The 54,916-nt window shown below is 30.4% G+C and overlaps 2 protein-coding genes across 8 annotated transcripts; one reads left to right on the forward strand and one right to left on the reverse strand.

Moving 5' to 3' along the window:
• The first annotated feature begins 4,202 nt into the window (after nucleotides 1-4,202).
• Nucleotides 4,203-26,084, forward strand: LOC143065019 (uncharacterized). Of its 4 annotated transcripts, none has more exons than XM_076238290.1 (10): nucleotides 4,203-4,316; nucleotides 7,687-7,841; nucleotides 10,544-10,640; nucleotides 11,059-11,114; nucleotides 11,367-11,423; nucleotides 19,833-19,920; nucleotides 20,700-20,736; nucleotides 21,638-21,736; nucleotides 24,190-24,270; nucleotides 24,915-26,084. In XM_076238290.1, exons 2-10 carry the CDS (start codon nucleotides 7,733-7,735, stop codon nucleotides 25,740-25,742), a joined length of 1,452 nt encoding a protein of 483 aa, XP_076094405.1. In that variant the 5' UTR covers nucleotides 4,203-4,316; nucleotides 7,687-7,732; the 3' UTR covers nucleotides 25,743-26,084. The 4 variants fall into 4 exon arrangements, with proteins under 4 accessions (XP_076094405.1, XP_076094408.1, XP_076094407.1 ...); XM_076238293.1 differs by having other exon boundaries at nucleotides 20,700-20,730; XM_076238292.1 differs by lacking the exon at nucleotides 4,203-4,316 and adding an exon at nucleotides 6,870-6,887.
• Nucleotides 26,085-36,508: 10,424 nt separating this feature from the next.
• LOC143065020 (polycomb complex protein BMI-1-like) lies at nucleotides 36,509-48,134 on the reverse strand. Of its 4 annotated transcripts, none has more exons than XM_076238295.1 (10): nucleotides 48,029-48,134; nucleotides 44,139-44,250; nucleotides 43,491-43,587; nucleotides 43,189-43,244; nucleotides 42,289-42,333; nucleotides 41,031-41,139; nucleotides 40,438-40,495; nucleotides 39,968-40,066; nucleotides 39,545-39,625; nucleotides 36,509-38,770 (listed from the first exon to the last, which is right to left on the reverse strand). In XM_076238295.1, the coding sequence occupies exons 2-10, from the start codon at nucleotides 44,248-44,250 to the stop codon at nucleotides 38,210-38,212; spliced, it is 1,218 nt and encodes a 405-aa protein (XP_076094410.1). In that variant the 5' UTR covers nucleotides 48,029-48,134; the 3' UTR covers nucleotides 36,509-38,209. The 4 variants fall into 4 exon arrangements, with proteins under 4 accessions (XP_076094410.1, XP_076094411.1, XP_076094409.1 ...); XM_076238296.1 differs by lacking the exon at nucleotides 48,029-48,134 and adding an exon at nucleotides 46,696-47,140; XM_076238294.1 differs by lacking the exon at nucleotides 48,029-48,134 and adding an exon at nucleotides 44,668-45,131.
• Between the last annotated feature and the right edge of the window lie 6,782 nt (nucleotides 48,135-54,916).

Raw genomic sequence — 54,916 nt, forward strand, 5'->3', positions numbered from 1 at the left:
TCGCTACGATTTCCAAGTTCAAGTTATTAGACTTGGGACTGAACCAGTCCATCTTATATTTTAAACTAGACGTTTTTAATTGTTTTATGTAAAGCTATTTACATGTGCCTGATAAGGGTTATATTATCGTCATTTCAGTTTTGCTGAATATTACAAAAGTACGATATAAATAAAGGTTTTATTTCATCGGCGACCCGTCGTTCATCTGATATATATTCTGCTTTCTCTAGGATTACTATGTTATCATATTTATTAAATTGTATTCTTGGTAACTTTGTACCATGAAAAACATATTATCTGTAGCATTCAATATTTTAGTCAAATTTCGGTAAGAATCGGATTTTGTCGAAGTTTGTAATTATAAAAAAAGAAATTCGGCCTTTTAATTTACATCTATCTAGCTATATCTGTCGTGTCTTACTATTACACCAACATGTCTTTAATCGCAAACTGATCAATTTGAAATCAACAACAAAAGTTTTGTTCAGACACACATAAAGCGTTTTTGACAATATGACTTGTTTTGATTTTTAAATATATACAAAATTAAAACGACGAAAAATAACATGTTTATGATATTTTAAGATGGTAAAGTATAAAAGATAACAAATATTCATGAACAAACAATCAAATTCAAAACTGGATAACTCATATGAACACTCCAGGATCGAACTTTAACACCAATATGTATACATGCTCTTTACCAGCTCTTGTTTTCTCAAGTTTGTTATATTTTTTACTCAATATCTCCGTGTCCCTCTTCACTTTTATTCGCAGTTGTGAAGGATATCTGCTTACCCTTCCGGAGCACCTGAGATCACCTCTAGTTTTTTGGTGGGGTTCGTGTTGTTTATTCTTTAGTTTTCTATGTTGTGTCGTGTGTGCTGTTGTTTGTTTGTCTTTTTCATTTTTAGCCATGGCGTTGTCAGTTTGTTTTAGATTTATGAGTTTGACTGTCCCTTTGGTATCTTTCGACCCTCTTCTATAGAGTTTTATGCAATGTATTCAAGTTAACCTTTAATTGCATTATGCAACAAATTTGGCACCATCAGAATTATAGTGAAATTTCATCGTGCAAAGACTTGGTATCAATTTCAACAATCAGCATTAGATTTATTTTAGAATATTAAATCTATATTCATCGAACCAAGTGTACTCAGCCTAACCTTACTATTGTGAACTTTATAAAATAAAAACACAAACAGATTAAAGTAAAGATAAAAACATTAAAGTGCTTATAGTATGGTGTGAAATTTCTTCATTGTTGAAATGCGTTCAGTGACACGCAGCTTTTAATTCCTTATTCTTTGGTCTCTTGTTAATATGTGTGTCATTGGTAGTTATAACGCTTTTCCTTTTTTTAAAGTATCTGTAACAGTATTTGTTTTAGTTTTTCACAAGATATTGGCTGGTCTTCCTTTATTAATGAAACACTAAACAAATGTTACATTTATTATCGTCTGATCACAATAAATTGATAAATTTATAATATGTCAATTTGGAAATGAAATTAAATATTGTTTCCAAAACAGGAGGCAGGAGGGGCAAAAGATACCAGAGGAACAGCCAAACTCATAAATCGAAAATAAACTGACAACGCCATGGCTAAAAATGAAAAAGTCAAACAGACAAATAATAGTACACAAGAAGCAACATAGAAAACTAAAGACTAAGCAACACGAATTCCACCAAAATCTGGGGTGTTTCAGGTTCTCCGGAAGGGTAAGCAGATCCTCCCCCACATGTGGCACCCGTTATTTGTTACATTTTATGATTTTTTAAATCACAGATATATATGTAATTGACGTCTCGATCTAAGGTAGGCCAAAATGGATAGAATGTATTTTTCTTAGATATAACTGGGAAGTGACCATAAAATACCAAGATGATAAAGGACTCTTTCGTTTAAAATGAAGGTTTTCATGACATACCAGAGTTGTTGCGCTTTTCTCGTTTAATATATATTCACAAACAGAGGTAGATGACCTTCAGTTCAACTGTTATCATACCATGGCCATTAAAAATAATGACAGCATTTATACATTATTTACCTATGTTAATGTTTTACCTGAATGACTTGACAACCTATTGCATAATTTAAATAAGCATATATCAACTTTAAACATACCAATAAACTTGTGTACTTTTTGGAACAGTTCGTTATGTACCTTTTCAAATATTTAAATCAGATTTTTTTCTATTTTTTAAATGTCTATTTAGAGAATTAATCGATTGTTTTGAGGAATTAAAAACAATATAGAATGCAATTTCGTAGTTATAAAAAGCGTGTTAAACTAGTAGTAAATCGTTAGTATGGCCGTAACGGATAATAGTTTGGAAAGCCAAATACATGCACATTTGGGAATATTGTACTCTCTACGGTTTATAGTCAAAGAAACCGATTGAAGACCATTTCTATTGCATTTATTGCATGAACTTAGCTAAACATATGTCATAATTGAATCAAAATTATACGAACAAATATAATCATATCTCAGTGCTTGAATTGTTAAATTAAGATGCAAATAATGAATTTAAACAAGAAAACTCAATCAATAGTTCAAATTGAATAATATATCAAACTCAACATTTATCAAGTAATACAAAATTACACATGCAGGACATAAATAAAATACAAATGATTATGCGCCATTCAATTAATTATCATGTAAACAAAGTAAAATAAAAATATGGATATATTCAAATAGAACTAAAATAATTCTTCTCCAATCCCTGAATATAATAAAATATGACTATTTAATGAAATTCTATTAAAAGTATTAACCTATATTTATATATCTACTAATATTCGGCAATTGTGATCATTATACTTGTATAGTTTATTTGACCGTCTGGTAAATAAAATAAAAAGATACGTGTAAAGGGAGATCATGCAGTTTGAATTAAACATAGCAACGAAAATAAAACTGTCATCTCACAGAAATTATCCTAAAATAATATATATATAATACGGGGCAAATTATTGTACTATTTCCTGTTAAGTGTTAAAGTAACATACGCAATTTTGTTATCTATTTAATCGCTGTTACTATATTTGGTGGTTATATGGTATTTACGGTTTAATATGAACAAATTATTTTTTTTTAAAAATGCTGTCTTACACGACGGTACCATAGACATTTGTACACAATGTGTGTAGATGTGTTTAAAGTTTCTTTGTCATCCAATAACAACAGGTATACTTAAACAAATAAAACCAACAATGTAACGATTTGTCTATTCTAAAAGTCTCGGCATTGCCTTTGTGTTAACGAAGTTGGGAACAAATAAATGTAGGCCTTGTTTTGTGCATGATTCTTATTCAACTAACTTATCTCTGTGCTGCGCGTGAATTTAGTTGGAACAAATCTAGCATACTCAAAACAAAGAAAAAAATAGTATTTATTTATACAAAATACTTTCATAAGTATATGCATGCATGCAATTTATTCTGTTCAGTTTGCAGTTTTATCTTTAATCTTTTTAAATCTCAGTTTCAAATGCATACATGCAACACATAAAAATAAAATATGCGAAAGCAAATGAAAACAAATATTTATACATACGAAGGCCTGAGAATTTTTCCTTCGTATATATTATATCGAAATTCTGACTTTGGCAATTCATAAATTTTTGTTATAGTAAATTATTAATTGCCAAAGACAAAATTTTAATATAAGAAATATAATTATATAAATTAGTTTTCGAACTTGTGGTGGACGAACATATAGGATATAGAGCTGTAATATATATCTTTTATTACCATAACAGATGGAACAAAAGGTGGAAAGAGTACTTGCTGGGTAGATTTGTCCAGAAAAATTACGGTCTGGTTATAAAAACAAACTTTTCTAGTTAAAGTTTTAATTTTGTGAAAAGTGAAGTGTCGAACGAAATAAAAGGTTCACCTAATAAAAGGCACTTTCGCAATATATTTTTTTAATTACTTTTATTTTAACTTTTGAAAATGTTTTCTGCGTAATTGATAAAAGCGTATATTTATGTAGATTATAAATATAAAAAAGAAAATTAATTAATTTATGTTAATTTGAGTTTTAAATTTTGATGTTTATGGTATTTGTATTTTGTTTTGCTGCTGCCAGTCTAGGTTCTTTCAAAATTTGGAAATTATAGAAGATACGAAACCATTCAATTTCATGTTACTTGTTCATAAAATGTGTATTTGCATACAATACCAGGATAAACTGAATACACAACAGTTCTAGGTCATGTGACATGTGTATCGACCCAATTTATTGACGGCGGTTATGTGTGTGGTTTTATGTACCACAGTGACCACAAAAGTTTAAATGGAGGTAGGTAAATCTTCTGATTATTCGTCTGTATGATTTATTAACTTAGATTTATAGTCATATCACCATTTTTATCTAAACCGTATTGACTACATTGGCCGCATACGTAGCGAAAGATGGCGGCACAAGTTAGGCGGTAGTTCGATAAATTTACACAAAAGTGCATTTGTGCAGACGATGGTTTTAAACAGAGTAGGGAAATTGGCATGTTAATTAATCTGCACACTGTTCTTTACAAATAATAAAAAAATATTGAAATAGTATAAGTATTTACAGGTGAAGCATTGTTGTTTAGAAACCATATGTTGCAAGGTTTGCAGAAGCGTTAAAGTTACGCTTACGGCACAGCATGTTGCTCATTATCTTTAACGAAAAAGTGTTACACCTGCATTTTGTTATTCAGGTAATTGAATTGTTACCAGCGCTATTGAAAAAGCAACAAATCATGCACAATTTTTCAACTTTTATTAAATTATTGTAATGAGTAGTATTTGTTGCAGAGCGTCCTGAATTTTGCAGTTAGTATTACATTAACTGAATCATGCATTACAGAATTTAAATAATAGCATTATATATTATTAAAAGAGTTGTAGTTTTATATATCTAAAGTAAATCAGTGACTTTAGACATATATTTGTCTACGTAACTAAAATTGTTTATGTTTAATGTTCTCGGTAAATATTTGCTCAGTTTTTAAGCGATTTATCTTCGTGCTGGTACAGTTTTGGGTTCATGAAACAGTTTTTAAAATTAAGTAAAGGCACGAGCCGTTTAATAAACAAGGTGACCTTAAACATTTTCAATATACTTATTACCTGCCATTGAATGCATTTTTCTCTCTCTAATTTGCTTGTTTTAGTAATTACATTTTACGACATTTTTGATCACGTGTGACATATTTAGATGCAAATTCTAACACGATGTTAAATGTTATAAATTTTTATTCTTGATTTGATCATTTTATATAATTTTATACAGATATTAAGTTGTTATTATTTAATGTAAAATTAATGATTCGTGCACAAATACATCCGATAGTTATTACGTCAGAGGAAATGTGTACTGCATACTTTCACTCGGATAAGAGTGGCGTACTTATATAATCTATTTTAATTACTAATATCTTAAAATATTTATTACTTTACGAGTTAAGTACATCGACTCTTAAGTAAAATATTTGGTCATAGAACAACAAACACTTAACTGTATAATACGTTAGTTTTTTAAAGGGAATTCAAAATAACGATGTGTTCTATTAACCAATAAATTGTTTCGATTTATACAAGAATATTAACTTAAAAATTCCATGTTCTAATTCGATAAAGATTGATGATGAACATGTTATTTTGCCATGTTTAAACATTATGACGGATTGAGTTAAACATGTATGGTATACCGTGTGAAAAGTTCATAAACGAGCTCCAATTTCAATTTATACTCTTAATTTATTTTCAACGGCCATAGCGAAATGGTATTCTCTCAATAAAACTAGATTTAATAATATGTTAATTGAGGATTAGCAGCTTCATTAAACTTTTACGTAGTTATATGTGGGAATAAAAGTTATTCTATTTCGATAAAAGTTATTTTATTTCAATTGCAATCGTTTTAATGATTGATTTTTGTTGTCATTTTACACGTAAAACGTGTTATTAAATACTGAAATATGTAATATTATTACAGGTATTACGTCTATTTAAACAAAATTATCTTTTTCAATCGTACATTTTGTTTCAGTTTGATGTGTTTAGTTTAAGATTATTTGGTCGACGGATCCATTCGTTATGAAATTGTTATTGATCACTGACAAAAACAAACTTCTTCACCGAACATTGAAATAAAAGTTAAAATGCAATTTATTCGGTAATGACTTATGAATGGTAACCGAACATTGGACTATATAATATTAAGGTTAGATGAAGATCGAACAAGTTAAACCATTAAGTCTTGTAATTTTGCTTTTAATCTAGTAGGTTTTACCTTTCAGTTTTCTTTTTTTTGTGTTTAGTGTATGTTAAATTCTGTTTCTTTCTTTTGTTCATTTGTTTTGTTTGTTTTGTTTATTGATTTGTTTTATTTTTCTTTTTCATCTGTTTTAGTATTTAAGCAGGTTGTTTATAGGGTTTTTGGTTTATTTTTGTATACGTTTTGCCCTTCAAGTTTTTTCGTTTTTTTCGTTTTTTTCAAGGGTTTCAATTTAACATACATATTAACTGACCTCTGTAAAAGATTAAAAGTTTCGATGAAATGTATAACTTACACATTTATGATCGATTAATTTTGTTACATAGTGTGTAACTTATAGTTTGTTTTAATATAGTACATTGGGTGGCCACTTTATTAAGCATACTAATATACTATCAACCATTACTTTTAGAAATGTCATAGTCAAATAAGTTATCCGGTACATAACCTTGTACCAGTATCATTTTATACGTCACAAAAGACGACCCGATAATATCGCTACTATGAATAAGTTTACGGTATATTTTTTTAATGTAATTATGGTGTAAATCGGATACACATTATCATCAAACTGGTGTTAAAAGTTATTGAGTAGAAGTGATAAAAAAGGTTTGACGTGTTTAAAGCATTGTTTTGTTTATTTGTCTTCTCTATCCCAAGTTTAACGTACTTGTCTGACTTAGATTTTTGGCAAAATTTCAGCTTTGTGTAATATTTTTCAAAGGAAACTAAAGTAACCTTCCTTTGTCAAGGTAATTTAACATATTATAAGTTAACAGTATAAAGACATTTTTTAATTATAAAACTTTTATACTAAATTATACTTCAAAAAATTGTGTATTATACTTCAAAACTTTGATTTTTACTTAAAACATTATGAACGTCTAATTTAATGCATGGTGGTTCATTTCAAAGTATTATATATATATATATTATTAGTTATAGTTATTTATGTATTTTGATATGGTAAGTATTTTTTGACACTTCTGCACTTAATGTTTTTGCTTTAAGATTCTATGAATGGGAAGCTTAATTTTATATCTTATCACTCAGATTTCTTGAAATTTGTCATATTTTATTTATTAGTTTATAATTTATGTTCGATTAACAAGCCGAATACATCGTGATGGTTCTGTTGATTTCATGAAACGACCGCAGTTATCTTATCAGTATATCTCACTAATGGTCAGTTCTGCTGTGATTAGCTACGTTTTGGACATGACACGCCAACTGCTGAACTCATGGATATTATAGAATTATAGAATGTGCTTTCCCGCCAAGTTATATTCCTGTAGATTCCGCCATTTTCTTTAAGGAATCAATACAACTTAAGCATACTGGAAATCGTAATCACATGCAGTAGTATGATTGATATTTCATTATTTTGCAATTGCTTATTTTATTTTAGGCAATTAGCTCGTAAAATGGAAACATTTTGATACAGACGTGATAGGATGGAGGGAAGCAAGTTAAAATTAGCTGAATTAAACGCACATCTGATATGTGTATTATGTGGAGGATATCTGATAGACGCAACATCAATTGTAGAATGTTTACATTCCTGTGAGTAGAATGATTTTATATGCATATTTATATATCGATGTTGTATCAATTGTGCATGCTTTTATTGCAATCATTCAGAATGTTCATCCTCCCAGGTGTCAAACGTATTTTGTATTTGTAAACATATTGTCGGGTACACATACAGGCCGACTTATAATAATTATGACTTTAAAACTCCATGGAAATTATTTAATATATTGCATTAAACAAACAGCAGGCCGTCACTGGTTACTGCGGACATAAAGAGTATCAATAATCAATGAAGTTCACTTATATTTCTAGTCCTAATATAAGTAACAATTGTCTTCGGGGGTCCAAGCCTTAATTCATGGCTAAACATGACTTCATGGATTTATAAGGGAACTGCATATCCCCAGCTGATATCAAGCGATTAACCGCCTGTGGTACTATAAAACATTCGAAACAATGAAATAGCAAGCAGATCAGTATTTACAGTTCACTGAAATAATTTTTCGGAAATGATAAACAACGTGTTAAACTGTCAGACTCGTCGCCTTTGGTGTAATAAAATCTATTAAAGTATTTAGTTAACGCGATATATGTAAACAAATGTGCTGATAGATAATAAACTAGGCACAAATATTTCGACAAAAGTTTCAGTAGCTTGTTTCTATATCTGGAACTAACTTATCAAATATACATATAACATGGTAATATTGTACAAAGTTGATCTATCAATATTAAAATATTTAAAAGTACTTTTAACTATAAATTGGTTTTTCTTTTACGAATTGTGGCTTGGATGGAAGGTTGTTTCATTGACATTCATACTACATCTTCTTATATATCTTAGAATAATGTGTATTAAGGGCCCTTGGTGGGCAGGGGCCGTGTCAACGAAGCTGTCCTAGGACTAGGACATGTCTTAGGATGGTCTTAGGACACGTCTTAGTCTAAAGTCAGGTTAACGAAAGTTTCCTAAAATAAGATATGTCCTAAAGTTAGGACATACAAATAGGTGTCTTAGGATAGTCCTAACGGTTACAATGTCCTAAAACGTAATAAAAACAGCAAAAATGGCATAAACTCAATACTAAAAATACTAATACAATATTAATCTATCAAACTGTTATAAGAATTAAATTAATAATACAATTTTTTTTTTCTCAATTTTTGTGTTTCGTGCTGCCTTTTTTGAAGCCAAAAAATACTATCAGTAAAGCAACATTTTTGCAACTTACCAAAACGGTGCAATAAAAATTTAGATATGGGAAAAAAATACTTCTTTTTTAACTAATCTTCATTCGATATATGTAATGAAATCGAGTGTACCTAAGGACAAAACTAGTTTACGTACTAAAATTGCAGCATGAGTATCGCTTTTTACAAAGTTTTGTGACTATTTACTTTTGTTTTCGTATTAAAATCATTTATATCTTCCATCATATTTTTAAATAATACAATTTTATAGTATTACGTTAAATCTTTTATTTTGCGTTAATTGTTTTCCATATAAAAGTCATCCTCCCTCTCTTTTCATATATAAATATTAAAATAAAATTGATGTCATAGAAATCTCTATATATTTTTTTCAATTAAATATACATGTGTAAGGATTGTCCTAGGACCATCGTAGTTAGGACTGTCCTAAGACAGCTTTGTTTTACATCCTAAGACATGTCTCAGACACGTCCTAAGACCATCCTAAATAATGTCCTAAGACCTATCTTAGGACATATCCTAGGATACTTTCATTGACACGGCCCCAGGATGACATATATACACTCAAAACAATACAATATGATTTATAAAAGGACTAAAAGTATTATGCATTTGAAAATCTATACCATTATAGAGATCAAGTATGATCATGCTGATTGAAGGGCATTTGACATTCAAACACAATTCCTGACTCGAATATCCTTTGAGATTAATCATAATATTTCATATCCGTAGTCCAATAAGGAAAATGATCTAGAAAATGGTTTGCTTATTTCAAACGGATAGCAATGCCTAGCAACTACCGATACTCATTCTTTACAGGAAGAATGATAATAATTAATATTACAAATTCCTTTAAGGTGCTTATTGAAATTCCCGTAGCACGCACAATAAAGAATTAATGTCCAGTGGCAAATGTTTCATATCAATATAAGATGTGGTGTGATTTCCAATGAGCCTAACTGTTAGAGAACAAATAATGTAGATTTATGCATAGTCGGTCGGTCTTAATTAATAGTTGGAACTTTCAACAGTCACTTAAAATAAATGGTGTTTAATGGGACCATTTAAAATGTTTGCCTAGCAACAGGTATTTATACATCCACGTTTCCAAATTCGTGTACTTTATTCATCCCTTGGACTCAACATCCAAAATGAAATATTCCAAATCCTAAATATAAAGGGAACCTATATGAACATGTACTTATGTATGATGTCAGTGGCGGATCCAGAAATTTTCATAAGTGGGGGCCCACTGACTGACCTAAGAGGGGGCCCGCTCCAGTCACGCTTCAGTGATTCCCTATATAAGCAACCAATTTTTTTCCCAAAAAGGGGGGGCCCGGGCCCCCTGGGCCCCCCCCCTAAATCCGCCTCTGGATGTTCTATATCATTAAAGGCCCTTTAATAGATGCAATAAGCTACTCTTATAGAGTTTCACAGTTTTACGAAATGCATGAGATCTATAGTGAGTGTAGTATACCTCATAATTAATACATGTACTTATCTATATTTTTCAGTTTGTCGCACTTGCATAATACACTATCTACATACAAGTAATTACTGTCCTGTTTGTGAAGTGCTGGTGCACAAGAAACGGCCACTGGAACACATCAGGTATTTCTTCGATATTTTTTTAGAAAGACATTTAGAAAATGTACCTTTATTTACTATTTACTTAAAGGTTAAATTAGATATACATATTAATGCCGAGATAAATAAATTGATTGACACTCGTGGCTCTGACTAGCACACGCGCTGACTAGCACACGCGCAATGAAGTCGAAGAACGAATTGATTTTACTTTTAAAAAAGAAAAGGAAATCACATTTTTAACTTTAAAAATCGGAAATTTTTACTTGTATACGTTGCGTTTTGAAGTGAGTTTTCAATAATTTTCTATATAAGTTACATTTTACAAGGATTGTCTTGATAGAAAGCTTGACGTCACCTATAATATGATAGGTGAACCTTTTTAACTTCAGAAAGACTGTTATACATTGTAGTTGATTTCTTTTGCCTGTTCATTTTTCAGACCAGACAACACGCTGCAGGATATTGTATATAAAACAGTCCCTGGTTTATTTAAAGGTCGGTATTAAAAAAAAAAGGGTCCATGTTTTAAGATATTGCATTTTGCAGCAATAATTACTAGTTTTTAGTTTTACTTTCAATAGATTGTTAAGTTTTAAATTAACAAGAAACAATTTAAAGAAACATAGATATACACCAATGAAAAAAAATCGTACAATACATAATTGATTAACAAAAAAGAGACTAGACAAAGCTGAGTGAAACTTTTCAAGTACGCATAATTCATTTAGTATGATGTTTTTGTTACAGAGGAGATGAGACGTCGGAGAGAATTCTATGACAATATAAAAAATAGAACCGGAAATGGTAAGTCGAGAACCCCTCTTTGTCACGGTCACGATCAGCAAGTATAGGACACCTCTATGTCACTGTCTGATAAACTTTTTTTTTGCGGTAGCTAGTCTTTTTTGCGGTAGCTAGTTTACTTACTAGTACTTCTTTCGACTTTTGAAATCTTAACTGAACTTTCTGCAAATTAATTATCCCCAAAAGTATGTTTGCAATTTATTTTGGTGTAATCTTTCACTTCTATTTTCTGCGAGATGTCGGAAATATTTTGCTTCATGGGAACGGTAGATCCAAGGATTTGTATACTAGTAGTAATGTATTACTATACAAATTCATGCTAGGTCCAAAGCATATTTTTTTTATTTACAGTCTGTCTTCCGATATACACAAGTTCAAGCAATTACTCTTGATTTGTTTTTAGTCCGATTAATGAGGTTTTACCTCCTTTTAATGTAATCCTACATATTTACCGAATCTGTAAAACTGTTTGTGGATTGAGGTGCTTACTTTCAACACCGAAATATAATGACGTTAAATTATAATTTGTAAACTCAAACGAATATAAAATATTTATTAAATAACCACAACCTCTCACTTAAGAGACGCCACTTGCAGAGACAAGTGCATATTTTATTATTCGTATGTGTATAATGAAATCAATGTTTTTTGTGTAAATACACAGAACATTCTCAGCTGGTACTGGTTACCGCATACTTATGGTCAACAAATCTGAAAATAAATAATATAAATTTATTATATTATTAGGGCCCCGCCAAAGGCGGGTCGCCCTATAGTGATCAGTCTGTCCGTCCGTCCGTCCGTCCGTCCGTCTGTCCGTCCGTCCGTCCGTCCGTCTGTCCGTCCGTCCGTAACACTTTGTGTCCGCTCCATATCTAGAGAACCATTATGATTTCATACTTTATACTTTACATGTTTATTAACCACCACCAGAGGGCGTGTCATGATGTATGTACAACTTCCTAGGTCAAAGGTCAAGGTCAAAAAACTTTGGTTTCAGTTGACAACCCTGTGTCCTGTGGTGAAGATCGTGTCCGCTCTATATCTTGAGAACCGTTATGATTTCAAAGTTTATACTTGACATGTATATGAACCAACACCAGAGGGTGTGTCATAATTTATAAACGACTGCCTAGGGCAAAGTTCAAGGTCAAAAACTTTGGTTTCAGTTGACAACCCCATGTCCTGTGGTGAAGAGCGTGTCCGCTTTATATCTTGAGAACCGTTATGATTTCAAAGTTTATACTTGGCATGTATATGAACCAACACCAGAGGGTGTGTCATAATTTATGAACGACTGCCTAGGGCAAAGTTCAAGGTCAAAAACTTTGGTTTCAGTTGACAACCCTGTGTCCTGTGGTGAAGATCGTGTCCGCTCTATATCTTGAGAACCGTTATGATTTCAAAGTTTATACTTGACATGTTTATAAACCAACACCAAAGGGTGTGTCATAATTTATTTACAACTTCCTAGGTCAAAGGTCAAGGTCAAAAACTTTGATTTCAGTTGACAAACCCATGTCCTATGGTAAAGATACAATTTTTTAATGCACATTATTCACAGCGGGGCCCACAGAGATGGCTCCCATCTCAATGATATCTAGTTTATTTGAAAAAGTGCTACTGCTCACTTTAACTGCAATGGCTCGAATGACTTTAAACTATCTGAATTCACTCGTGCATGAAACTTAAAACCCCATTCAAACCGACCTTACTATAAATAACTAAACACGTGTTAACTATAAACAAGCACAACACTCTTACATGTTCGACTTTTGTACAACTTTTATAAATACATGTGTTTAAAGTAAATTGTGTTATCTTTTATCGATATTTTATCCTTTGTTCTAAATAGATAAAAAACAGAACAACATTTAAGAACTAAGTATAAATGTAACGATAAAAGTTCAATGGATTTTAAATTAAAGTGCATCAATGTATAAATTACTGTAATTTGCAATTTGCAGAAAACGTTTTTAAAAAAATCACCCTGTATACTAGTATATACCGTAGCTGAAAGAACTCGGAAGCATTTTCAACGAAATAAATAATTCTAGTTTCTAAATTCCTAACTGAGAATCGCATTATTTTGATATGAGCGTCACTGATGAGTCTTTTGTAGACGAAACGCGCGTCTGGCGTACTAAATTATAATCCTGGTACCTTTGATAACTATTTACAGGACACCTACTATGCTAAGTAATGACTGTTTTTTTTTCATAAAGAAAACCAAGAAGCCAACTGAACTTAAAAAAAAACCAGCAAGTACAAAATTATACACGTATGGGGGTTATTAGACCCAGTGCAAAGCCTTTAAAGATTTATCAGAGATAACACGTATAAGCTTTCAGTCGCCAATGTACTCCTAACACAAGTTTTATATTTGATTCATCAAGTCACGGATTTTGTCTTTCGTTTCACTCGAATAAAAGAAGAACACAGGACGGATGCTAAGAGCGAAATAATCAAATTCATTTGCAGTTCATTAAATGTAATATTTGTTTGTCAGTTGCTCCTAAGGGATATTGAAATTAAAGATCTGATTAGTGTCCTCTTCTGATCAAAAGAAAGGAATATCTTTGTGAACAGAGTATTACTAATTAGTAGACGTCTTTGGCAATTGAAATCGTTGATTATTATTTCAATGCGTTTTCATTATCTTAGTAATGAGCCGTGATAAACATTTTATTTTTAACAACGATCTTAAATTACCTTTTCTTTCTTTATCCTTTAGTTTGCTTTCATTTTCTTCTTTTTTATTTTTTGGTTACCTTTGGGAAAGAGTTAATTTATCTTTATTTTTCTGCTTTTTATACGACCGCAAAAATTGAAATTTTTTTGGTCGTATATTGGTATCACGTTGGCGTCGTCGTCGTCGTCGTCGTCGTCCGTCGTCGTTGTCGTCCTTCGTCGTCGTCCGAAGACATTTTGTTTTCACACTATAACTTTAGTATAAGTTAATAGAAATCTATGAAATTTAAACACAAGGTTTATGACCACAAAAGGAAGGTTGGGATTGATTTTGGTAGTTTTGGTCCCAACAGTTTAGGAATTAGGGGCAAACAAATGTCCAAATAAGCATTTTCTTGGTTTTCGCACTATTACTTTAGTTTAAGTAAATAGAAATCTATGACATTTTGACACAAGGTTTGTGACCACTAAAGGAAGGTTGGGATTGATTTTGAGAGTTTAGGTCCTAACAGTTTAGGAATTAGGGTCCAAAAAAGGGTCCAAATAAGCATTATTCGTGGTTTTCGCACAATAACTATAGTATAAGTAAATAGAAATCAATGAAATTTAAACACAAGGTTTATGACCACTAAAGGAAGGTTGGGATTGATTATGGGAAGTTGACAAATAAGCATTTTTCTTGGTTTTGGCACCATAACTTTAGTATATGTAAATAAAAATCTATGAAATTTAAACACAAGCTTTATGACCATAAAAGAAAGGTTGGGATTTATTTTGGGAGTTTTGGTTCCCACAATTTAGGAATAAGGGGCCCAAAGGGTCCAAAATTAAACTTTGTTTGATTTCATCAAAAATTGAATAATTGTGGTTCTTTGATATGCCGAATCTAACTGTGTATGTAGATTCTTAATTTTGGTCCCGTTTTCAAATTGATCTACATTAAGGTCCAAAGGGTCCAAAATTATACTAAGTTTGATTTTAACAAAAATTGAATCCTTGGGGTTCTTTGATATGCTGAATCTAAACATGTACTTAGATTTTTTTATTATTTGCCTAGTTTTCAAGTTGGTCCAAATCGGGGTCCAAAATTAAACTTTGTTTGATTTCAACAAAAATTGAATTCTTGGGGTTCTTTGATATGCTTAATCTAAATATGTACTTAGATTTTTTATTATGGGCCCAGTTTTCAAGTTGGTCCAAATCGTGGTCCAAAATTAAACTTTGTTTGATATCAACAAAAATTGAATCCTTGGGGTTCTTTGATATGCTGAATCTAAACATGTATTTAGATTTTTGATTATAGGCGCAGTTTTCAAGTTGGTCCAAATTGGGGTTCAAAATTAAACTTTGTTTGATTTCAACAAAAATTGTATATTTGGGGTTCTTTGATATATGCTTAATCTGACCATGTATTTAGATTTTTGATGTTTGGGCCCGGTTATCAAATTGGTCCACATTGAGGTCTAAAGGGTCCAAAATTGAAGTTTATTTGATTTCATCAAAAATTGAATTCTTGAGGTTCTTTGATATGCTGACCATATCTAAACATGCATTTTGATTTTGGATATTGGACCATAATAGGTAATGTCCAATTTAAAATTTAAAGTTTTTAAGGTTAAGTTCTGAGACCACATTCATTATGTGTCAAAAACCTTTGTTGTGTCAACTATTTAATCACAATCCAAATTCAGAGCTGTATCAAGCTTGAATGTTGTGTACATACTTGCCCCAATGTTCAGTGTTCGAACTCTGCGGTCGTATAAAGCTGCGCCCTGCGGAGCATCTGGTTTTTATGTTTATTTCATTTTTAACAACGATCTTAAATTACTTTTACTTTCTTTATCCTTTAGTTTGCTTTCTTTTTCTTCTTTCTTTTTGTTGTTGTTATTTTTGGGAAAGAGTTGATTTATCTTTATTTCTCTTCTCTTTTTTATGTTTATTGGAAGTAAGTTTTTAATTTTGTTTATTAATTAGGAGATAGAATTTGCGATGTTTTGTTTTTATATTAAGGGCAGGATTGGGTTACAGTGTTTGATTTGCTGTAGTGGGTGGTGTGCTTGTTTTTGTTGAGTGTTTTTGCAATGTTGTATTTTTTCTCATTGAAACATTTTATAATGATCCCGATGTGCAACCATAAGCTTTTATTGAATGGGCAGTGTTTTAATAATCACCACCTTTGGATGTCGGATAGCTTTAATTTAGTAAACCGTATATGTGGTTTTAGAGCATCTACTATCGCTTTCGTTCTCTTAAAAAGATTACATTGCGGACCTGTTTTTGTATTGCTATGAGTTACAATTTATGACAAAAATCAGCAAAGACCCATCGAAACAACATCTGATACACAAATTTAATAATACTTTTAGATATTTGGATGATATTTTAGCTCTCAATAATGACGACTTCAGTATGTATACTAAAGAAATTCATCCTGTTGAACTTACTTTAAATATTATAAAGCTAATACTAACAATGACCACTGCCCTTTCCTTGATATATATATATATCATTAACGGAAAGCTTAATAATAAAATTTATGATAAAAGAGATGATTTCTCATTTCCTATCGTTAATTATCCATTTTTAGATGGTGACGTTCCCTTGTCACCATCTTACGGTGTTTATATATCGCAACTTGTACGATTCGCTCGTGTATGTAACAATGTTTTAGATTTTAACGAGAGAAATTTATGTATTACTGAAAAATTATTACACCAGGGTTTTCGATATCACAAACTAGTCAAAACATTTACTAAATTTTATCATCGGTATAAGGACATCATTCGTAAATATAGCTCAACATGCAGACTTCTTATACGTTCAGGTATTTCACGTCCAATATTTTATGGAAATATTCTTTATAAAGCACAAAAATGTCAGTATTCACCTCAGAAGCTAACAAAACCTTTAAATAGACTTATTAAGAAGGGATATAGTTACGATACTGTTGTCAGGTCATTAAAGATTGCATATTTTGGCGTTAATATTGATTCACTTATAGGGTCTTTGCATCGGAACTAAACACATTTATTATTAGTAAACCAGTTGTTGGCATGACACGGGTTATGTTCTTCTCATATATGTTATGATGGTATGATACTATAAACCCCTCACGGGGAGGATTGTGTCTGATATTCATATGATGAAGACATAATTTTCAATCAGTTTAATTGAGGTCCGGAGCTGGCCTGTCAGTTAACTGCTCGTAGTCTGATGTTATTTATGTATTATTGTCATTTTGTTTATTTTCTTTGGTTACATCTTCTGACATCAGACTTGGACTTCTCTTGAACAGAATTTTAATGTGCGTATTGTTATGCGTTTACTTTTCTACATTGGCTAGAGGTATAGGGGGAGGGTTGAGATCTCACAAACATGTTTAACCCCGCCGCATTTTTGCGCCTGTCCCAAGTCAGAAGCCTCTGGCCTTTGTTAGTCTTGTATTATTTTAACTTTTAGTTTCTTGTGTACAATTTGGAGTTTAGTATGGTGTTCATTATCACTAAACCAGTATATATTTGTTTAGGGGCGAGCTGAAAGACGCCTCCGGGTGCGAGAATTTCTTGTTGTATTGAAGACCTGTTGGTAACCTTCTGCTGTTGTCTGTTCTATGGTCGGGTTGTTGTCTCTTTGGCACATTCCCCATTTCCATTCTCAATTTTACATTACAAATAGTTTGATTGTCATTGTTTTCTGTGGTTTGTTGTTGCTTTATTCTGGGGTTTTATTAAAACTTTTCTACCTTTATATTCTTTCTTAAGGCATTATTTTTAAGCATTTGCTTCTAAGTTTTGAAAAAAATAATAAGTTCGTTATTTAAATTATCTATAAGTTCAGCGTTACATAATTGTGTCATGCCAGAAATATGAAAAGCGTTGTATTGTTTACAACGACGGGGTTGGCTTATCAGGTGGAACACTATTATATTATATAGAGAGTACCATGCGCTTCTAACCGTGTGGTGAACCACACTTCATTGCAAATGGTACTTCTGTCTGTATATTGCCTTTTGTTGCCACTGCGTAAATTATGTAAGGATTTGACAGTCAAGGAGTATTTAACAATCCCCTTAGTATACACAGTATTTATAATAGGAAAATTATAAAAACGCCGTAGTACAATTTTACATATAATTCGAATAAGGAATTCGGAAACAACTTTTATGAATACGTCTCCCGAGTTACATTTGCCTTGTCCGTTCTGTTCGTCCATTTATCTGTCCAACAAATAATTGTGTCACACTTTACATAAGTACTACTGAACTGAATAACTTCTTATTTGTTCTGATAAGTTGCTTAATTTGTGTGCATTTTCAGAATCTATCAGACACGTTATTTCGTCACACATTTCTCAAGTACATATAAACAAAGTGACTTTATATCTAGGCTCGGCTTGACAGCGATGAGTTGTAACGTTTGACCGTTATGGGAAAACTCACTTCCTGAGCTACGAGTTGGGTGTGCTTAGAACGACAACTCGTATAACATCTTGCAACTTCCTCTGACAATATTGACATTAGAAGGGATAGGACGTTTAATTTAACCGTTTCCAGTTTTATTTTTTCAATTGTTTTTGTTTGGTTTGTTTTGGTTGTTGTTTTTACTTAACCACTGGAGTCTCTTGATCGGATTTTATGCATACTATCATATAGTTTTTGTATTATAGAATTAACTCAATAAAATTGGAGAACAGTTCTTTGATATCATATATAGAGAATAATAGATGGCAAAAAATATTTAAATATACAATTCCTTGATATGAATGAACTGAAATTGTTATATATGTCTTATATTGGTTTGTTCCAAAACATGTTTAATGGCAGTAGCAAATGAGGGGTTGTGGTGGTAAACTACTCAAATATATAAATGTTTAACGCGGTTAATGCCATATATTTATTAAACAGACGCATTAAACTGACGCATTAAACTAAGTATTTCAGATTTCGAAATGGAGACTACGGTCAGGAAAAGATTTTGGTAACATATCTGTCCGGGTGTTTTATCAAAAACCTCTACGGTTAAAATACATTTTGTTACGATCCAACTGTGGTTTGATCGATATTGATATTTTCTAAATTTCATTATAATGTCATGGAAAGATGAGTATCTTTGACGTCACATTTGAAATTTGAGCACTCTAAAAACCTTTTTTTCAAGCCCTTTCATTTATTCACGAGGTCATTTTGTTGACTTAACTATAAAGGTCTCAATAGTGCTGATATTGCATTTGAAGATAGACGTGTTGTGATATGTTTTGTATGTTTCCACTTTTAAATACCACTTTACTAGTTGCAGAGAGTAATACCGGTTCAGTATATTGCTAGGGGGAATATATGTTTATTATATTACTGAGCGGAATATCCGTTCGTTATATTGCTAGGAGGAATACCAATGACCATTATATCACACTTGCAGCATGTTCAAGTCCTTCGGCATGAACACGATATAAAAGCTGATTTACTGAATATGTTTATGAATTTCATTATTTATTTAATATACCAATATTCCTAATGTTCTTAATGTTCCATCTCGTTCAGAGTTGATGTTGCATGACATGGTCCTTTAATTGTGATGATTTTCCCCAATATTAGTATATATATGTGTAATGTGTATTTAAGTGATATAACCTCTCTTAAGCTCCTTACAGAAAAAAAACTGATATCGATCAGCAAACATAAATGTAAAAAGTAAATGACGTTGAAATTATATTGCATTTCAGATACATCAGAAAACATTCCAAGAGAAGGCAGTAGAATCGTTTTTAGCTCTGACGAGATGTTCAGTTTATGTATACAGTTCTCTAGTCGGTAAGAACCTCTTTAAGTCCTAACTGTTATGGATTATTATTCCCAAATTCAGTTTTATGCTGCATTTTGCTTGTTTAGTACTTAAGAAGAGTGTTGATTCGTTGCACTGCATGTGTTCATAGGCAACGAACTTAATAGAAGATACCTTTATAACAGGTGCAGATTTATGGATAGCTCAATATTTATTTTTGATGAAATCGATATTGTGGATTCCCAATAACGAAATATTGATTTTTCAAATTATTCATAGATGTATAAGGCAGTGTTCAACGCAACAACAAAACAATACTCTAAAAAATAACATAATTCAAATTAACTGTTTCATGCAATGGGTAGTTTGAACAATCATACGCATTCAATCATCATACCAATGGCGAAATTGTCAACGCAGAATATCTTACAATTTTCATATATAAAACTGACCACTGTACTTTATACTGCAAGTATTTTATGCACCTCGTATTTTAATTCACTTCACATTTTGATCACTTTGTAAATGAGCGCACTTGCAAGATTTGTTATCGCATGTGAAGTTTGTGAAAATCACTTTTTAAACTGGCGGAAATGATTGAAAGACATTATTTCATTGATTTTCAGACTGTATTCAGACGTCCTTTTCATTTTCACAGCGATTATCTGATAAATGGATTCATTTATTCATTTGATGATTTCACTCCAACCCTTTTAACATGTATCTTTTTTTATTTCAACTGTCGTGAATGATTTTTTTAGTAAAACACTTCGATCAGAAGGTACAATAAATTCTTGTATTATTTCAGGGAAGCAGGCAAAGACACTTTTAGAGAAAAGGTAATTGTGAGTGGAAAAGTAAATAATTGTTTAATGAATCATCGGTAGTACCAAGTAAGTTTTATGAAATCCGACCTCCTTGGTAGTACCAACCAATAAAATGACGTATATAGACTACTGAAACAAGGTTTTATGTTAATGATGTGCATAAAATATCATATATTAAAGATGAAAGGAGAGGACCATCATCAGGAAAAAACAGATTCAAAACCTTTGGAATTTGCGATTCGTGCATAATCCTGTATCATTACAAATTTTTTCTCATCTTCTTTATAATGAAAAATAAAGTTTTATTAGAAATTTATTTCTGAATCGGAACATTTCTTTATCATTATTTATATAAAAAAAATGGGTTGAAAGCGTTTTTGACATTTTTGCAATGAAGATAGAAAAACTAAGCAATCTCAACATTTTATTTTTTTTTAAAACTCATTAAAAATAGGATGCTTGTCCCCAGGCGCTCGGTTCGTTTACAAAAGTCAATTATATCTAAATGTTTTTCTCTAGTTATCGAATTTCAAGCTCTCTATTTTTTTTTTTTGTTTTTTTTTTTTTTTTTTTATATAAAAGTCCATTCCCAATTTACATAGAATAAATCCAAATTACTTATTTTGTGTTTTGAATTTAAAAAAAAATCTGTAGTCTGAAACATAATGATCGCCTAAAATGTCGGTTTTTGGTAATTTTACGTTTTATGAATGAATATCTCAGATTCCACATTTTCTAATCGTTTGTTCAATGTTTATTTTATTTTCTCCTTTTTTAAATCTAGAGAGAATACAATTTTGGATTAGAATTTATTCATTTTTTTTAATAAACCACTTTTGTCAATACGCATATTTAAACTTAAACAGTAGTTATTTTTTTCTTAATCAACAAAAAAATACTGGCGTCATCTATATTTCAGTTTGAAGACTGTAGATATTTATTATGTCCAGCTGGTGTCTCTATACAACACCTGAAGAAATTTATCAAGTTGAAATTTTCACTGCCAGATCGCTATAAGGTAAGTTATCCATTACACAACATGTGTTACTTGCTCTTAACCTTTCGTTATATTGCTACATATATGATTTTATTGTGCAGTATCTGCATATTTCAGGATTTTACGTTCTAAAGATATAGATTTTATAAATCTATTTAGAAAAAGAATAAATGCGGTTGTGTATAACATACTATCAAAATAGCACTCGAACATGCATATACATTGAAAAAGGTTTTAATTTATTTATAAAGCGCTTTTCTTATTAACAACACAAGCCTTTAGAAAAAAGTTGTGATTATAATCTAAACAAATAGACATCATAACTGATTATAAAAGGAACTGTATTTTGCAATCTGTACAATGTTTGATTGTATAAAACATCTGTTGCAATCACCAGGCAATGTTCATATATAATGTTTCAGGTATCCTGTTTCGGTCCGTTTGGTTTGTATACCATTTTGATTTCCAAATGTTTGACCTCAACTCAATCTGATAAATATCATCCCAGGATCATGTCATGTGCAAGGAATCTGTAATTATACGATATCTGAACGCACCGCATAGCAAAATAGAAATTTTGTATATTGGTTTCAAAATTGTTAGGTAAAAAAAAAGGAAACCGTTATTTAATGTACTTGTATTAGATCAATGCCTTATTTCTATGTTTTTAAACTTTTGTTTAGTTAATAAAATCCATAGAGATTGAAAGAATATTCTGCTGGCATAATTTGAGATAAATTGTATAGTGGTGTTCCCCTATAAAATCAATCGTTTTATATGATATTGTTGAAATATAACTGCATCTACAGAGAACTGATTGAAATGACATTTAATGTTTCATATTTCCTTATAAGTATTATTTTTGTTCCTACAGACCATGAAAATTGATAACTTAGAAAATATTCCAGGTACATTTGAGGTTTGAAATTTTACGAAAATATTGAGAATACACTTGTTTTAGCTACAAACTATTACTCTCACCATTGTGATTTCTGTTTTGTATTCAAAGTCTAATATTTTTAACCTTCCGACATCTTCTATTAGTTAAGAATGTAAACGAAGGAATATTCAGTAAGTTTAAAAGTCCACCACAGAGAGGATGATGATTATACTTTTTTGACAAATTATATGATATATATGAGGTTTACATGCATCTGATTTCTTAATGAATCGGTCCTTATTGATAAATTAACGGGTTTCTGTATACAGTTTGATTTGCCATTGTATTGATATGTTTCACAAGACACTCATTCAATATCTACATACTCCTCTAGACAAACATCGGATTGTTGCGGTTTAAAAAAAGGTAAAATAAAAAAAATATAAAAATACCATCAAGGAAAATTCAAAATAGAAAGTCCCTTATTAAAGCGCAAAATCAAAAGCTCAAACACATCAAACGAATGGAAAACAACTGTCATATTACGGTGTATCAAACATTCCCAAATATTGAAACTCATACTAGCGACGAGTGTTTCATTGTGACTGTTCTATAGGATAAACATCTTGCTGAGTTGTAAATATTGCAAATTCTTCAATGGATATGCTTTGTGGGGACTTATGTCGATGTTTGATTTGTAGCATTGTAATCTAGATTGCTTTTATACTTCACGTTCTTCGCAGTTGAACAGAAGATGGCATTATATCAGTTAATGTTGTCATGGTTAGCTATTTATTTTTTACCAAGGTTTCATTTTACATTTAAGTGCGAGCGTTTGATTTAGTCTGGTTTATGGACGTCCCCTTTTTTGGATGTGTTAGAATTTGGAAATTTTGCCTATACCTTTTGTTGTTGCTTAAATGAAATAAAATAATGGACAGCTGAAGGAATTATATTGGATTGATACAAGTAATTGATCAGCTTTTCTATAACATAAAAAAACTATCACCACAACAGATTATTTAATTACTATGTTATATTGGTATTTTGAGTTTGGTTTCTTACTTCGCCATCGTCTTATTTCTGATATGTTTCATTGTATTTTTACAACCGTAAACGAAGCATGTAGTAAGATTTGACACGCACACTTTACTTTATTTATGCTCAATGCAATCATGCCGATTGATTATGAATATTTCTATGGTGTTCATTGTTACAGAAATGGAAATGTCAATTGTTCAATATTGAATAATACCTACACTCAAGCCTCTGATTTTGTAATATTACAAATAATTGACATCTCGGCGTGATCATTTTGTTTAAATATGAAAATATTCATGGAATATCATCATATTACAAAATCGAAACAGTTATTTATTGCAGACAACTTCTTTTTCTTATCAACAACGTTCGCGTTCTAAAATCTAGATTAAACATGATGGACCGTAAAATATATTTTGCATTTCGTCATACCAATGTTAATCTAAATTGATTTATTACTTTTGAACAGCAGTATTCTACTGTTGCATTTATTTAATAGTTTAAATCATTTTTCTCGTATTGCCTATCAACAGGTATATATTACATGTTTCAGGTGGATTGTTTCTGTGGTGAGGAGTTGTTAGATGATCATTACACATTAGTAGATGTAGCATATATTACTGGATGGAGAAGGGTAAGTATGTTTAACAAATGTTTGATATTTTTGCATTTTGGTCATTAATCTTTGACGCTGGGCTAACGGATTTGATTTTAAAGGAGTAAAAAGTAAAATAACATAAATACAGGAACTCGCAGGAAAATTCAGAACGGAAAGTCCTTAATCAAATGGCAAAATCAAAAGCTCAAACCGATCAAACGAATGGATAACAACTGATATATTTCATAAATAATCATAAACTGTTGTATTGTGACGTGTATATATTTTCTTTCGCTTCCTGTGAATTATTTACAATTCAAAGGTGGATTAAGCTGTCCAATATTGAGCTACATTCATGAATAGACCATTACCGACTATTACATCTTTTTCAGTCAACACGATGAATAATATTTTCCAATGTCAGAGAAAACAATTCAAGGAATTATAGGAAAATGATCGGTAACTTCGACATACTGGTTTATTGCTACTGAAAGCTAGATCAGCAGATAATTTCAACCTTTTAAATCCTTTCATGAATAAACTTATTTAGACATTTCACTTATTTTAATAAATATTTTAAAAGCAAGGTGTTCATACTTGCTTACATTTGAAATTATTAATTTGAATTTAATCGACTTGCCTATTGAAAACATTAAATATCTTACACTTTCTACCAACAGGATAGCGTACTTCAGATCACTTATGCATTTTACGGAAATCCTGCCAAACGACCAAGTGTATCAGACACTGCACAACTCCTGGTGGTTTCCGATGATACTTGTAGTAATGGTTGTGTGTCATCGGTGACCAACATAGGCTCTGATGATGAGTGTTTTGAAGACTCCGGTTGTGAAGTTAATGATTCTCAAATATCCCATGACGAATCCGCTTTATCAGATATTGTAGATCAGCAAGAAACTTGTTGTGGTATTGATTTGTCCATGAAAACAATGAAGAAAAATAGTGAAAGAGAAAAAAATACAAATAGGAATAACAATAACAATGCAACAGCTGATGATTCTCCAACTTCAAAACAAAGTGAATGTTCTTCAAAGTCGTACATGACATCATACGTAACTTTTCTCGGTCAACGGGTGTCATCTTCAAACACCCCAATGAAGCTTCCTCTCCGATCTCCTACTGCAGCATCCACTCCCAACGATGATAAACCAACCATTGATCTGGATGACAGCGGTCATGTCAGTGACGACTCCAAACAAAATCCAATTTCTCCTTCTCTACAAAATAACAATTATATGATACTGCCAAATAAATCAACCGTTCAAGACAAACCATTAACATTGAAAATAAGGAAACCCAGTAGTGACCTTGCCGACGAGACTAAAAGTGATATTGTAGTCCCCGAAATGTCTGGGGACAAACATGCTAAATGCATAGGAGTTTGTAACGGTCATGAAGTAAATGCAGTGAAATCCAAAAGTGATAAATTATTATTACGATTGAGCAGAGATGGCGATTCAAACAATTATACTGCGTCTATGTCTTGAATAGTTTATGTACGATTGGCATGATTGGTGCTATAACTTTTCTTTTCTTTTTCTTTCCTGGATTTAAAAGATCGCATAAGAGGGATAGAACGAACTGATATATGTACTACGTACTATTTGTATAGGTGCTAATATTTTAACAGCATTCATTCCGATCCATGTCACTAATGCAGCAATATGAAGTTGTAAAATTCCTTTCAAAGGAGAAGTTACGTTTTTGGATTATTTTCAACCTGCATCGCCAAAACATTTTAAAAAAATATATGTGTCCATAATCAATCACAGTTTGATGAATTTGAAATACAAGATTTTCATCACAATGAATCTATTAATTTTGTGTTGATAACCCAATTTGTCACAAATCATTTTGGCTTTAATAAAGAAGAATACATGCGTCGCCTAAAAAAATGTTTGACTAGAGACGGACTAAATATTCTTCCTGTGTGAAAATCTTATTATCGTCATAATTTCTCTCAATGTATGAGTCAAACAGTCAACTGAGTATATGTAACTCTATCATTGTAGTGAATTTACTTCCATAAAGTTATCAAAGATACTCGGCTGGTAATTTTTAACGCTAATTGCACGTTTGGTCTGCATAAGAAACAACAGTAACGCTCATTTAAAAACAGTTTAAAAGGCCAAATTGATTACAAAGTTGAATAACATAGGAAACAAAATAAAAATCAAATAGATCTGCTCAATCTATGCATGTTATAGAAAAATCTTAGTATTCCGAATTATATTTTAATTGTTTTAAATATGTAATTTACAACCACAACGGAATAAAATAGGCTGATACTTACCTAGGGGACAAAAAGTCCTTGAACATAAAATACCTTTTTTTTTTATTTATTATGCAAATTAAAATTTAGTTCTGTAAATTGGTGACATTTTTAACTACATTTAATTTTAGGGACAATATGACCCACAATCTTACCTTAACCTCTGCACGTTTCAATAAGATATAGTATCTCATTTATGTATACATAATTGTATCATATGTACCCAATACTTTAAGCTGATGACGAATGGGATCTTGACATAACTTTCGGCTATGAGCTCCGTTTTTAAACTATGATAAGTAATCTGAAATGTAGAAAAGAAAAATATCCGCTGAATATTAATTTGTTTAAGAGAAAGAAAGATTATTACTGTGTCCGTGAAAAATGGAGTCATGCAATACATCCTTTTCTATGTATATTTGTATTCATTGTTCATCTTTTCTATCCTTTTTTATTTGCTGTACATAGGCGTATAAAACAATGATACAATGTGGAATTGCGCATTCAATTTGTTAAATTTATAATAATTTTCCTGAGTAGGTGGTAAATTATTAATGAAATTTGAAATGCTTTATGAATGAAGTATCAATTACTAGTATCTATCTTTAAGTAAAGTAAAGCAATCTCCCTAATGCATTTAAAAAAGCATAAAAAATTGAAGAAGTAGAAATTCAATTTGTGATACCATAATTTTTTTATGGTAAAATATAAATTGCCTGTTTTCTAACTGACTTATATTATAATCTTATCTGCCTCTTTTTTTCTTTTTTAGTGCTTTCTCTTTTTTCCAACCTATAGTATGTCATTTATTTTGTCTTCGAACAACAACAAACAGACTGAGTTAAACTTGTTCAGAACATTATTTGTTGTTATTTGTTATTAATGTGTTTTTGTGGTAGAATAATTTAAATAAATTGTTAAATATTATCGTTGATTTTATGTACGCAAATTTCAAATATTGTCTAATTTTCAGTTAACTTCCAAAATAGATACTTTTCTAGATTGGAGGTGATTTAGAGTCTGGCATTTTATTGACTGTCTTGTTTAAATGTATGCTCTGATTAGCTCCTACCCACTTTTCTGGCCAAATATTCTTCCATTCTTTTAAACCATATATTGATTCTTAGAATTATTTTCTCTTTTAATTTATAATTGGGTTAACGTTTCAATGACGTATAACTTATAAGTGTGACTTATATTCGTTTAACCATCAACCAAAAGTTAAAAATCCAGGGGCCTGTTTATCGAAGCACTCTTAGGATAAGGACATGTCTTATGACCAACTTATGACATATCTTAGTACTAAATGGGTTTATCAAACATGTCGCAACTTAGGAAAATCCTATGAATTGTCCTAACTTTAGAATACAAATTTATGTGTCTTAAGCTGGTCTTAGGGTGATCCTAACTTTAGGATCTATTTAGGATGGTTATTTTATATACAAATATGGCCTTTCATTTTTTTTCATTTTACAGTTTCTATTTTCTCTTACGCCAATACTTATGCGGTTAGGACATCCTAGCTAAGATATTCCTAATATAACTTCGATGTGCACGCTGAGACGTGTCGTACGTCGGTCCTAACTTTATCCTAACTTCTGTCTTCAGAAATTCTCAGGACCGATCTTAGGACAGTTTCGATAAACAGGTCCCAGGGTGGTGTTCTCGATAGTATCCTAAGATTCGTCCTAAGTCATAGATAAGACCAATTTTAGGATGGACTTAGGATCGACTTAGGACACTCTTTAAGTTGTGTCTCGAAGCTATCTCAGACACATCTTATGTTAAGACGTCCTAAAAATATCCTATGTGCGAAATTCTAAATAGTAATTGTTTGATAAAACATTATTAAAGACGAAACCATATGATAAAATTGTTTACGAAATTTTGTAATAACATGTATTTACAAAAATGCATGATTTCAAATGTAAATATTATAAAATAATATCAAAAAGGATCGTGATTTAAACTGGAAAACAATTTGTTTTGAAATGAGAATAATGAATTCGTAGTGTCATCGTATCGTAAAACACGAAGTACAAAGTTTAAAACCATGCACAATTTCTGTATACGAGTTAATAACCGATGGTGCGTTTCATTTCATGATCATCTTCACGTAAAAAATTGAGAAAAAAGCAGGCAAAAAGTTAGAATGAAGATATGATGATCTTAAGACACCTAATTAGGTGTCCTAAAGTTAGGACGAAAAATGTGATATATCCTAAGTTAAGAGAGCTTCGAGAACACGACTTAGGACAAAGACTTGTCATAAGATGGTCTTAGGACACGTCCTAATCCTAAGATAGCTTCGAGAACACCACCCCAGGATGTTTTGGGGTTTTTTTGGTTTTTTTTTTTTTTTTTACAATAAACACGTTTTACAATAAACACGGTCATCAATTAAAAATTATTTAAAGACAATTCCAGTTGTTAAGAATTATAACCAGAAGACATCGAACAATATAAATAGAGAAAGTGATCGCTCCAATTTTGAAGGCATAGCCAGTAAACTGTTTATCCTTCTGGTAAAAAGTGAAATCACAATACTGAACTCCAAGGAAAATTTGAACGGAAAATGGCTTATCAAATTGCGAAATCAAAAGCTTTAAAACATCAAATAAATGGACGAGAACTGTCATATTCCTGACTTGGTACATGCATTATCTTATGGAGAAAATGTGGATTCAAATTGACTATTTTTTAACCATTTTACAAATTTTGTCAATCCATATTGTTATGCAGCGCTCATATTGTCTCTGGTGATGATTGTGCATATTTTACTGGATTTTGTACAATTTTTCATTATAGGACAAATAAAAGAGGACCTCAAAAATGTGTACAACAGTCCTACCTCTGAGATTTTGTTAATATACACTCACAAAAACCACCGGTGGAACTTGACACATGTCATAAAAAAAGACACATCACTGCTACGTAATTTGTCGAATTTAAACTTTTAACCTTATTTCAATTTGCCAGTTGGCTATGTGAGCTACGTATTTATATAAAAATCTACACTTTCATAAGCTATACATATTGTTCTTGCAAACTAAAATAGAGGATGTATATATTTATGTTCCGGACCATATGAGTATTTGGACCATACGCGTGTATATACATGTATATGAACACAGTTTATGCTCCATGAAATATTTTGAAATTGTATTTCCGTATATCTATTCTTCCAAATAGTTTCCAAATGATAATTTTCTTAGAGACAAACGGCTTCATAATTTTTCATCTTCATTTTACCTTTAAAAATCTAACGAGTTTCGTATTTCACCGTTGCACCAATATTCTTTTTCATATTTATTTCCATTAAACTATCTCAGAATGGTAAACATTTTGCATCATTACTAAGTACACAAATTTCTACGAATGTTCAATCTGTGGCATCAGAATTTTCCAGAGATATCCCCGTCGGATTATAAGGTAATAAGTTCGTTTTTAGGTATTAGCAGTGATAACTTTACATTATTACTTCCTTGCATGAAATAGGTTAAGATTGATTATGCTGGTTCTTCAAAACTAGTTTCAGATTTATGTCCTTGAGTTATAATAAATTGTAACATGAATGAAATGAAATAGCAAGATATCATGTTTCTGAATATGATTGGCTTTTTTATCATTTTTTTTTTTATATAAATAAGGCCGTTAGTTTTCTCGTTTGAATTGTTTTACATTTTCTTATCGGGGCCTTTTATAGCTGACTATGGGCTTTGCTCATTGTTGAAGGCCGTACGGTGACCTATAGTTGTTAATGTCTGTTTCATTTTGGTCTTTTGTGGACAGTTGTCTCATTGGCAATCATACCACTTCTTCTTTTTTATATTGTCCCAAATATACGCATCGTGTATTAAAAGAGGGGCGAAAGATATCAGAGGGACATTCAAAGATCGAAAATAAAATCTATTAAGTTACTATTCCATTTTTATGCAAAATAGTGACAGTAAAACGGTTTTACCTTTAAATTTTTCATTATTATTTGAAATTTAAAAAAAAACACACAATGAAGGCCTAAAATAGTATTGTGTTTAATCTTGTTTTAGAATTGACATACGTTTACTTATTTTTACTTTAATAACCAATTTAGAGTGTCCTTTCTATTGATCCCGACTCTCAAGTAAACCCACGTGCATTTATATCATATACATGTCTTCAGTTTTCAATTAAAAAACCTAAATAAATAAAAAATAAAGAGCTCAGAAATATCAACAACATGGCATTCATGTGTCGAGAAACATTCATTTTAATTGTGATAAATGTTTTTTTAAGTTCCTTTTATATAGCACTTTTATATATGTATTTAAAGATAAATTAAGTGTACGAGTAAAAATTGAAATACACCCGAACAACTAAAAACGGATTTGAAAGTATTATTGGATTTTGTTTTTGTAGGTTTTTTTTTTTTGTAGTCTTGAATATTGTATGATATGCTTTATTAATGGTGTTTCGCGCTTTGTTAATGACGGATATGTCATACGCCTTCCACTTAGGATCACGAGTCATGCATTACTGGTTCTTGCATTATTCATCATATAATGGCCACCTACTCGTAAAGCGTTGTGGGTCTTAACCGACAGCGAAGATAACTATCTCGGCGTTTTAAGATTCGCCACACACTTGTAGATTTTTGCTTTACATTAAAACCTCATTAAATAGTCTTTAAATCATTTTAGAATTATGTGTTTTTTATCAGTGTATTTTAATTTAGCAGTTACAAACGTTTGATGGCCAAGTTGTTTCTTTGATTTAGGCATAAGTATGTTTTTGTTATTGTAAACGAAAAGAGTTTGAATTATGAACATTGACTATTTGGACGATATTTAAAGTACATATCTACATTCACTAGAGGATTATTTTCTGTGTCATATATCTACTGATATATTATTAGGTTCTACTTCATTTTAATAACCTGTTTTAAAAGGAAAAAAATACTAAGTTATTACCTTTCTCAACCTTTGAAATATATAGTTCTTCAGTAATTTTCAATCACTGATGTTGCCAATATTCATTACACCCCCAGTCTCATGAGCAACTTTGTTTAAATTCAAGTTAAAAAGAAGACTATGTTTTTACTTAAATACAGAAATACTTTTAGATATTGATAAGGTATGATGTTATATGCGTTACAAACATATTCTGCGAATTAACATATAACAATTCAAAGGTCCCAAACACCAAAATGTATAAACTTCTTCATGATTACATTTTTACATTTTTCTTGAATTAACAGACTACTAAGTTGCTTTATATGTTGTGGAATTCTTTTTAAAACTGTTAACGAGACTTGCACTGTACGAGAGGAAAAGGTCTTGTTACGTGGTGCATTCATCTTTCCGTACAATTGCGATTGCTGTTAGGAAATAAATAAATCTGTCGTTAAATGTATTGTATAATAAATTTATTTGTAAAATTAATACATATATAAGCAGAATTTTATACATATATAGCTTGCGATCAATTTTAAAAACAATGTCATGGAACCAAAGGAACATTTCTTAGCGACGTTAAATGGCCCATAGAGAAAGAATCTATCAATAGCATATTCCGTTGACCCGTGTCATACTAGTACATGCAGTAAATAATCGTTGTAATTCGTTGCTCACTATTTCACTTTTAGATGTATTGCATGTACTGTACAAACAGGGTCTTGCCATAAATATTTATTTTACTCGTTAAAAAAATCCATTTGTATCTGGTTATTTTATGTATTGTAAACAAATTTGCAATGGCCCTCTTCTTAATTATCCTTTTTATGAAGACAAATTTGAAGTTACTATATATTTTGAACGAATGCGTGAATGTTGGTTTCTAAATGGCAGGCACATCAATCATTGTAAGAATTAAGAAATATGTCAGAGAATAGTTCTATAGAACTAATTGAATTTCAAAGATACATCGATCTTTTTCATCCATTAATTGTAGTTGTAGGCAAATATCAATTACATTGTAATAAAGTGGTCGACTATAAAATAAACCAACCGTTGTGGAGTTGGGTTTTTTTTAGTACAAAACAAATAAAAGTAAATGTTTTCTTCCTTCGTTTGTTTTCTCCTCTAGTCAAATTGGATGCATGAATTCAGGAGCATGGAAATGTTTTTTTTTTTTTCTTATAAAAAAAATTTCTGATGAATTAAATACTAGTATGTTCTATTCAATTAACATTTCCTTCCTACGACAAGACTATGAATATGTATAGGGACCCATCGAAAGTAGATGAACCGATAAGCCATGATGTACGTTTATTATGACACATTACATACATCATAGTGTTGATAATAAGACTGTTAACTGACAACAGTGGCGTCGGTTTTGACAACACGCACCGTAATAAATTAACACCTAACGGGACAATGGCGACGAATTTAAGTTTTGTCCAGGTGCACTCAAAAATTAATATAAAACGTCAAAATTTCTGAAGATACATAGGAGTTTTAAACTATCCGGTTGATATTCTTGCAGCATCTTCTCTCCTTAATGTTAAAAGTATATTATTTTTTTTTACATAATTGTGTATTTCCTTACATTGGTTAAACATAGAACTGGTTAATTCGAATTAAATTTCATTACTGGTATCTATGATGAGTTTATTTACATATCAAGGTATTCTCCGATACAGCAAAATATATAATGAATGTAATTCCAGGAATGTTGTAGATGAGGCTTATTTACGTTTTGATTGCACAAAATTTAAGGATGAATGAGAAGGTATGGTGTCTAGCATTGCCAATATTAATACTTATTTTACCTTTTAGTGTAAAACAATGCTGAATTACTTAAAACATTTATAATTTGATTTCCTTAAAATTATTATATATATACAAATTTAAAATGTTTGCTGTATTTACTTTTTACTGATTGATTTCAAAGTCAAACACATATTAAGTCATTGCAAAAAGGTAAATAAAAGATATATATTGGCTTATACGTTTTCTTTTGTTTACTATAAATGAAAATAATCTTATTTGATAATGGCATCATCCCCTAGAGTCAACTGCATTCGAGTTACCCACGAAGTTACAATTTATGCATTTGATACAGGTAGGATAAAGACATTTTTCAATATATATTTAGTATGCCAGTCAGTATTTTAGGTATCACTCCCTAGGATCAGCTGCATTTATGATAGCACATTTCTATCTTACCTGCTGACACAGTTCTGATATCTTACTCTCTGCTAACACCAGAAGAATTGTGAGAAATAATTTCATTCGTGCTTCAAACGATACATTAGATAATTGATCAACATTCTTATAAAGACTCAATGCTTGAACTTCAACAGAGTAATTCTATCCGATATCAATAAGTCTGCTTACCCATAAAGAGAGTTAAAATCTGTTTCGTTAAAGTCTTCCTTTTTTGTTGGGCAACAATAAAGCTGAAAAGATATTTGCATTGACCATAACCTCTGAGCGAGAAATTTTAAAACGTAAACGAACTTCGCTTTTTGGAAGATAGTTAGATACGGTTATTTTCTAATGTGATTATTATTATCTTTCTGTGCAATTAAAACATTACAACAATTTTCAATAGTCCTATTGCCTTTTTACACTACAAGCTATTCAATTCTTTCAAGATTTTGATCCTTTTGACTTTTTGTTTACAGTACATCTCTGTACACCAAGTCCCTGCAACGAGAATATGTTTAGGAATATCGTGTCAACAAATAGTACCAAAGGTTAGAAGAATAGTATAGATACTAATCAAGACTGAAAACCTTGAAATAGAAAATCATCAACCCTATAACTTTTTTGTCATCACTACCTGTCATTTCCTCCAAGGACTTCGACTTTCTATTCCTACGTTTAAAAGTATAGGTTATTAATTACCTAGTTCATTTCTTAGATTATTAGTTTAAAGCAACTGTATGTACACTATTTATTTGTTTTACAGTTTGATTTTTTAAAAAAAAATACCGAAATAGCTATATAGTACAATTATTATCCAATTACTAACATATTTCTATATCAATATTCTTGTAATTCTAATAAAATACATCAAATGACATAGTTACAAACTTGATCTTGAACAATATCATAAAATTTATTAATTTACCTGTTACGTCACTTTTGTGGCGTTGACCCAGTCGTGTGAAAGACTACGTGGTTCTATTGTGCTATTTGTGAGAGCTATTCTATGTTGTTGAATGTGTTCTTTTGTGGTAAGCATGTCGAAATATTGTAATGTTTATTTGTGTAGTCTCTGTCCTGAATGTTCTTGCATTTATTTGTACTATATACCCGTCATGTAATTGTGTCATTTAAGTGTTAAATTTAAAGTCGACTTGTCTGTATAAGAGCCTACAATCTCTTAAATTAATATTCTTGAATGAAAGGTGGTCATCCACGGAAGAGACAAAAACATTTGTAAACACATGAATCCTACCAACCCATATTCTCTTCAAGAAAATATCCTTTTGCAATTGCTTATAATGTTTGACTTTTTGTGGGCTTATGAATTAAAATATATGAACCATCTGAAAAGCAATAATTTAGAAAGAATCAACATGATTACTTGATTGATATTCGCTTGCTTACGACAAGTGACAATGTATTGTCATGATTAGCTGCTGGTCAACAAATTAAATTCAGGAAACCGTGTTGCTTATGACAATTACACGTTCTATATATATATAAAGTCTCATGTGGTAATGTCACAATCGAGGGAAAAAAGAGCATGGGAGTGAGGTGACAACAATTGGAACGTATTCGTTGTCTTCTGTGATACACATTTGAAGGGATGTCTTCAACAATACTAATAGGAACCCTTGGTTCGATAGCTGAATTGAAAGCAGAAAGCCTCCCTCAAGGAAATCCTGATAGAAAACGAAAGCTCTGGAAATACGAATAAAATTGGAGATACATCCCTATATGCAGTCGCTACTGGAATGATGCTAAATATAAATGTAACTTACTTACTTAGTCCTTGCTACGCCTAATGGCACATAGGGCAAGGACAAGTTTCCTCCACTCTTCTCGGTTGTTATTTATAAATGTAAATCAGTGCGAAATCTGACTTTGCACTTCAGTGTTCCTGTTATTCCATTGTTTTCCTCTTATAGTTGATGTGTTCCCTCGGTTGAAGTTTGTAACCCAGATTTGTTTTCTTTTAATCAATTTATGACTTTTGAACAGCGGTATACTGATGTTGTCTATGTTCGTCTTTTTTTTCGTAAAGTAGTGTTCTCCACCAAACCACATTTTAAACTATGTATATGATTTTATTTATTTCAGACGCATTAAACATTCTCACTTTTCAGTGAGAGGACATCATACATCTATTTAACGGAAATTAATTGCTAGGTTTGTTCCTTCTTCATGTCTTCAAATGTTCCTGTATAAAATATGACTTATATGGATATAATAACAAGTCGTTAAAAATAAATACAAGGATTGTTTCCGTAGGAATATCGATTGTCTGTTGCAAATTGTGTCCACAAAATAAGTAAAATTTATGGCATCAAGAAAATAATCAAGCATATGTGTGTAAGCTTTATAAATGTTTTAAGCGAATCGGCGTTTTTGGTGTTTTATCCATTCCTAAAACAAGATTTTTGTATTAACGTTGTTCTTTCTCTGTTATAAACAAAGACACATTTAAGAATGGTTTATCTTCTTTTAACTATGGTGGCGTACCTCTTTATTTAATATTATGTTTACAATTCATCTCTATAAGCGACGATCTCGAAGACAGGATCAACTGAGAAGTGGTAAAATTAAAAGAGGAAATAAATAATTCTTTGTAAAATTATAAATGCTTAATCATCCATCCTTATCTATTTCTCCGCAGAAGTATATATGATGCAGCTCACTTTTCTCCTAAAAACAACTTTCACTGACTATTCACTATTTTGTGAAGAGATGTTATCACTTCTTGAAATATAGATTCGTCATTTAGATAGTTGATGTTTCCCTCAGTTTTAGTTTGTAACCTGGATTTGTTTCCTCTCAATCGATTAATGAGTTTCGAAAAGCGGTATACTTCTGTTGTCTTTATTATATGTCACATTATCAATTAATTTACTAGTAAAACAAAACATTTCGTTTCTTGTTTTTTATGTTACAAAATGAATAAAGGTCAGATTTTAAAAAGTCTGCTTCAAGTGAGAACAGAAATAGTGCTATTAATTAGTATATTACACATGTTTTAGGTTGTGGTTTTTTTGTGTATTTCAAACAACCAAATTAAACAAAAATGTAGCTTCGTCTGATCACATAATCGGGACTTCTCAGTATGTACAATACATCAAAGAACACGCCATTGTTAAATTCCACAAGCTAAGCAACATTTTATAACAGGTACTGTAGTATTAAAATTCATTTTACAGCTTTATTTTAGAAATAGATTCCCGTTATATTACCTAATATTAACTAATTAAGTATAGCAAAATGAATCTTACTGCATTATTTCACATTGGTAAAATACAGCAGAACTATATAGAACTATCCATAGCAATATTTCAGTTCTACTTTACAAAAAAAGTTTGTTGTTCTTATCTAAAACAATATCAATACCTGAAAGGAGTAGGTCCGGTAAGGGCCGATTTTGGCCTCAAATTTCAGGTTCATCTAACGAATGTTTTTGGACACTTTTTAAACACTTAAGTGTCTATTTCAATTGATTCGATTAGTTTATGTGAAAGATTTTAACTGATTTAGTCATTAAAAACGCTCTGATTTAAGCTTCAATATGAAATATCTATCAAATATGCCAAAAACGTCACTTTTCAGATGGTTTTTGTCAAAAATGAAAGTGGCCGCATCTGTGTTTATATATGTTTTGTATTATCATCAAATACAACTTACATTTCAATATTATGAATGAACACGAATGCAGCCACTTTCATTTTAGACGGAAACCGTCTAAAAATTAACCAAAATGCTCAAGTTTTGAAGATTTCAGTAATTTAGCATGACTTAATGATGCTAGAATGCGATATTTGTGCATTGTATTGTCAAAAACAGCTCATATTTATGTAGCAGAAGCATATTACTTTCCGAAATATAGCTTAAAGATTATATTTTCACAATTTTCTAAAACTGTTATATTTTTGAGCCAAAAGAGGTCTAACTGAACCTACTCCTTTATATAAAACGTTAATAATCACTGGCAAAATTTAAATATGAAAAGAAAGTATTAAATATAATGGAAATGTGATATGACAATGAGATAACCATCAATTTAGATTTTCAAAGCTATGTTACAAATGTAATCATTTGCTTTATCAAAGCAGCTCTCTTCAATTAAAACATGTAAAATACATTTGTACATACAATACAAAGCATAGTATATAAACATATAGCACCATCAAATACATTGCATCTGACTGAACTCATCAGCACAATAATCCGTCTATAATTAAACAGAAAATTAAAAAAAATTAGAGTGCTCGATTTTATAATATCTGAAGCACTAACATAAAAAAATACTTCTCAGCGGGACCTAAATAAAAGAGGAAGCATTTACAGCCCCTTTATCTTGTTTTCTGATATAGAATACATAAAGTTGATAAATGTACAAAAATGTAATACAAAAATTTCATTTCATACAATTGAACTGTGTAAGAGTAAGAAAAGACAAGAAAGGTATATAGCTGCCTTTTACTGTTCCTGTGAAAATAAGGACCCTGATAAGTCTAAGCCTTCCTGATAAATATTAACATACTGAATAAGATGCGATTTACTCGTTGAAATCATATTCAGACTTTGTGAAGGTCTTTTTGTTCGAATAAACCTCTTTTTCTTTTATACAGTCGTCCATGTTCTTCCTTTTCTTCTTTGGTTTGAAAGAAAAGTCGTTAGGGGAGTTTCTGTTAACAGTGTATGGTTTTTGTAAGAAATGGTGTCCAATAAAACCGTTTGCATCTTTTTTGTTATCTGTAGAAACTTCATTGTCACATGTGATCTGCTTTGATTTGTGATTGGACAAATCAACCGGGAGATCACTGTCGAGATAAAATCCATTAATCTTGCACTGATTACCGTTTTCAATTCTATTAACACCGGTCGTTAAGTTATTTTTTTCATTGTGAAAAATATGATTTTCGTTTGTATCTTTCTTGGTTGTCTCATCTTGTGAAAGACTATCTTGAGATTCCGATTCACTATATGCATCCGTTTCTTCTGTGTCTGACGAAAGTCTGGGATATTTGGTCACTTCTGTAGCTGTTTCTTCAAACGTAGCTGTCCGTTTTGTCCCCACCACTTCATATATACTATAGATTAACTTTAGTGGTGAATTCTGAAAAAGGAAATTTAGGAATGAAACCAAAATCAATGTGACATTTTATAGGGGAATGCATCAGGTTGTAAATAAACCTAATAAAATAAATACTATGAGACTTGGTGCAATTACCAATGAGACAACTATTCACCAAAAGATCAACAGCATGGATGTATACAACTTCACATCAGTGTAAGACCTTTTACTTATCTAGAAACGAAAAAGTTTTATGGCATTTTAAATCACAGATGTATAAATCTAATGTAAGAAACCATTACACAGAATTATTTTTCCGCTTTAAAAAAAACATTTCGTCAGAGAGTGAAAACAGAAAAGAACAGAATGTACTTTGATGGTTAGATTGGTGACCGCAGGAAAATACAACCTTCGTATCCACCTTTTTAGAACTGAACAATACATCAGTGATATCAAAATGAATGATATATAAGTGAACTATATCAAACAGGAAAACTCTTCAACGGGAATTTCTGAATCATTTGGTCTCTTTTGGGGAGTTGTCTTATTGGCAATCACACGACATCTCCTTTTTATATTTAGTGAATTTCATCATTATGACGACAATGACCAAAACATGCCTAATTTATCTTTAACTTAAAAATCAAAGTGTTACTGACTAAAAGCTGAATATGTTTGTATATACTGGGATATAAATGGCTCAATTAGCGTTGAATTAGCAGAAAGTTTGCTGTAAATATTTCAAATTCTTCGTGATTTTGATTGTCTTTCCATTCATGTCTTTGTATTGAATATACATCAATCGGTGTTTCTTACCCTTCTCCAAGTGTAAATGTATGCAATATCCATTAATGTAAGGTCATCTTTTAGCGGTTCGTCTGAATGATACACATCAATCTACAACAATATATAAACAGTAATTAGGCTAACGGCTTAAGTTTAATCATTAATGTCCTGCAGACTTCACCTCAAGAGCCAAGATCAAGATTTAAAAACGTTAAATTATCAGGTGGTGTTATTTTAATCGCTTCAATAAACTGAACATATTTGCATATCAATCAAAAGATATGAAAAACTACAAAACAAAATTATTTCACTTTTAAAACAGAAACTAACAAGAATACAGCTGTATAAAAAATCACAGAAAAGATTGAAATGCGAGGAGAAATGAAATGGCCGATACCTCCTCGTGAAAAAAATGTGTGAAAACGAGCATGTTGCATTAGTATATTAATTTACCTTGTACTTTTTTGGAATGTCAAACTTGAGGCGAACAAATTTCTTCAGATGACCTACACATACACCTGCTGGACAAAGTAAGTATCGAATATCCTTTTCCTGGAAGTAAATGGTTTCAAAAAATAAGGAATTAAAAATGTATTAAACCTCAATGCAGAGTTAAAACTGTTGAATATATACAGTCAATCTTAGGAGTTATTGTTATTGGAACATTCAACTGACAAAAAAGGAACATTTTCCCTCTGGCTATGAGACACCTGGCATAGGAAAACAAAGGGTTAAACCGTGATTTAAAATAACTGAAATTTTATAGAGGAGATTGTACTGCATCCATGTGCTAATATATGGATTGGATGATTAAATCTGGATTCATATACAAGATGTATCTAAATAATTCCAATGTCATAAAAGTGTAAAATGTATCTCAACTTTATAGCTAAATACTATATATAGTATACCAAATTAAATACCTTTAGCTTATCTGGATCGCTGTCAGCTGTGGATTCTAGGTGCTCAGATGGATTGAAGCTGGAAAAAAGAAACCAATAATAATGTAATCATTCGAAAGAATTAACAAAACTACGAGCAAAAATAGTTCCCATGATTCCAATAAGCAGATTTTAACATTTCACGAGACCCTCTAGTCCGAAATACAGCATCTTAAGTTTTGTACCAAGCTTACAAACCTTTTGACCGTTTCACTTTTAAAACATATTCCACTCATTTGATAAGTAAGCTAATACGTTTACCACTTCCTTCCTAAATCTAAATGTATTAAAAATAAGAACACAATTGATCATTTTGATAAATCTAGTTGTGTCACTTATATTCGTTTAATAAATCATTATTGAATGTGTCGTGTGTCAGAAAATTTTCTTTTTTTCATTCTTTTCATCAATAATAATGTATATGTTATAATATATCATAAAACACCAACACACAGTGACTCAAACTTCCGCCTACAAAACTGATAATGCTTTGAAGCTGCCGCACAAACTTGACATTTAAAAGTTACTTTTCTGTTTATTAAATTCTAAAAAGAATCACGTGAAATTATTTATACCCTGCAAATAGTTCTAGCTCGAGGCTGATCTTTTCGTCCTCCGTATATATCAATCTATCGTGGTCTTCGTTACCTCGATCTTCGCTAGGACCAGGCGGTCGATCTTGGTCTGTGGAAAAAATAGGGGAAAACTTATTACATACAAAAGCAAAACTAAACGTTAATCATTGGCTTTTGTGCTATACATATAGGTTTTATGTAGATGGTGTCAACTTCACCATGTAACCGTTTAGGACAAAGGAAAAATATCTAATGTTGCATTCATTGCTGGTATGATTTGAGAATGTCCATACACTGCTTCTCTCGTTCTTCAATGACTTGATATAGTACAAATTCAACACTACGACACAAAAATAAGAATCAAAGGATAAAAAGATATATCCCCATTATTTGTATTGAAGTGGAATTACTTTTTTGGTCAATAAATTATCTATTTAAAATTAGCTGAAGGATTTGTTGTAGTTTTCAATATATAGTTCAAGGTAAGTTAATTGTAAAAATCTTAAGCAACATGTGCTTATATGTATGCCCATTCTTACTAAAACAATATGAGTATAAAGATTATTTGATATATATTTGATATGCCCATTCTTACTGAAACAATATGAGTATGAAGATTATTTGATATATATTTGATATGCCCATTCTTACTGAAACAATATGAGTATGAAGATTATTTGATATATATTTGATTACTGAAAAAATATGAGTATAAAGATTATTTGATATATATGTGATATGCCCATTCTTACTTAAACAATATGAGTATAAAGATTATTTGATATATATTTGATATGCCCATTCTTACTGAAACAATATGAGTATAAAGATTATTTGATATATATTTGATATGCCCATTCTTACTGAAACAATATGAGTATGAAGATTATTTGATATATATTTGATATGCCCATTCTTACTGAAACAATATGAGTATAAAGATTATTTGATATATATTTGATATGCCCATTCTTTCTGAAACAATATGAGTATGAAGATTATTTGATATATATTTGATATGCCCATTCTTACTGAAACAATATGAGTATAAAGATTATTTGATATATATGTGATATGCCCATATTTACTAAAACAATATGAGTATGAAGATTATATGATATATATTTGACTGTTTGATTTGTTCATATCAGAGATTCTAGGGCATACAATTACAGTATTCAAATATTTCTTATTGTACGGCGAAATCGATAGTTGAACCTTGTACTAAATAGATATAACCAATGGTCCTGTAACTTACCTATTGGGTACGCTGCATAAAAATCTCGTCTTCTTTTCATCTCGTCTGTTATTTAAGAAAATAAATTCGATGTTACAATATTATATTTTTTCGTTTATATGCTAGTAATATTCGATTAGATTGTGTCTCGTTCACCAATAGGGCAAACTTACTAAACTATAGTCAGGGAAAATAAGGACGCCCTCCATGGAAATGGCTTAGAAATAGCCATAGAATAAATTAATTTAAATAATAGTATTGATCAGCAAATCAATTAAATATCGAATCGGCATATATCTACAATATGAGAGGCGAATATGATTATTAAAAAGTTCTTTGGATCACTACTGTGCTTCACTTCCTTCTTGGACTATAGTTTCGTCTTGTGGGGTGATTATTATGAAGGAACTGAGCACGTTCCTATTTTTGACATTTTTATCAATTATATATATATATATTTTGTTTGTTTACACGTTGTTTTCAAAATAATCGAATTGTATGCGACTGTCATTTAAGTGAGAGGTTCAGCTAGCTATAAAACCAGGATTAATCTACCATTTCCTGTATCAAGTCAGGAATATGAAATTGTTATGGACTCGTTTTATGTGTTTGAGCTTTTGATTTTTCCATTTGATTAGGAACTTTCCGTTTTGAATTTTCCTCAGAGTTCGGTATTTTTTCTATTTTTATTTTTACAATTAATGATGGTTCAGATTTAACATATAATTCTATATCTGGTAGGGTTTATTTTCCTTCAGACCTAGTCATCAGAACAAATGTGTTCCAATTGCATTTTACTTGTCATACGAAAAACTTCATCTAAGAGTAATCAGATATATATTAATACGTTGTTAAAGTAAAAGCATGATTTTTTTTTTGTCACTGAATAAAAACCCTGCCTTAAAAAGAAAATCTACTTACTTTTATACAAACCGGGGACTAACTTGTAAACCAAATCCTGTAAGGTTTTATCCAATCTGAAATGTATCACACATATTTCCATAACTAATACTTTTTACAAGTAGTGTGACCTGCATATAGTGTCATTTTATTTGTTACAAATATAGGTCGACAATTTGTTATATAAACGTGTTTTTCTTCTATAACCATCAAATAAAAAAGACAAACCACAAAATATTAAATGAAGTTAGAAGTTAATAGTGTGGTCAAATGTACTATAATAACTGAACTTTGTACCATTAATACTATTATTTTGTACTTACCTTACATTTTGCATGGGTTTAGTCTTGTGTACCATGGTATCACATATTGGACAACATTTACTGTTGTCTAAGTATCGTGCAATGCACGTCTTACAAACTGCAAAAATATATTAACAAATATCAAAAAATGTTTCGTGAGCTATTGCAATCATTACATTTAAATTTGTTTTGCCGCACTTAATATAAATATGAAAATTCCTTAATCCATTTTTAGACTGTATGATAAAGTTTTTATTGGATTTTTAATTGAAGACACTGTTCTTCTTATCCTTACGAAAATAAAATTTCCAAGACATATGTTTTTTTTTTTTTTTTTTATTTCATCCGTGGGTATAAAAAGGCTAAGTGATGCAAAAAAGTTTTTCAAAAGATATAAGAATTGTCAATATCCACACTTTAATATCGTAGTGTAATTATATTACTTAAGTTTGAATTGATTTTAAAAACAATTTAGCTATAATTCATATACAATATTCACATATACAAATTCGATTATAATTTATTATCCTTTTGAGTAAAATTTATTCCGCATTTTTTTTTTTTTTTTTTTTTTTTTTTTTTATGTCAAGATGACTCATAATTATTATAAACTCCAGCAAAGTGTATTACTAAAGCATGACGCAATATTTCATTTAATAAGATACTTACAAGAATGCAAACATTCAACTATTGTGGATGCATCTACCAAATAACCACCACATAACACACAAATCAACTGCGGGTTCAATTCCGTTATCTTTATTTTCAGTGTTCTATGCATCTGAAAATTTTATAAAAGTTGATCAGATGTGATGTACTTTTAAAAACTACAAGTTATGAAGCGGCAAAAAGGTAGGCAAGAAAACCTATCCATCTCCTTGATATAATTATGTTCGTAATGAGACCGCCCTAAACGTATGATTTATGACAAATTTGTACTTTTGAAAACACAAATCGCACAGCGCTGAGATGGCTTTATTCAAGGTACAAGGGTTATTTTCGTTTATCTCGCGACCATCATTCCCTACCTGGAGAGAGATCCAATGAAGAAAGTTATTAAATTGACATTTACCTACAACAGAGAGCGACTGAAATTCCATACACAATAAAGTTCACATTGCTCCTGGTATAACATAAGATTTGCTAACTGTATGTAAAATGATAAATGGATTTATCATGTTAATTATATTTCACTCACAATTATATCAAATGTTAGAATCTTAGTGAAATAGAAGTAGGTAAATACCACACAAAAGTATATGGTCTTATTGCATATGATGGTGAATGTGCATGCATCGGTGATCATAGTCATAATTTATAATCACAGTATTAAAACATTAACGAATTTCCGTTATGTTTTGAAATGATACTTAGTAATTGAAGTAATAAGGTTACAATACGTAAACGTCTTACCCAGTTTCCGATATACTTATTCTAGAATTCATTTGCTCAAGTGTAATTAAGTTCAAATTTGAGGTTTTCCCAATAAGTATTTAAAATCTTAACGTCCATGTTAATCTCACTGGCGAAAATGGGACAGTAAAACTTTTCTGTGTAATTTATTTACAGATAATTATAAAAAAAAACGCAGTTAAATTATTTGAAATGCGGAAAAGCATGCATTTCTTAATTACACGAGTAACCACATGCATAAAAATGTCTTACTTTTAATTCGTTGCAATGAAAATGTCAAAATAACCATTTATTATAATTAGATAATGTCCTAATATATACCAAAACCTTTCCAAACAGAAATAAACAAACTACCTGTTCTTGAATATTTCAATCATAAGTTATAATCATATAAATTCTAAAACTGATGAAAAAATAGGAAAAAAACGAACGTATAGAAGATTAATATAGCACTTTCCATTGAGTGCGTTTCTATATCGATTATCAATGCCCGCGTGCACTGAAATGTGTGAACCCCAGAATTGAAATTTTACAACTAAACAATGTGCATCGTATGTTTTCTATCGCCATTTCTTGATACAAAAACGAGCTATGTTCTTTGATCAAAAATATGTTTACAATTTCCCGTGACCTCGATTATACACATATATATTATACTTGAAACATGTACTTTTTGGTGGTTTAAAAATAGTATCGTCAGCGATAATGCTTATAGATAAGGAACATGTATATATATTTCAAAACAAAGTCGTGTGCCTATTAAAAACAAACTTGTCCATTAAAGAGAACCTGAATGGTCGGCACTTTGTCAAGTTCATGACAAAAAAGTGTGTTTAAAGGCGAAATGTCATTAAATTTTAATATTTGGTCTAAATCAATCACTTATACTTTCATTTTATATTCGACTTAGGACATTTGACATACAAATTAAATAAGTAAAAGTAGTTTTTAAAATGTGTATGTCAAATTGACTTTCTTTTTTACCAATTGTTTGACGAAAAATTCTGAAGACCAATTATGATCAGTGTAAAAAATAGATATTGGTTTTAAAAAAATACTTAATTCTTTTTGGTTTTTTTTTTCTCCTTATTTTTGGTCATGGGTTCTCTATTCTTCTTATAACTAAAATTACTCTGAACTAGTTATTCAATATTATAGGTGTATGGCTAGTATTCATAGTTTGTTACATTTTGATTGTGTCACATTTATATATTACTTTACATTTTTATTTAAACTGATAAAAATATGCACCTTAGTCAAGTATTAGTAATTATGCAATCAAAGTAAAGATTCAATGAGTGCATAGTGATTTCTTAATTTAAACAACAGGATAATTAGTATTGTATATAATGCATATGTATATACATATAATTGTTTCCGCTACGAGTGCTCCACAACGTGTTTCCTTATCATGACCGTAAAATTTATGAAATATAGGTACAGCATTTCTGAAAACTGTATTTCATACTGATATAGTATGTAGTATATAATATCCAAGTTGCAGATAATACTAAATATTCAATTACACTGCTTTCCTTGGCAAATGACCACACTATAGTAAAATAAATTTTTTGTCTACCTTCAACATGAATTGCAAAACTAATAAATTTCACGTTTAACCGTTGCAAGTTCATTGTTTACTGTAAAATTTCGTCGGCAAATTTGGCAACCTACGAAAACTGTTATATAATTCTGCCCAAGAACCCTGCTGTCTTTTTCATTTCAAGTAATGAAACCCTTTAAATCTAATCCCAATGTCGCCTTGCAGTTTAAACTTGACCAATCTTACAAAAAATCCACTATAGTAACTTACATTTTCACAAATGACAAATCTTCTTGCAGTGAAATGTTCTCACTGTTGATTGGTTGTTCTGTATCACGTGTTTGTGTGTATTGCGGTCAAGGGTATTCTGGCCAATATTTATAGATATGTGTAGCCTGTCCATAGGATTAATGATCGGTTAGTCACAAATAAAATAATTCATTTATATAAACGTTTATTTCTTCATTCTTGATCAGCATATTCCGGCGACTGCTAGTACAAATTAAATTCGGGTTTTTTCTTTGTCTCTCTGCTGTGTCAGTAAAATTTTGAACATCTGCCGTGAGAGGTCGAAGTCGATGTTCAAATTGAAAGATTGCTCTTTCAACAAGGTTTCAACAAGGTTTCAACAAGGTTTAAATTAATCCCCATTCAATAACATCTGAATTGAAATATTCCTTATCGCATAGTCATAATGATTTCACAACTAAATATATCAAATATATAATTTTAACATTACAGCAAATATATTTTTAGAATTGTTTTGTATTCTCCCAGAAAACAGAGATTTTTAATACTATAAAAACTAGACTAGAAACAAATTGTTTGCGCCTTTCAATTTTATTTTTTTTTTTTAATTCAGTTATAACAGCTATTGGTTTGTTCTAATTATCAAAATATGGAGATAATTAAATACTTAATGCTGTGTACAAACTAAAGTAAAAACAAAACTTTGAATTTGATATTGTATTTGAAAACACTGATTTTATATTTAAAAAAAATATGAAACTAAAAGTCATTCTCAAAATAGATACAAATGTTGTTCATAGCAATACAAATATTTTTTTCAACATCTATTCCCTGAAATTAACACATTTCCAAACCTCACAACTACTACACAAGTAGAATGTTTTAAAAATTATCGAATAATGCCAATATTTACAATAATTTTGAACTAACTTAATCCTGAATGTATATGCATAATTATATTATTGATTATTCCATTGTGAACCCAGAGGCTTATTATTTTAACACAATGACCCGTGACTGGCAAAACATAGATCATCGCAATATAATGGTAAACTGATAGACGACTCGTCTTAAAAACGCTTTTGTTCTAAACCACGTTCAAGTGGTAAATCAAAGACAACAGCATATTAATTAAGCTCTGATAGTTTTTTACTAAAAATGATGTTTATATTATAACATTAACAAAATAACAAAATTGTTGGGGGATTTAACGACCGCCATTTTGAATGTATCTCATTTTAATGTGTGAGGTCAAACAAAACTTACGACCCGTTTATATACATGTATACAAGGTGGTAAACAATGATTTAACGAATATATACTGCAGATTTAAAGTTGATAAAACTCAACCTACCTTTATAGTGGTATCTTTATCTATTATAAAATAAAATCCCTTGTTTATTTGCAATATTAAATAAATGTAACGACGCTAAAATGCAACTATGAGTAATCACGTGACATATCATTGGTGGTCGCATTGTGTAGTTTTTCATTTATTTTTAGTAACAGATCATTCTAACCAATCAAAAACCAGACAATCAATAACTTTCTTCTGTGAACTTGTGAAAAACGACACACAAAAGAAATTTATTCGAGATTGACCCAGATTTTCAAAACATCTGGAACTTCATTTGGAAACTGATTTGTAAAGAAAAGATTTCCCCAAGTAGTCAATATTAAGATAATAAAAAGAAACTAAATTAAGCAATCAAATGTTTAAATTAAAATAAATTGGGAAGTTACTTCGAAGTATGCTTTAACAATTCGTAAAAAAAAAATCCTACATCACCAGTTTATGGCTGAATAAACAATTAAAACTGTGTAATTATAAAAATGATAGAATCACTCTATCTACGAGATAACGATATAAAAAATACTATTAATTTATTAATTATGAAGGAAACATGGCGTACACACGAAAATTAAAGAAAGATACGATTTTAATAGCTGGAAATATACATAAGGCGCACATCAAGTTATTTGTAAAATTTTGTCGTATTCTTACTATACAAATCTTTGGTAAATGGCATTTTTCAATAATAAATCATGTAGTTTAATATAATAGATTGAACTGATATTTAAATATAAGCAAGATATTTTGAGACAGTTGAAATATATAACTTCAAAAATTATTGTTGTATTTTTATAAAATAAATCCGTATATTTCTATATTTTTTACGGACATGTTGTCATGTGTTTCTTTAAGAGCATGTTTCATGCTTAAAATTAATAAACATGTTTAGCTAGATTTATCTCTAAACATCACTATCTATTTATTCATAGACAAAATAATTTCATTACATTAATGAATTTTCCGCAGTACATCGCGTCAAATGCAGTCACCAATTTAACCATTACGGAAGTTGAACACAAATTAATCGACCAAAGAACTTTTTCTCTTAAAATAAACTGCGCAAAGATAATATATATTGAATCAGTCGCATTAAAGATTATCTTTGAGAATTAATTATGGTTTAATTCAAAATTATTCAAAAACTTTTTACTGTTTTATTATGACTAAAGTCAACTACTAAAACATTCAATGTAGTCTTCACATTTTTATAGCTATGTGAATAAATATAAATAAAAAATGTAACTATTTTATTCAAGTCATATAGCTTCTCGCATAGCCTTTACATCGATATAATTCAATTTAATATAGAGCCGAAGTAGGTTTATGTATGATAAATATAATTTAAAGAATCAGCAAACAATTTTAATTCAAATTCTCAAAGATAGATATTAAAGTACTTAATAAAAAAAAATACTGTAAATTACTCTGAGTTTACAAATATTTTTATCTATATTTTAAAGTTTTATTTTATTTTATTTTTTTATTGATTCATATTATTTTTTCCTTATTTTTTTAAGCATACACAAAATTTCGTCAATTTCAACGTCACTTAATATTCACATCCTAGCTGTTTAAGCTTGTTTTGCAAGTAAAAAATATAATTATCCTCGTCTTTGCTTGAAAGATTATACTTATTTATAAATCCCCTAAGACGTGTACATTATTTGCAATACTTTTCACTACAATTTCTTTTTAGTGTTCTTGTTACTTTTTGTTAACCTATTTTTGTCTTGCGTGTATGTTGCTTTTTTTTTTTTTTTTTTTTTCTGTTTCTTTCTTGGTGTACGATTATATCGCGAATATGTGATATACCCGACAGACTTACATTTTATTAACTTAATTTATGCTGATTTATTAAGATTGAAATATTTGTATAAATAAAAAACTAAAAAGATTGAGACACTAGGATTCATTACTTTAAGAAATTTTCAACAACAATTTTAAGGTATTCCACAGAGTTTTTGGTATTTCGTTTAATGTTTTTTGTTGTTTTTGTTTTTTATTGATATATTATTTCAATATTGTTACTTTCTTTACCATAAGAAGCAAAATCCTTCTATCGATATATATATATAAAAATATATATATGTCTTTATAGCGTAGGGATGCCTCTTTATTAAGCGTAGCGTTGCGTATATGTTTACTCCCATGAAATGTTGCACTAATATTCATAGTTTATATATTTTTTAATTATGTATGTTTTCAGTCGTGGATATTTTTTCAGTCTTGAATATGTTTTCAGTCGTGAATATGTTTTCAGTTGAAACAGTAACTCAGGCATACGGATAAGTCAGCAGAGACATATAATACAATAACACATTAATATGTACAAGTTTAAACGGGGTCTAAGTCAAAAACTTTTCCTCGCGTATAAGGTTTTCATGGGTTGGAAATTCAAATCATATGTTTCATCACATTAGGAAAAAGTCAAAATGAAGTAAAAAATAGAAATATCAAATAATTATATATGAAATCCACTCCGTAAAAATAGATCACTTTAAGTAAACTATATTTATTCCTTATAATTATATATAAAAAAAGGTTGTGTTTTCTAGATTGTCTTGTCTTATCTTTTCCTTTTCTTTACTTTTACCATTATATCCTAAATGCATCACACGAAAGATCAGGCATCGGTTATGTTTTGTTTAGATGGAAAAACAAATACGACTTATTTGTATAGTGTAAATTTGATGAAATTCTTAATGAGTATACAGTTTTTAAAAAGTCTCAAATACCGGTATTATTTAATACACACATGGATTTTCCCCTGGATAAATCAAATACGTATTATACTTATATATTTTGTTCTTCTTTGCGTAAATAGCTAACGCACATGAATCTTTATAAAATATTTATGATAACAAACATCTTGGTTTATTCTTAGCATGCATATGTACAAGTTATTTATATACGGAAGAAAGCAGTGAACCATTGAGTTATGTCTTGGTTGCATTATATTGTTAATTCAAGAGTTGGTAGACCTTTGTTGCATACTTATCATAGGTTGCTGTATAATAATCGGTCCAAAAATAACTTGCATACTACAAGAGGTGTAGACGTAGCGGGGGCTGTTTATAGTAGCGGTCTTAGAACTAGGACATCTCAAAGATATATCTTTGTCCTTAGTGGGCGTAACTTAAGAAATTTCAGAGGAATTGATATAAGTTTAGGACACCAATTTACGGGTCTTAGAAAGGTTCTAACTTTAGAATATATTTTATGATGTTAATGTGTTTGCAAATATACAATCGTCAACCCTATATACGTTGATCAACGTTTATTTACGGAAAAGGGCACATAATGTTCATAGCAATAGACTGCACAGGGACCATGATACAATACACATGACTATTTGGATGACATTGACATTATATGCAATATTGATTATCACGTCCATAATACCAAAGCTGAAGTATTCGGTATATCTATTTAAAAGATGCACGAAGCTTAATTTATTTGCCTTTAAACTGTATAAAGTATGAAACCGTGACACTTTCGAGTTCAACTCGCGCAAATGTACCGGTTATATTTTATTGTATATTTACAACTTTAAAAATAACTCGTTCAATTTTATTTTCCGATTTTGTTATCTTTTTTTGGTTTCATAAAATCTATTTACTATAAGAATATTTTTCTCATCTTTATAGTAATGTTTATAATAATACGACTGATGCCATAAACAGACATCAGATGAAAATAGCAATTGTGTGCATCATAGCATATTTAACCTAATTTATCCTACTTAACTTGCACTCTTTCATTAAAAAATTAGGAGTGAAAAAAGAAGACTTTTTTCTGGAATTAATTTATCTCATATTATTCCCATTTTCTAAAATTCGCTGTTTCATAGATTCAAATGGGTACTGCAATTTTGACCAATTTTGACCATCTTTGGAAATTTTCTGTATTAAATAAATGGTCAGAAGGACGTATTACCCCATGATAAAAATTGTGCTAAAGTAAACCTAAATATAGAATACAAAATAATTAATATTTTTAGTGACTGCCCCAGAAGCAACATTTTACAAAAACAGCAATATGCTAAAAATGACATTTATATTTAATTAGATAAAACTGCTGATCAAACAGGCAAAATGTGTTCACCTCTAGTCACGTGAAATGTTTCGTGAGAGTGAGATTCGCCTTATACATGAAATTCATGAGAAAATTTCAAAAATCATGTGAGATTCGTCTCAAAAGAGTTAATACATGAAACTCGCGAGAAAATTTCAAATGAATATCACGTGAATTGAGATTCCCATGCATGAATATCACGTGTAATTTTTTCAAATGAACTTCACGCGATTTTTTTTTAATGAAAAGGTATTTGTCATGATTTTAATCAAATTTGAATATATATATTATTTGAATTACGTTTTTTTTTAAATTTGTCTGAATTTCACTTGAAAAAAATTCATGTGAGTTTCACGTGCATGCTCGTTGGATTAGTCCAAAACAAAAATCTATAAATGAATACTAAGTTTCATGGTAATATTTCATTCGTAAAGTACAGTTTGTTTTGCTTTGTTTTTGTTTTTGTTTTTGTTTATGTATTGTTTTTTTTTTTTTTTTTTTTTTTTTTTTTTTAACATTTACAAGAATGGAAAATGAAATTTTATAAATATGCGACCTATGATGCATACTTAGTTGGACATCGATTGCGCATGTTTTTATCATGTTTCTTTGTCTTCAGTTTTCTATGTTGTGTCTTGGGTACTTTTATTTGTCTGTGTGTCTTTTTCTTTTTTAGGCTAACCATGGCTTTGTCAGTTTATTTTTCGATCGATGAGTTTGACCGTCCCTCTGGTATTTTTTGCCACTCTTTTAGGTCGAGTAATTTTTCATTATAGCAAAGAAAAGTGCAATAAAGATGTCATTTTAAAGAACAAAAACAAACCTAATTTTTTTTAAAACCTAAAGACTAAGCAATGACAACTGAAAAAGTTAAACTACGAGTAAGCCAGCAAGAAGAATAATTTGATTGACTGAATGTACCCGCAAACATTTAAAAAAAAAATCCGTTTAAAGATGATATGCATTATTTTTCATCTTTTTATGATATAAAATAGGAAAAGAAAAATCGGCGTTTAATTTATTAAAGCTTGTTTATATTATTAGGTACATGATGTATTAGTGACCTAATACGATATCTATGGGGCCAGTAAATTCCATATTCTTCTTTAACAATCTCATTTTGATATGCATTTTAGTATGTATAATATTTGAGAGTTATAGTCAAATGGTGTGCATGTATTTGGTCATTTATGGAAAGTTACTTTTACTTTTAACATCGATTCGCTGATTTATAGATCGAAACAACGAGTTTCTTTGTTGTTGTTTTTTCTGTGTTGTCTCTTGGATTCGTTCGAGAAATTTTGTCTTGTATTTTTTTTTTTTTTTTATTTTACGTGTGTGAAATCTACCCGGAAAACCGATATTATATTGTTGTTGTATGTTCCCGATACTGAAGTCATAATAACGTTTTTTTCATAAACTAGTTTTTATATTCTATCTTTTTTAGGAGCATCTGTTATTCCGCTGACCGAAATCAAAAGGTGGAATATGATATCTTAAAAAGAAAACAGTTAAACCATCTACGTATGTGGCTCTCCAAAATCAAGGTAACTCGACATTGGTTCTGCTTTTCAACATTTGCCATTTGGAAAACTTTCTTAATTGGAAATTTTTCATGAATCCGTGTTGAATTTATTTAAGGGATGACTGTAATAACTTTTTTGTATATGAAGAAGTAACATCAACAATGTGGTGCACACTGCATAACACGCGTAGCGTATTAGTTTGCAGTGTGAACCTTATTTTTTATGTTATTTCGAAGACAGGAAAAATATTACAGTCATTCCTTTTAATTTACTTCAAAATTCATTAAGTTGGAGTAAATCAAGTAAAAAAACGTTGATGACGTCATCGTCACATGACAAAATTATGTATATGAGCTAATAGACAAAACACTGTCATCCAATCAAAAGACGCGTTACATCCAAAATTAAATTATTTTGAAATAAAATTTTTTTGATAACTTGTATTTGATTGTTCGAAGAAATTGGTTAATTATAATCGAGCAAACGGATTAAAGAATGTCAGGTATTATTTTAACATATTGCGAATCTTATTGATAGATATGTATATATATCTGTATGTTTGTGTGGTAAGAAATCGTATAATAACAAATAAACTCTGATTGTGCCTAAAATACATCATTTATCCACAGCATTCCATTTTATATAAACGTGTAAATCATTGTTTTATTTAACAGTATAATACCTTCATCGTGCCTCATGTTTTTACAAAATACTATCGATCGAGACAGCCTATGATGAGGTTAAACGGTCAAATTATGGCCGCGCCTTACGTTTTGTTTGTCTTGACATGTGTCTTGACATGCGAGAAGGTCATTATTTGGCACTTAAACACTGAATATGAAAATCAATATAACTGATGCAAGCCAATATCAGTCTTTAGCTCGTAGTGTTACAATTGGCTTTATTGACGATTTTATTTTCGTAACAACTCTGTATTACTCTACAAACTGGTTTCTACTGAATACACGATATGAATAATTTACATCGGAATTAAACAAGTCATTCTTCCTTTCGTAAAAACATCTATCGTTGATGCTGGCCAAATCTTTCTCCATTTGCTTGATATTTTTTCACACGATGCTTCATTCATTGTTTAATTAAAATCATCATAGATACCAGGGGTGGTGTTCTCGAAAGTATCCTAAGATTCGTACTAAGTCATAGATAAGACCAATTTTAGGATGGACTTAAGATCAATTTAGGACACTCTTAAGTTGTGTCTCGAATCTATCTCAGACGTATCTTATGTTAGGACGTCATAAACATATCCTAAGTCGAAATGTTAAAT

This window comes from Mytilus galloprovincialis, chromosome 2, assembly GCF_965363235.1.
Source record: "Mytilus galloprovincialis chromosome 2, xbMytGall1.hap1.1, whole genome shotgun sequence".
Lineage (NCBI taxonomy): Eukaryota > Metazoa > Mollusca > Bivalvia > Mytilida > Mytilidae > Mytilus > Mytilus galloprovincialis.

What these genes read in the sequence shown, in the direction of transcription:
- LOC143065019 (XM_076238290.1), top strand. Translation starts at nt 7,733, where the DNA reads ATGGAGGGAAGCAAGTTAAAATTAGCTGAATTAAACGCACATCTGATA. An exon ending in TGTAGAATGTTTACATTCCT is followed by an intron (nt 7,842 to 10,543) that starts GTGAGTAGAATG and finishes TATATTTTTCAG; the next exon opens with TTTGTCGCACTTGCATAATA. An exon ending in AGTCCCTGGTTTATTTAAAG is followed by an intron (nt 11,115 to 11,366) that starts GTCGGTATTAAA and finishes TTTTTGTTACAG; the next exon opens with AGGAGATGAGACGTCGGAGA.
- LOC143065020 (XM_076238294.1), bottom strand. Translation starts at nt 44,781, where the DNA reads ATGACTATGATCACCGATGCATGCACATTCACCATCATATGCAATAAG. An exon ending in TTCTAACATTTGATATAATT is followed by an intron (nt 44,251 to 44,667) that starts GTGAGTGAAATA and finishes TAAAATTTTCAG; the next exon opens with ATGCATAGAACACTGAAAAT. An exon ending in TTATGCAGCGTACCCAATAG is followed by an intron (nt 41,140 to 42,288) that starts GTAAGTTACAGG and finishes TTTTTTCCACAG; the next exon opens with ACCAAGATCGACCGCCTGGT.